Source organism: Rhipicephalus sanguineus, chromosome 2 (assembly GCF_013339695.2).
Source record: "Rhipicephalus sanguineus isolate Rsan-2018 chromosome 2, BIME_Rsan_1.4, whole genome shotgun sequence".
Taxonomy (NCBI): domain Eukaryota; kingdom Metazoa; phylum Arthropoda; class Arachnida; order Ixodida; family Ixodidae; genus Rhipicephalus; species Rhipicephalus sanguineus.
This window is the reverse complement of record NC_051177.1, coordinates 120,787,998-120,860,086: the sequence shown is the minus strand read 5'-3', so window position 1 is coordinate 120,860,086 and position 72,089 is coordinate 120,787,998. Positions and strand designations below refer to the sequence as shown.

Below are 72,089 nucleotides of genomic sequence, written 5' to 3'. Positions count from 1 at the left end.
GGTATTTGCGCCGTCGTGCGAAGGCTTCTTATTGACGTTATTGTGATTACATGGCAACCCGCTACCTGGTCGGCAAGCTGAGCTGCGACTCCCATCAATTGCAAAAATGACAAGCAAGAACCGCTGTCAGCGAAGTGTATAAAGAGTTGTCCTGTGAACAAGCTAAAACCCAATAGCCCCAATAAGCTTTTTTGGAAGGAAACTAATGTACTTTGAGCAAGAAGGGCAAAACTTTCGAGATACTAACAGATATTTCATGCAAGTGAAACTAAATAGGTCACAGTTCAGAAATTTTCAAGGAGACATCTTTGTGTATAGGCGTTTGCTGCTACATTGTATGGATCTATAATAACAAATTTGAGAATGTATCGAAGTATCTTAGGATACAATTGCCAAGTATCGTATCGGATACAATTAGTGCGGCAGTATCTTGTATCTGTATCTCCAATACTTTTTGCCTGAGTATCTTGTATCGTATCGCGATACAATTTCAAAGTATCTTTGCCCAGCCCTGATCCTCGATGTACGATGTGTATGACTCGCCGGGATGTTGTCTGCGAGCATCGAGGGTCCTCTTCGCGAGAGCGGATCGAACGGCAGGTGTGCCGAAAACTTGGCGAAGCTGCTGCTTGAAGCCTGGCCAGTCGGTGAAATCAATCTTATGGTTGAAGAACCACGTCTTCGCAACACCCGTGACGGAGCTTGTGACGATCGTCCCACAGATTAGTAGCGCTTACTCTTTCATAATTGTCAATCCAGTCCTCCACATCATCTCCGCGGAGACCGGTGAAGATCGGGGGGTCACGCTGGAGGTTGTTGATGACGTAGAGAGGTGAGGCTTGCGGCGCCGGGATGGAAGCGGCAATGGGAGCGACATGGGCGTCGGCTGGCTGGTTCTGCGCCATGCTGGGGCACGGTGGGTGCAAGCGGCGGCCCGAACGAAGCTCCAGCGAGTAGTCGGGGCGAGGAGAGGTACGAGGATCGTAAAGTCACCTCCACCACGTATGACGTCTCAGTCGTAACGAGGTTTATTTGGTCGCGACGTCGAGAGTGAACAAGCGCCACGGCCACGATGATCAAGAGCACACACCCGAAGACTATGATGATGAAAGGCAAACGCGTGATGATGATTACAATAACCGCAGAGATGAGGAAGAAGTGCATAATAGATGCCTACCATATATATATATATATATATATGGTAGGCATCTTATATATATATGCCTACCATATATATATATGGTAGGCATCATTATATATATATATATATATATATATATATATATATATATATATATATATATATATATATATATAATATATATATATATATATATATATATATATATATATATATATATATATATATATATATATATATATATGCCGACGCACTCAATGACGACGTGACCAAATGCATGTTTCCGACTATTGCGTGTTGTGAGTGGTGGTGGTAGCAACTTTATTAAGAACTCCGGCAAATTCGTGGCCTGGGCCTAGGCCGCCCCCGAGGAGGACCGGAGACCCTGTCTCCGCGCCGCCTCACGGGCTTGCTGGATGGCCCACAATTGATCTTGGAGGTTCGAGCTGCGCAGCGCGGCCGTCCACCGCGCTGCAGCTTCATCTGGGGAGACTGCATTTTCTTCGCCTGTAACCGCGCATTCCCAGAGAATGTGCCTAAGAGACGCGTGAGTCCAGCCACCTAATTTGCAGTTATCATCTGAATAGACGTCTGGGTATATCCTCCTGAGGTGAACGGGGTTGGCGAAGGTCTGGGTTTGTAATTGCCTCCAATCTACCGATTGGGCCCTGTCGAGTTTGGGGCTTGGGGGTGGATAAATACACCTGAATTTTTGATAAAATTTTGTAATGTCACAGTATCTAGTCATTCTGTCCCTCTCTGTCCAGCCCTCCACTGGATTTCCATCCCCTGTAGAGGACCTTTCTACACGAGCGCGGAACGTGAGACCTCGCGCTACGCGATGGACCTCTCCATTGAGGTTGGGTACGGGGGTGTGGGGGGACGTATGAGCCGGGAACCATATGTTTCGTTCTTCCGTCTCTTCAGAGGTGATATAATTCGCGTTCGCTTTGAGGATAGCCGCGGCCTCTGGTGAAATTCTGCCTTGTGCATAATTTCTGACCGCCGCCTGCGAGTCACGTATTATATATGTGCAACCGGGGCAAACGATGGCTAGGGCGATCGCCACTTCTTCCGCTGCCTCAGGGTTTTTGCCGCGTACACTGCACGAGCTGACCAATTGTTTATCAGTATTGAAGACTGCCACTGCGAATGCACGTCTATCCGCGTATTCTGCTGCGTCTACAAACAGCGCTTCCTTGTCCCTACCGAATGTTTGTAGTAAAGACCTGGCTCTACTCTCTCTTCGAACCTGATTGAGTTCGGGATGCATGTTCTTAGGTAGGCTAGCCACCTGTAGCTTTTCTCTGATCGAGCTGGGGAGGGATGTCTTGTCGCCGTGCTGCTTGTGATAGGATATCTCCAGTTTGTCCAGGATGCTCCTGCCCGTTCGTGTCCTGGTTAGTCTCTCGAGTTGCGAGATCTGTTGAGCCTCTATCAATTCTTCGAGCGTATTGTGGATGCCCAGCTGTAGTAGAAGTTCCGTGCTTGTGCTATCAGGAAGGCCCAGCGCCATCTTGTGCTTTCTTCTAATTAGAGTGTCAAGCTTGGCCTTTTCTGCAGTGTACCAGTTGTGGTAGGCGGCCACGTAGGTTATATGACTAATGACGAAGGAGTGTATGAGTCTGACGACACTAACCTCCTTCATACCGCGATGTCTGTTGGTGATTCTTCTGCTGAGCCTCATCGTGTTCATGATTTTAGTCTCCAGATTCCTGATCGTTGCTCCGTTGGCGCCGTTGGATTCTATGATGAGCCCGAGCACCGTTATCTGCTTGACCCTTGGTATTTTGTGTCCTTCTTTGGTGCGTACGCAAATGTCTTCGTGCTCAGCATGCCGGATGTAACACTTGGGGGGGCCTTCCCTTAAGCGTCGGGCGGTAGAGGTGAGTCCCACTACCTTTTTTTGTTCTTCTTAAGTGGTTTTTTTAGGCAAGATTAAAATGAGCCAACTTCTGAAGCAACGAAGATGAGCGAAAAATTCCAGTTAGAAAGTTGTAGATCGGCTTGAAAAACGTTCGATTAGAGACTTTCTGGCATGCTATCTATTGGTTATCAGAGTTTTTCTGCTTACTGGGGATGCCCGCGAAATTTAAAAAAAAAAAAATACCACGTGACATGCCCGCTTGCGCGCCGTGATTGCCTTGCTCCCTAACGCTCCACGTGCAGGCGATATGCTTTTCCCTATCGGGAAAATGTGGAGGCAAGCGAAGCCTGGCGTGTGCGTGCCTGACTTACTATTGTTCTTTCTTTCTTTCTTTCTTTCTTTCTTTCTTTCTTTCTTTCTTTCTTTCTTTCTTTCTTTCTTTCTTTCTTTCTTTCTTTCTTTCTTTCTTTCTTTCTTTCTTTCTTTCTTTCTTTCTTTCTTTCTCATTGTGCAATTCTCCCTGCTAATTGTTTCCTTCCTCCATGCCGGGAATTGGGCCTTGTTGCACGTGCTCAGCAGCGCAACACTTGAGTTACAGGCAACAACGACGGTCATGCGTTCACATCCAGGCAACAATGAAATGCGGCAACGTCAAATGACGAGTGGCCTCGATAAAAGATCAGAGTGCCGTATCGAAAAGGCCGATCGCCCACCATCATCAGTTATTGAAAAATTCGGCAGATCCCACGTGCCGTGGAAATCGATGTTATGCGAAGCATGCACGAGAATGTGACTTTGTCGCAATTGTTCACATTGAGCGAAACGTTACGGAATGACGCTAGAGAAATGCGCAAATGATATAAGCACACACATATTTTGAAGAGTCGCACATGTATTATATAATCAGTTGTTTACAGTTGCTTAACGATGCCTACAGCAACGTAGGTGTTACCAACACCAGACGCAGTAAGCTGATGTGTAGTGCTTATATTCTTCAATACTTGATAGCGCGAATTCGACGAGGATAATGAACGAACACAGATGCACAGGACAGGCGCTGCGCACGACTAAGCTTTATTCAGAAAAGTTTCCCTAGATATACACAGCCAAGTGGCACGCCCAGGCGCAATGCACGTACTGTACGTTACAGTGAGCGTTGCAGTTGTTATGCTTATACTTATCCGTTATGACGGAGAACGCACGCGCGTTTCACGTACCCGTGTGCATGTGTGGAAGGGGTTCTTGGTAGTTTTTGAATACGGTCATCATCACCGTGATCAGTGAGCACCAGCAGCTGTACAGGATTTGTTATCGGATCCGTTCGTGATAGCGGCTACGAACGGTTTTAGTATAGTGAAGTGCGAGGTATAGTCCGCGGGTGGCTTTTACGGAGAAATGCTTTATGAGGCCTCCTGTCCTGGACGTGGCTCCGCCGTCTTGTCATGGCCTGCCCACATCCAAGGCGTCTATCATGCCGTCTAAGAACCAGGCATTGTTGGGGCTTGAAGGCTGAAGTCACAGGTGATCATGAAGGACATGGACCTTTCGGCAGAGTTATTTTAGGAAGCATTAACCCCGGTTTTTGCGTAATCCACGCGGTCGACGTTGCGGACCACGTGGACGAGTGGATGGTAGCCCATCTTCTTCCAGGGGTGCTCTGTTTTCAGCTCCCTAACTTTCCTTGCGTCGGCCGCTGTGGTGTAGTGGTTACGGTGCTCGGCTGCTGACCCGAAGGTCGCGGGTTCGATCCCGACCGTGGCGTGCTAGAGGCCAGTGTATTGTGCGATGTCAGTGCACGTCAACGAATACCAGATGGTCAAAATTTCAGGAACCCTTCAGTACGACTTTTCTCATAATCATATCGTGGTTTTGAACGTAAAACCCAAATGATTGCTAATATTATCACTTTACTTCCCTGTAAATGTCTGTGTTCGCGGTTACTGCGTTGATTGAAACTGTGTTATCACTTGTGGCACATACCCGCATAGCATGAACTCTGGTATGCGGGTATGTGCCACAGGTGACTGAGGGAAAGGATTTCATGACGTACGCGACAGGTATTTTGCGTTATTCATGTCATCACCAGTGAATTGTGTTCGTCATAGACTCGTCCTATGCTAGGCAAATTTTGGTATATTACAACTTATGGAGACGACCGGGAGAGCGCCCAGACGTAGGCGGCTAGATAGATAGATAGATAGATAGATAGATACGTAGATAGAAACGCCCAAAGTGCCTGAGGTTCGCTAAGAAATGCTTCGCATTTAAAACGGCGCGTACATACACGCGCGTGAACGGCGCACCTTCGAGCGCCGCATTTCTGTACGCTCTCCGGCGCCAGGTCTCTTTCGTGTGCGACGCCGAAATGTGAGCAACAAAAGCTACGCTTAAACTTTGCAAAAGACCTCTCATCCACCCTCGGACACCATAGCCGCTGCAGCTGTAAAATAATAACTGCGCGTGAAGCTATACAGAAGCAATGCAAAAGAGCCGGGAAAAGATAAACGGACGCCCGCTATACGAAACGCTGCGGGCGCAGCAAGCTAATGAAATGACAATCAACATAACCGCTTCACAGTGATGTCGCAGTTCCACAGTGGACCGTTTAGAAAGAAAAACGCTGAAAGACATATGCCAAGCCGGCTCGCTTATATCGACAAACGAGCAGGTGGACCTATGCGATTGCAAAAGCCATCGTAAAACTGCGGGAGAGAACTGAAAGAAATGAGATCATTCCTGAAATGAGAACGCTGTGATTTGTTACTGTTAGAGACAGCATCTCTCGGTGTGTATATTGAACATATAATGAACTTTTACGAGACGTATGCGGCTGAAAATAATGCGACCTCATTGGTATACGTAAGTGACGGACAGACGCGGAAGCGAGCGTGTACGGGCCGGAAAATAAGCTCCGCTAAACCCTTCTGCTGTAACTCGATGGAAAAAAAATCGAGTCAAGTGAAACCTGGATTGAATGGAGTAATGTAAATGTGGCTTACGCACAAGGAAAAGTTTATAGTAAATCGAAAAGTCGGGGCTTGCAGTGACGTCACTGAAACAGCCACGTCGGAGCAGCAACATGGTGGGTCGTGAACATTGTGACGTCACGTTAGCGTTATCAGTACATCGCATGCTGGTTCCTTTATTCATAACAGTGCTGAGCAGTAGCGAAGATACATGTATCTTAGATGCTATCTTAGATACTCTTTGGATATCTTGTATCTCTATTGCGACACGTCTCGCAAAACGAGTATCTGTATTTCCGATACATTCAGCAATGTATCGAGTATCTTAAGAAAAAAGATACTGCTATAGAAACACGACCGTGTGAAACAATAGAGAGTTTAAGAATTGGGGCCCCAAGGAGCTTGGGGACCCAAGAAGCTTGCGAGCTGCCAGGGCGCATGCGCAGAACCCAAGCCACTCTTGGGCTCTTGCGCTCGCGTTGACCAGAGACGCAAAAATTGAAAACTAGCGTGGGGCCCCAAGGCGTCTTGGGTCACCAGCGAGAAGACACAGACGCAGCGCAGGCCACGGCGCAGTATGGCCCGCGTCTCGCATGATTTTAAATTTCGTCACGCGTGGCGCTCCGTGCGCTTGACCCAACGCAGCCTGCGTTCGCCCAATTCTCACTCTGCTGATCATCCGAACGCAAGAGCTGGCTGCCCAACGCAGCTTGGGGGCCCAGCGTCTTGGGTCCCCAATTCTCAAACTCTCTAATAAACGTCGGCTGAACTTCGCTTCTTAAGCTGCTACTGCTGCCAGTGAGGCAACAGAATAAAACAAAACAGCTGCAACATTCTTTTACACACACACATATATATATATATATATATATATATATATATATATATATATATATATATATATATATATATATATATCGGGTTTCCCAGCTATCTTTAGCCAAGGGTTAAAAAATACAATATTAGAGGCAGGCGAGTGAAATCAGTTGCAAATTACTGACAGTCACCTTGCGCACTACAGACAATTTTTTGTTTGGTAATTAACTAATTTGTTAATTAGGATTATTTAACTAAATTGCTAAATATTGACATTAGGCAAGAAATGCGACTTGCAAATTTCGAGAGCGTATTCAGAAACCTCAACTGCATTATCTGCGACAAAGAAAGTCTCACGTATACCATTTTTTCCAAGCTGCAAAGAAAGCCCGCGAAATACAAAAAAATTACACCATCTCCCGCTAAAGGGGACCATGGGGCGATGCGAAGCCGGAGCACTTGCACGATCGCGTTCCGTTGGCGTTCGTTGGGCATGCTACCGACCTCGCGTCGTGGAACGCGAAGAGGGACGCTACGCGCGTCGTATCTTCCATCTAGCCTGGCCGTTAATTCTCACAGGGCGAGCGGGGAACGCGGTCGACAGGTGGGCGAGCGGGAGGCAGCGTAGGAGAGGAGAGAGAAGGGGAGGGGACGCGCATGCGCTCGAGCTCATCGGGGCGTTGCGCAGGAGAGAATTTCGGCATAGCCCGCGTTTCAGAGGAAGAGTGGAAAGGGGGAGGGGAGAGGGGTATGGGAGAGGAGGAGGGAAGAGGGAAAGTGGAGAGGGAATGTGGAGAGGGGAAGGGGAGAGGGTGAGTGGAGAGGAGGTGTGTGGAGAGGGTATGCGCATGCGCAGTAAGGGTGGTCACGCCGCACACCACCACCACCGGATTGAGCTCCGCCTTAAGATACTTCGCATCTAAAAGAACCACGTGACTAGCCCATTCGCGCGCCGCGAGAATGCTGCCCTCAGCCGTGATTTTAGCGAACGAAATAAGCTGCGGCCGGGACTCGCCGGTTCCGCTGCAGCGGTAGGCCGATAAGTGGGCGGTGGTTTCTTGGCCCGTTGCCAGCCGGTTGGCGCGCGTGATGGTGCAAGTTGTAGCGAGCGCGGGCCAAGTAACCACCGTTAACTTATCGGCCTACCGCTGCAACGGAGACAGCGAGTCGCGGCCGCAGCTGATTTCGTTCGCTAAAACCATGGCTGAGGGCAGCATTCTGGCGGCGCGCGAATGGCTAGTCACGTGGGAATAGCCGGGTGGGCGCGGGGGACGCTCTTCCCCACGCCTGTAACGGACCACAATAAAGTTGTTCTCTCTCTCTCTCACGTGGTTCTTTTTGTATTTCGCGGGCTTTCTTTGCAGCTTGTAAAAAATAGTACACGTGAGACTATAGCAAACATTGCTGTTGGGGTTTCTGAAGACGCTCTCGAACTTTGCAAGCAGCATTTCTTGCCTAAAGTCAATATTTAGCAATTTAGTTAAATAATTCTAATTAAAAATTACTTAAATACGAAACGAAAAATTGTCTATAGTGCGCAAGGTGGCTGTCGGCAATTAGCAACTGATTTCACTCGCCTGCCTCTGCTATTGTATTTTTTAACCCTTAGCTAAAGATAGCTGGGACACCATATATATATATATATATATATATATATATATATATATATATATATATATATATATATATATATATATATTGTAGAGAAGCCTTGGGACATGGTAATGGGTTACCCTCTCCAGCGCCTTCTAGTGGGTCATCCTCTTTGGCTGCTTGAAGAAAGAACGCCGCTCGCGCAGTGAGTTCGTGCCTTGCCGTGACTGTCGCCATTACTCATTGTCGTTGAGTGCTGTCTATTAAACACCTTAACAATTTGGTGGAGGTGCTCTGCTCCCATTCAATGCCCCTGGAGCTCCGATCCCGTACCTTGCCATCTACCATGCCTCAAGACGCCGCCCAGCAAACGCCTAGGCCTCTTCTTTGAGGCGGGTGTGCCGTTCTTTGAGGCGGGTGTGCCGGCTACATATGCTGACGCCATCCCTCGGCCCCGACTGCAGCCCACCATGCAGTCATTTCAGCAGCCGACCCGTCAATCACGTACTGCGACATGGGCGGGACCTACCCCGGCGAACCGATGGCGCACCCCCGACAACCGGCCCATCTGCTTTGCTTGCGGTTACGCAGGTCACGTGGCACGTTATTGTCAACGCGTGCAGCCGCCTCAAGTCGCGTCACCTGTCACCAGCCAGTCAAGCCGTGCATTCTACGACCCACCTCCACCTATGTCGCCGACGTCACGCCCAGCTCCATCCACTCGCCGCTCTCCGTCTCCACGCCGTCGCTCACTGTCACCAATGCGGCCACGTTCTGTCGCACGAGAGCAGGAAAACTAGTCGTCGCAGTCCAGGAGGCAAGGGCTGCGACGCTATCGAACTGTGAAAGCCCTCAGCGAAGTCCATCGAATGTAATCGACGTGCTTGTGGACGGTGTTCGCGCATCGGCCCTTATCGATACTGGAGCCGCTGTATCCGTTATGGACGCAAAACTTTGCCGCTTACTTCGAAAAGTGATGACGCTACTTTCTGGGATGTCCCTTCGTACCGCGAGCTCCCAGAGTATTCATCCCACAGCAGTATGCACTGCTCGCGTCGTCATTCAGGACGTTCTGTACGACGTCGAGTTCATCATAATTGCGGCATGCTCTCACGACGTCATCTTGGGATGGGATTTCCTCTCCCGCCACGACGCCGTAATTCGTTGCGCACCAGCCGAAATCGAACTCTCACCGTTCTCACATTTGACGCCGACAGACAGTCCATCGGCAATGAGCAAGATCCTCGTCCAAGACGATACGAAAGTGCCTCCAAACTCGTCAACGGCTGTGTCGGTCTACTGCGCCGGTCTCTCCGACACCACTGCACTCCTTTCGCCATCTGCCCGCGTCTGCACTAGGAAAGGGTTGCTGGTACCTTTTGCGACCGTGCGAGTCACTCAGGGCAGCACCACTATTTTTGTTACCAACCCATCCCCGTGCATTGTTACGTTGGTTCGAGGGGAATGTCTCGGCAAAGTGGAACCCGTTGAAGACGCACAAGTTCTGGACGCACCGGATGACTCGCACTGTACCAGTTCCCGCACCATCAGTGCTGTTTCCACGTCTAATTCGTCACCTACTGATGTATTTGGTCCCTCCATTGCTGACAACCTTACGTCGGTCCAGCGTTCGCAGCTTCTGTGCTTGTTGGATGAATTTCGTCATTCTTTCGATGTCGGGCAAACTTCCCTCGGCCGCACGTCCGCTGCTACGCATCGCATCGACACTGGCGCCCAACCACCACTGCGGCAACGTCCATATCGCGTGTCTCCCACAGAACGCCGGGTAATTAACGAGCAAGTGGACGATATGCTTCGACGCGATGTAATTCGGCCCTCCGACAGCCCATGGGCGTCTCCTGTTGTTCTCGTTACGAAGAAGGACGGTTCTGTGCGGTTCTGTGTGGACTACCGACGGCTCAACAAGGTCACCCGCAAGGATGTTTATCCACTGCCGCGAATCGACGACGCGATTGACAGCCTCCAAGGAGCAGAATTCTTTTCATCTCTCGATTTGCGCTCGGGGTACTGGCAAGTACCCATGGCTGATGACGCTCGACCAAAGACAGCCTTTGTCACGCCCGACGGCTTGTACGAGTTCAACGTCATGCCGTTCGGTCTGTGTAATGCGCCCGCGACCTTCGAGCGCATGATGGACACCGTTCTGCGTAACTTGAAATGGCACACGTGCCTGTGTTACCTGGACGACGTCGTCGTCTTCGCTCCGGACTTCTCCACGCATCTCCAACGTCTGCGGCATGTTTTGACACGTTTGAGCAACGCCGGCCTCCAACTGAATCTGAAGAAGTGCCGATTTGCGGCACGGCAGCTGACAATCCTCGGCTACGTCGTGTCCAAAGACGGAATCCTTCCCGATCCGGCCAAGCTTCGGGCCGTGGCCGAATTTCCCAAACCTACGTCCGTCAAAGAACTGCGCAGTTTCGTCGGACTGTGTTCATACTTTCGACGCTTCATACGAAACTTTGCCACCATCATATCGCCGCTGACGAAGCTCCTTGGAAGTAACGGACCCCTAAATTCGTGGTCGTCCGAGTGTGACGACGCGTTCGCAAAGCTCCGTCGTTTGTTGACGTCTACTCCCATACTACGTCACTACGACCCTACGGCCCCTACGGAGGTACACACGGACGCCAGCGGCGTAGGCCTCGGCGCTGTCCTTGCGCAACGCAAACCAGGGTTCTCCGAATATGTCGTGGCATACGCAAGCCGTACGCTTACCAGAGCCGAGACCAATTACTCAGTCACGGAAAAAGAGTGCCTGGCGATCATATGGGCCCTTACAAAGTTTCGACCTTATTTGTATGGTCGCCCATTTGATGTCGTCACCGACCATCATGCACTATGCTGGCTGTCGTCATTGAAGGATCCCTCAGGCCGTCTCGCCCGCTGGGCACTTCGCCTGCAGAACTACGACATCCGCGTGCTGTACCGCAACGGACGCCAGCATGCTGACGCCGACGCCCTCTCGCGCTCTCCCTTGCCTGACGACAATGCCCCCTGCTCAGTATCTCACATAGCTGTTGCTTCAATCAGCGTTCACACCATCGCTACCGAACAGCACAAGGATAAATGGATCACCTCGCTGATCGACTTGCTCACTGATCCGACGGCAACACCATCCACTCGCGCGTTACGTCGTCAAGCCCACCATTTCGCCGTTCGTGACGACCTCCTGCACCGAAGCAATTACAACGCCGACGGCCGCCAGTGGCTACTAGTGATACCCCGCAGTCTGCGTTCTGATATATGCGAGGCCTTCCACTCCGACCCGCAATGCGCGCACTCTGGGGTATCCAAAACTTACCACCGCATTCGACAACGATACTTCTGGCGTGGGATGTACCGCTACGTGCAGAAGTTCGTTCGCGCCTGCCTCGATTGCCAACGCCGAAAACCTGCAACGCACGTGTCGCCAGCAGGTCTAAAGCCATTACCTTGCCCTAACCGTCCGTTCGGGCGCGTGGGCATCGATTTGTATGGACCACTTCCTCTGAGTTCGGCCGGTAACCGCTGGGCCATCGTCGCTGTTGACCATCTAACGCGATACGCCGAAACCGCCGCCCTCCCAGCGGCTACAGCGCGCGATGTTGCCTCCTTCCTACTACACCGATTCATACTGCGTCACGGTCCACCCCAAGAGCTTCTCAGCGACCGAGGCCGTGTCTTCTTATCGGAAGTCGTGGAAGCCATTCTGAAAGAGTGCCATGCTGTTCACCGCAAAACTACTGCTTACCACCCGCAGACGAATGGCCTAACCGAACGCTTTAACCGCACGCTCGGCGACATGCTGTCAATGTACGTCGCCGCCGATCACACCAATTGGGATGCCATTCTGCCCTTCGTCACCTACGCCTATAACACCGCCCCTCAGAGCACTACTGGTTTTTCACCGTTCTTCTTACTGTACGGAAGGCACCCGTCGCACACCATCGACACGATACTTCCATACAAGCCGGATTCATCTGAGTGTGCGCCTATTTCTGACACAGCCAGGCTCGCTGAAGAGTGTCGCGAGCTTGCCAAGACATTTACGACGCAGGAACAAGAGCTGCAGAAGAGCATTCGCGATGGCACCACCACTTCTGAACCCACGTTCCTTCCTGGAGCGCTCGTATGGCTCTCGGTCCCTACCACTGCAAGTGGCCTTTCTTCAAAACTGCTGCCGAAATACGAAGGCCCATACCGGGTCGTCGAGCGCACATCCCCGGTCAACTACTTGATCGAACCCATCGAACCAGCTTCGGACATGCGCCGTCGAGGGCGCGACATTGTCAACGTGGAGCGCCTCAAGGCCTACTATGACCCACTCATAGTGACGAGCTGTTAGGTCGCCGGACGGCTCCCTTTTCGTACCCGGGGTAATTGTAGAGAAGCCTTGGGACATGGTAATGGGTTACCCTCTCCAGCGCCTTCTAGTGGGTCATCCTCTTTGGCTGCTTGAAGAAAGAACGCCGCTCGCGCAGGGAGTTCGTGCCTTGCCGTGACTGTCGCCATTACTCATTGTCGTTGAGTGCTGTCTATTAAACACCTTAACAATATATATATATATATGTGTGTGTGTGTGTGTGTGTGTGTGTGTGTGTGTGTGTGTGTGTGTGTGTGTGTGTGTGTGTGTGTGTGTGTGTGTGTGTGTGTGTGTGTGTGTGTGTGTGCGTGTGTGTGTGTGTGTTATTTTACAGGCGATTAGGTATACGCGTCCCCATTGGTGGAGCAGAGGCAAAAACAAGCGCGCGAACGCTTACGTACAGTCGAGCTTTTGTTTTCTCGATGTTTTCTTTCTTTTTAGTTGTGTCGGTGTGATGGCACTTGTTCGTAGCGACGGCACTTTGTTGCGTACACTCCGATACGTGCGGCGTCTTCCCAGGGGCGTAGCCGGGGGGGGGGGGGGGTTGCGGGAGTTCAACCCCCCCCCCCGAAATTTTTCAGTTTTGCTTGCGTATATATACACGCACACATACAAACGCACGCACGAACATACATAAAGTATGGTTGAACCCCCCCCCACCCCCACGAAAAAAATTTCTGGCTACGCCCCTGCGTCTTCCGCTCAAATTCTGACGCCGCTATAGTGTCGTTATCGATGTTCGTCTCGCGTGGTGCTTCGTTGCAGTGTCAAAAATGCAAGAATGGGGTTGCTCTGCGTCTCGCTGCTTTCGCACATCAGTGATTTGAAAGATCTCGTGGATGTAAGCTTCAGCTAGTTACATACGATGAGATTCACTTATATGCAAATGAGATTCTCACAACTGCTGTACCACCGGTACCGATGCTGGATGCAATAAAACAAACATTTACGTAACAGAAGATAATTTGGCGTACTGTATCTTTGTTCATCCTGCTGAATTATTCATGGGAGGGTAAGCGGAATTTGACGAATATGACTGTCTGCTCATGACATGAATAAAGTGAAAATCCTGTCGCGTACGTCGTCAAACCCTTTCCTTCAGACACGTGTGGCACATACCCGTTTACCAATGGCATCGGTGTACGGGTATGCGCCACAGGTGATTGACAGTTTATATCTACCCAGGAACGGCGAGAACAGACATTGGTAATTAAAATACGAGAGCGTTAAGAAAAACCGACAACGTCAGCGTTGACCCGACGAATGCAGAGAATAAAAATTAGGATCCCAGCAGGAGTCGAACCCAATGGTTCTGCGTGGCAGTCAGGTATTCTACCACAGAGACACGCCAGGTCTAGAACCTGCTTTGGAAAAACACCATATGCAGGCGTAATGTCGGTGCAACGTCAGTTGTGGTTATGGTGCTGGCTATCTAATTTTATAACAAAGCAATAAACACTACATTTGTACTCCTATGATGCAGGCGTCATGTCAGGTTAACGACTGTGGTTCCAGTGCTTGCTCTGCTTTTATAGCAGTGTAATAAACGGTACATTAGTATTCCAATATGATTCAGGAAGATATATTCAAGCGTTTCTCGACCCCGGAGGAATACGCAAACGAAAGTTACGTATGATGTTCACATAATCGCACCGTAAAGTGCACTTCACTGCGAAAATACTGACGTATGTGCTGTAGCGTGGGTGCTAATGTTACGTCACACCATGAGTTACCCTTTGAACGCCAGTGTAGTCGACGTGCCTGGTAAGACCACGATGTGTACACAACTACTGCACTTACAAAAGCACGTCGATCCACCTCGTAACGCTAGAATATCGTGGGTACAGCGCAACATCAGTAGGAAAAGAAAACGACACACAGGAAAGAGCTTCAGGAAAGAGCCGGAAAACCTTCAATAAAGTCTAGTTGAAAGTCAGCGCTCTTTCAGGTGTGTGTCGTTTTCTTTTCCTACTGATGTTGCGCTGTACCCACGATATTCAGCATGAACCAACTCGCCCAAATCAAGCTCTTGTTGTTCGTAACGCTAGGCTCAACACAAAAAAAAAGAAGCAGAGAACTACTCACTGACTGCTTCGCATGAAACCGATTCCCACAAAGCGTGGGATCTGCCGAATATTTAATACCTTGTTATTCTGTCTACACGTTAACATTGTCTCCCAACAATTGAAAAGGATACCCTACGTCTCCTATTCGATTTTCGGCTTTCTTTACGCAATGATTGGCCGATCGCACATGTTGTTACTCCGTTGTACATCGTGCAAACTCCTGTTCCCGTTTTGCTTTCCTTTTCTTTTCGATGCGTCGCCGATTCTAATATTTCAACAGCTATCTTAAGTCTATGTATTTCATGTAGCTTGACGCAAGGAGGGCCGTCGTTGGCGGCCGGTGCGCGAACAGGGCCGTCGGCGACGGCGATTGCAGACGGGAACCGATGGAACTGGATCTACTCCCCAGCTTTATCCATGTTTGCATAGCTGTTTGTGCAGCCTGCGGCTCAGCCTGTCTGCTCGGGCTTGGTTCCCCGAGGCATTTCGGCAGCGCAGGACACAAGCGACGAGAGCACAATGAAGCGCAGCCAACATCCAGCACCGCGTCCCCGTAGCAAGCGCCTGCTCCTTTCCGGCACTCACATGCCATTAGTTGCGCGCCTCCACCGAAAGAGGCGCCACCAGTCCAAACTCGCCCCGCGCCCGGTGCCTTGGCAAGCGAACTCTCCTTTAAAACACATCCTGCGTTGTATCAGCCCAGACCGTGTTTCTGTAAAATGTTTGTTGTAGGGTGTTTTTTTTTTTCTAATCTATGTACACTTGTTCGGCTGTGATGCCATAATTTTGCCTGCTGAGCGGGAGCACTAATACCTACCGCACGCTCTGATGCGGAGGTCATGTGTTGGGCGGTACATCGTGCTGCGCAATGGTCACTCCGAAGGTTGCTTCGCCATAATGTCGCTGGTATGACGAGGCAAGAGTGGCAAATAGTTGATGCCTTCGCAATTCCAAGCGTACCGCAACAACTATATATAGTTAAACGAAGCGTGTATTAGCGCGGTACATAAAAGGAAGAAACACGACACAGACGTAGAGACAGGTATACATATATAGGCGCCTACCTGTCTCTACGTCTGTGTCGTGTTTCTTTCTGTTATGTACCTTACTAATATAAGATATGTTTATGGGTGACCAACTCGCCCGAGCAGCAACTTTTCTGAACTTCATATGCTATAGTTAAGAACTCAGTTGTCGCGTTTTACAGTGTAGCTGTTAAAGGGACACTACAGGCAAATAACAATTTATGTCAGAGTGAAAGCTCAATGTATGACAACTTCTAAAACGGCAATATTATCAACAACAGTTCCCTACTTACCGAGAAATTAAGCTAAATGTATCACATGATGAGCGCCACGAGTGGGACATTTTCGAAGTGATCCCGATGACGTATGAGAGTCTGTCTACAATAAATAACTAGTAATCAAACTAGCAGCAATAAAAAAAGAACCTTCCGCGCATCAAGAGACGTAATAAAATGCTGTTTGTTTCCGTTTGATTCATGGAAAAAAGAACCGCTGTGGCGTTGCCATGGGGAATGGCGCGCGCGGTTCAAAGGTTCCGTTTTCGCCGAACTGCGCTTCGCCCGGCGCCCTGCTTCGCTCGCGCGGTCGCATCTCCGTGGTAGTTTCGGTATCGCGTACTGCCGCGTGTGTTTTGCGCGCTCGTGAAAGTCGCTCTGACAGAAAGCTCGACAAAATGCCACATGCAACGACGCCGGCACTACGAGCCCTCAGCAGCATACCGCGTTCATCGGGGCTCAAGTCGCTGAATTGGAGCCCAGCGTCGCGAGCCAATGTCTCGTTGTCAAGTTCTCCGTCCACATCCATTGCGGCAAGCTTCGATGGCTTCGATGGCCGTTGCTGCTGCTGTGGGTCCCGCTACTTTCGCTCTGCCGCTACTAGTGTCGGCGGCCGCGCAGTAAGGGCGGGCAACGTTGGGCACGGCAGCAGTGACGTATGAAAGTCGGATTTCAGGCGGGTGATTTGAAGTGCGCTAACGCGATGCGGACCACTAAAACGTGATTTTATTTCAAAATAAGCACTTAATTCGTTGGCATAAAAGTAGCACTACGAGGTTTCTGGACCGCTATTTCAACAATCAACGTCGACTTAATATTTGCCTTTAGTGTCCCTTTAAGCTTTTCGTTATGCCGCGTGGCTTGACCTGGAAACTATCATCATCGTGAACCAGCATGCGCTCTTCGTCTTCTTTAACCAACTTCACTCCTAGAACACGTGCGCCGATTTGTCCGGCGCGGGATGCAATAAAACTGATAGGCGAGAGAACCAGGACAGAGAGATAGGTAGAAAAAAGAAAGACAGAAATAGAGAGAAAGAAAGGGAAGAAACAGAGAAAAAGATAGAAGGCGAGAGAACGAGTACAGAGAGAGAGAGAGAGAGAGGAAGAAATAGGCAGAAAGAGATAGAAAGAAACAGACACCACTCAACATGTTTAGAAACAGAAACAGAAACCACTCAACGCGTTTAGACACAGAAAAGAAAAAAAAAGAGCAAGCATAGTCATGTCTAGTATTGGCCGCGAGATCGAGCGGAGTCGCCGCCTGGCGGCTACTGGTTGAAGCGCGCCTAGTGTGGATTGCTCCCTGCGTCGTCTGCTAGCCACGTCGTGTTTGCATGTGCGCGTACATCCTGCACGGTCTCAAAGGGCGGTTTGTTCTTTTATGTTAGAGCGAGTTTACCTGCTCGTACGTATACCTAACATGGTGTACAGAAGCAAATGGGCTTGCTTGCTCGGCTGCATGCGCATTGTAATAAGATCAGTGAGTGCGACTTTCGAGAGGGCTGTGTATTGGTGTCGTACCCTTCGTTCGCCAGAATCATCTCAGTGTTTGTGCCGCTTTCTGGTTCAAGCACACCCTAAAGTGCGCTTGGCATAGTCCCAAACCTGAGGAACATTAAATAGTGTGTGAATGCAGCGTTTTAGCGACTCGTTGGCAAACAAAAACGAGGCTCATGCACTTTCGCGTTGTTGTTAGGTGTATAACTGCGGCACTCCAGTTCATGATGAGCTTTAATTTTGCTCAAGATGTCCTTTTATTGTACGGTCGTGGTCCCGCTACAGCGAAATATTTCTATCGAGTGAAGTCTGAGACTTCGGTACTCAAACTGTCCCTAAAAAAAGAAAAGAAAAACAGACTACCGAATGACACGGCAGTGATAAAACGGAGTTGCCGCGCGCAATTTTAACTTGGGGCGAAACTTAAGCAGAACCACCCGTGTGCTTAGATTTAGGTACACTTTGAAGGATCCAGATGTTCAAAATTAATACCGACGGCGTGGCTTACATTTATGTCGTATAATTTCACGCAAAACCTCGTTTTTTTTTTTACATTATCTTGAGCGTTTGTGTGGAGTTGTTATAAATTGATGGAGGCAGTGGACATTATTAGTATGAAAAAAAAAAAGGACACATGTTCCATAAAATAACCGGACCTTTGTTCCATCACTGTCGTGCACGTAATCAGTCCATGAAATCTGTGTGCTAAACTCTTACCTGCTTATATATGCGTATTCGCGTGAACAGTGCTATTGAACTCATTGCACAGGAATATGAGTAGGTATTCCGACCGTGGATGTTTACTGTTTTTCTGTTTTCGTTAGTCCATTCATTATGTATATCGTGTGTTCGACCGCTGTGAAGCCGCCCAGTGTATGAGGTGGCCAGGTTCCCCTCAAGCTGCTCAATGCAGCTTTTTTGCCTGGTCATCCTCGCAACCTTGTTGTGAATAAACACAATTCAAGAAGTAAACACTTAAGTAGTTCAGTCGTTCTACTGAAGTGCGTAGTACATAAAACACAAGCTGAACACGTACAGAGAAAACAACAAAAGACGTCATATAGTGCGTAAGCGCATACTGTCATCCAGGGCGACCATGCCTTTCATCGGCAGATTGCGCTTCTCTCACTAGTATGTAATAGTAAAGTTGGATGATCTTCGTGCATTGATTCAACAATGAAGAGTGTATATATTACCATTAAGCTGCAATTAACGCATTTTATTCGCGGACAATCGACTCAAACCGCTCACAACGTGGCGCCGCTGTGTGCATTTGTATACGCGACTCCGACCGCCTCTCCACACTAACGCGGCGACGGTGCTGCCACCTAAGTCGATCTCGCGGCCAATAGTATTCGCCGCGAGGTGGGGCTATAGGCGGCAGCACCGTCGCCGCGTTTGTATGGATAGGCGGTCGGCGGCGCGTATACAAATGTACGCAGCGGCGCTTCGCCGTAGGCGGTTTCAGATTCAGATTCAGATATTTTTATTGATACGAATACAAGAATATTACATGTGTTTAGTATACAAAAGGAGGTCCCAAAGTCGAAGACTGTATCGGGACCTCCTGTTAAGGGCAAATTGTGGTAAAACAGTGTTAGAGGCAACATAAGCAATAATCGAAAGTATAAACTAAACACGTTTGCAGCAGAACATTAAAAATATATCTATAGATACTAAATGAAAACAAAATATACACAATAAAACAATATGAAACGATGAATAATGCAAGCAGTATAACTGAAAAAAAATACAAAAAGCTGTAATACGTGAAATGTGGACATTGAAACGAGGTGAAGCTATGGAAAGGAACAGTAATACTAAGCATGCATAATGTGTGATTTTAGTTCTGTCTTAAAATGATGCAAGTTTCTTGCATTTTTTATAGAAGCTGGTAGTGTATTCCATAATGATATTCCATAATGATATTCCATAATGATGGTCGAATGTCGGCGAATAAAGAGCGTTGACTGCAGCCTGATGGTGATGTATACACCCCCATTGCCAAATGAATGCACGAAACCGGCCTAACGTTCCTATTACGTGTGAGAGAAGCGCAATCTGCCAATCAATGGGGTACTGGCCTTCGGTCACATTCGTGTAATGAACTGTGCTCGATGTTTTTCTTGCTTTATTTGCACGTGTTTAAACTGTGTTTTGCCTATACCACAATATAAATAGTGTTGCGCGACTGAACCAATTAAGTATTTACTTCTTGCTATAGCGGCTACAAAAAAAAAAGAGAACCTGTATTTCTCCGTGATTAGATGAAGTAGAACTTTGTACACTCTGCTTTTCCGTTTGCATGAATACGCGTACTGCTGTCGAAATACGTGGCTTCAGGTCTTTTTTACCACTAACCGGCCTCTGCAGACGCTAGTTCATGCTTTGCGCTATCAGAAGGATTTCCAAATTGCCAGCACTTCACGAGATGGTGTCGCTAAAATTCTGCATTCACACCTCGATATTTAGTATCTTTTCTTTCGTTTAGGATGAAGCCAAATGCACTATGTGATGTGCCGTTGAACGACAAAGTGGTACCCAGATTGAAATGATTTTGGCGAATGGACGGTACAATGGTTAGACTTAGCGCCATACCGACATGTGCATTAGAGCATACAAGTCTCGCAAGGAGAAATGGTTATGTATATCGTATAGGCATACGTACGAGCATTTGATACTGTGCTAGCACAACGGAATAAGCTGTAGTCTGAGGACGGGCATGACGTACACACACATGCGAACGCGGTGTGGCTAGCAGACGACGCAAGGAGCCATCCACACCACGGGGTTTCGTCCGCTCGCCGCTAGGTGCCGACTCTACTCGATCTCGCGGCCAATAGCAAGGAGTGGGAAAGGGAAATGAAAGTGAAAAGGAGGGAAAGGAGGAAGTGAAAGGGTAAAGCAGAGTATAGTCTTAAGAGAGCAAATCTTTGGTCAAGTTGGTGATACATTATGTGGCTAACAGCGCAAAAAAAGGACAAGGGACCAGGACTCCAGGAAAAAGCACCAGGAGAAGGACCAGGACCAGGAAAAAGGACAAGGGACGTCTGTGTTTCTTCCTGGTCCCTTGTCCTTTTTTGCGCTGTTAGTCACAGTATAGTCTTGCACAGTATAGTACAGCAAGGATGGGAAAGAGAAGTGAGGAGGAGATAAAGAAGGAGGGCAACGCTACCAGCTCCGTTGCTTCCACAGTCTGCGCACCACCAGCTGACCCAATTTTTTTTATATAGTTCTCTCTTCAAAGCAAAAGTCCGCGCTGTGAACTGTCTTCTCTTCAGCGCTTGAAAATTATGTCTATTCGAGTGCGTTATTTGTCACCGCGACGAGATCGCTGTTGAATGACAGCTATCACACCTCCTCTATTCTTTCTCTGGTTGTTGTTGTTGTTCCTGTAGACACTAACAAAAATGAACAATGAATGCGCAGGTGGCGCAGCGCACGTCCTGCATGTTCCTTCGCTTGTGCTACGTCTACTTTTGCGCCGTTTTCCCATTTACGCATGTGCGACCAACTAGCCCAACTTCTGCGAATGAGCTTCTTCGCCCGCTGGTGCACGGTGGAGGGCTCGTTCATTTACTAGCGGCCGTTTTCGTATTTACCACATTTCTTGAAGCGCGGAGGGTCGGAAGCAGGTGCATAACGCTCTTTCTGAGCCCCTTAAAACCCCTCTCCCTCAGCCTCCGCATCACCCTTTAAACGTCTGCAGGCGTCTCTTGCACACAATGATAACAGATGGTTTAGTGCTTTGCTGAATTGTCCCCGACTACAAACCGTGATCATATAACAATGAATTTGACCGACTTCCACACCAGCCTCGTGCACTGTCTGACCGAGTCAGCGCCCTATAATGATTTCAAGCCAACGTCTCATCTCCCGCAGGCACAACGTTGTCCCCGTGGTGATGGGCGCCTCCCGCGAAGAGTACCGGGCCGCGGCTCCGTACCACTCGTACATCCACGTGGACGACTTCGCGTCCCCCAAGGAGCTGGCCGAGTACCTCCGCCTGCTTGGCAGCAGCCCGTCGCTGTACAACCAGTACTTCGAGTGGAAAGGCACCGGGGAGTTCGTGAACACGTACTTCTGGTGCCGGCTGTGCGCGATGCTGCACGCGCCACCGCGGCCAGCGGAAAGGCTGCGCAGGACAAGTTTCCAAGAGTGGTGGCACGACGGCGCGTGCAGGTCGGATTACGACGTCGCCAAAGCGCGAAGTGTGCGGGACAGTGACGCGCTTTTGTGAGGAAGACGCACACGATCCGACGGCAGCTGCTGCGAAGCGTCTACTTTACGCACTCACGCGGACAAGTTTAGTGTATACATCGCTCGTGCGTTCTCGAAAGGATATGAGCCACTGCTTTATCATTCGGAGAATTCGTAGCGTACGTCTTGACTGTTGTCGCAGGCGACGTGCATACGTGACTGCGACCTTCACACAGCGAACTACTTCGATATAAAGTTTCTTTTTTTTGTTTTTAGTGCTTCTGATCCACGACCTTTTGTGGTTTTCAATATATCATTATATTCTTCTCTACCACGCACCTGCTAGTCTTTCCTTTGCTTGTTTATTTTTTAGGAATCTGTCTTCAGTTTGTTCGTGTGCGTGTTCGATAGGCATGCACGCTTTGTGCACACGAGCGCTGTAAAAAATATGCAGATAAATTCATATTCATAAATGCGGCAGTGAATATGCACTGGCGACCGCTTTCGACATCCATGCATGTGACTAAACGCCGCAGGCCCAAGGCGAATTGCCAGGATTTTATTTCGCAAAGGGGTGGGGCGGGTTACACAATGTAGTTTACACAACAGTTTACACAATGTAGCACAGCTGTCTGATACTGGCCAAATGCGATTTGACAAAAATTCGGTCCAAGCGTCTTCTGGCGGCAAGCGCGACTATTCTCGTATTGTGAAAGGGTACTTCACTAACACGAGAAAAATCGTTTTTCTCATTAGTGTCCCTTAATTACTCGCGGCTGTTTCATTGCCACTACGGGTAAGAAGGGATAAAATCAGGTCTCGTAGACAAGTGACAGAGAGAGAGAACAAAATAAGACAGAGGGGTTAACCAGATTAAGAACCTGGTTGTCTACTCTGTGAACACAGTGTGTACAATAAAATAAAACGGGAACAGCTTATTCGGGTTGCCAAAGGACGGATGCCTCTGTGTCAGTGACAAGAACTATATTATATGTCCCTGCAAATTTTCTATTCTCTCGATAGGGCGTGCAATTACCGAGCTGCTTCTGTGGATATGTGCTGTGGAAGTGAACTTCTGACACTATAGCAGCGGCCATGTGTGTATTGTCGCGACATCAAGAGAGGGGCCGTGACGCACAGATCGAGAGAAGAGCAGCAGGCCGGTCTTTTTTAATATCGCGCGCAGCGAGTTCTTCTTTGTCCTTTCTATCTTCTGTACACATCATATGCTGCTGATGATGATGACCTTTATAAATGGCTCACACCATATCACATTTGTGTTGTCGTCTTCCTTACCGCATGCACGTGGCAATATGCTGACCTTTATGAATGGCTCACATCATATATGCACATTTGTGTTGTCGTCTTCCTTACCGCATGCACGTGGCAATATGCTGAACCCTTCCGTACGTCACTTCAATAATTCCATATCTTTTCCATATTCATTGCAGCGGAATACATACATATATCCCACATATTATTTACCCATTTCCCTAGGAATCGAACGGAAACGTGTGGTATCACCGGAGTGACATATACGGAACATCTTTCTGCCTGCAGTGGTTTTACACTGCCTCCAGGATCGGAAGCGCCTCACCAGGTTTTGCACTGCCTCCGTGATCGGCCCACCTTTGGTCAAGCTGCGATATCGTGTGATGACGTCATTACGTGACGTCATAATGGCGTAACCAGTTTTGGCAATCTGTGACGTCATGATGTGTCGTCATCGCGTGATGATGATTTTTTGCAATCGTGCTGTCCCCGACGCCGCGGGACGCCGACAGTCAATTTTCGCGTTTCATGAGGCATCTAAGGTTTTCCCCTTGAAATTTAGCTATTTTCTGCAGCCCATAGAAAGCACGGCTCAGCGTCACAGCGAAGCGAATAGGAGAATGAAATAAATGGAAGACAAAGAGGGGTATAGAAAAATCTATGGATTAAAGAGACACTAAAGGGGAGAAAATGAGGCAATGTAGACTGGCACATTATTTTTTGAAAGCTTTACTGTCATTAATTTCAACGTCATAGGTTTGTGAGAAAATCACGCGAGAAAATGAAGGCCAAAGTGTAATTTTTAATTTCTGCGCTGAACTCTCTCCACATGACCGTTAACGTGACATCGGGGATTTGAAAAGGGTTTATCGTATTTTGGCCACATCGGCTCAATCACGATTTCCTAAGACTTGGTATATATTAACGCGAAAGCGTTAATATATACCCACGTCACAGAAATTTTGGTGTCGATGGCGTCGGCGGCGTTGGGTGTGAAGAATAAAATGGATGCAATGAATAAAACTGAGGTGTTAGAGGCGGAATCGAGCCGAGGCCATCTGTGTGGCAGTCAAGTGTTCTACCACAGCACCACGCCCATGCTTATGACTGCCTTGAAAAAAAAAAAACATACAGGCTTCATGTAATGCGGGGAGTCACGTTAACATATGTAATTTTGCGTGACAGAAGAGAATTGCACCAGGTGTCACGTCATGTGAACTGCGCATCGAGTGGGTGGTTTAAAGGGCCCATAAACCACCTCCAATATATTTTTTAAACATTTCAAGTAAACGCTCCCATCGAGTTCTGAATGCCGTCACGATCAGCATTGCCAAACGCGGCAGCGCGCCACAAACTAAAAAAAAACAACAAATGCAGTTCCACTACTGTGAAACCTGAGGAAGTGCGTAGCACGGGCACCCAGCGATTCCCGTTCGTAGAGCTCCCGCTGCTCCGTTTACCACACCGACGATGACGTTAATGTTTGAGGTAAGCATGCAGGGTTTCCCCGGCACGAGTAGATTCTTGTTAGGGAGATTCGCAAACTTTTTGTGCAACATGCGCGCTACTTTTTGATGCACTTTATCGACTTCCTGCTTGTTACGGCAGTTGAGATACGTGTCGTCAGCAGCGAGTTCCGTCAGGGTGTTCTCCCCTTCAGATGTAGCGACAAAGCGCCGGCGAAGTGCATGTGGGGGGGGGGGGGGGGGGGGGGGGAACTATCGTGCTTTTGGCGAGGCGGTGGCGCCATCTCTTGTGCGGCACGGGAGTCAGGCGCATGTCTCCGAAGAGAGAGAGAGAGAGAGAAAACTTTTATTTGTGCAGGCCTCAAGGATCATCCTCGTTGGGTGGAGCCCTTAGTTCAGGGCCCCATTGGCTCGCGCCACACCACGTGCCCGCTGGATCAGCCGACGCTGCACCTGCGGTTCTGAGCTGGTCAGCGCAGTCTCCCAGGAGGATTGTGAGGGTGAAGGAATAGGGCGGCAGCCCGGTGGTTGCGGACATTCCCAGGTGCAGTGATACAGCGTGGGCTTCGCCCCACAATAGGGGCAGTATGAGGGATATTGTGTGGGGTGGAAGAGATGAAGGATGTAAAGGCAGGGGAATGAATTAGTCTGAAGCTGCCGCCAGGCAACACGTGCTCTCGGTTGAGTGATTTCTGTGGTGGTGGGAAGTACATACGGCTTTGTCGGTAGTGTTGTAGCGTTCAGTGTAGTTGAGGGGTTCTGTTGGTGCATCGTCTGGGTTGGACAGCTCTTCTGATGGCGCCCGTTTTGTGAGCTCTCGAGGTACTGCATTAGCGCGTTCATTGCCATGGAGAGAGGCGTGTCCAGGTGTCCAGACGATACTCACTCTGTGTAACAAAGTGGGGTGTATTGATGTCAGGATACGGTGTGTGTAGGGTGTGACCATTCCTTTCACTATGTTCCGACAGGCAGTTTGTGAATCAGTAACCACGGTAATTGGTTCGTCCGGTGCTGGTATTTGTGAAGCATGTAATAATAGCCAGGGCTATAGCAGCCTCCTCTGCCGTGCCGCTGTCCAGGGTTTTAAGCGTAGCCGATACCGTTACAGAATCACTATTGTCCACTACCACCAGACACATGGCCCGTTTCTGCGGATATCGGGCCACATCAGTGTAATGGACTGGTGCGTTAGATGTGCCGTCACCTACGACTCGCATTAGAGCTTGAACTCTTGCCCGTCTCCGGCCTTTATGCCGATCAGGGTGCATACTGCGGGGTATGGGGGCTACTCGAATTTTCCTCCTGATGTCTCCGAAGTGTTTTTAGCGATTTTGAGTGCGATTACCTCTCGGTTATTTCTGTTAATCATATTATTTTAGACCTTGATCGGTCATTTTAACCCGATTTTGAGCATTGCTAGCCTTGTTATGGCCTGTATTGAGCGTTTCCCTGTGAGCGCGATCACGCCACATAAGATGCATGGATGGACGACAAGCCGGGCCCCTAAAATGGCACGCACTTAAAAAATCGTCTGGCCTGCGCAGAACACGCAGCACAGTCACAGCGAAGGCTTGAAGAGTGGTCTTTCTAGAGCCCGCTGTAAACTCTCTTGGGGCAACTAATACAAGCACACTTGCAAGGTACCTACTACGCCATAAATCATGATAATCTTTTGTGAAGTAGGGAAGCACCCACTATGCCATTATTCGTCATTCTGCGGAGAAGCGTGCTGCCCGCTACACATCACTAAGACATTATGGGCACTTTGTTGATGTTGTGGCTGATTACGATGAAGAATTATGGCTGAGCCCTTTGTAATGGGTTTGGGGTATTCAATGAACCACTCGTTACGCAGTTCGCATTGTGTGACGTCTGGTTGTTATTTCACTCTTCTACTACGCTATATTACACGTGTTAACACGATTCCTTGCTCGACACGACGCCTGTATACGGCCTTTTTGCGAATGAGTTTCAAGCACCGGCGTGGCTCTGTGGTAGAATACTCGACTGCCACGCAGGGGGCACGGGTTCAAATCCATCCGATCCTGGATATTTTTCAGCCCGAAAGTGTTTTATGCCGGGGTCCACCAAGACTTCACTGACGTATTTCCGTCACGGATATGACGTTGGTAAAATACACACTAACGGATGACAGAGAAAAAAATTGGCCGCCATCCCTTCCTGCGAACGTGAATGTCCAGCGAAGCTGTATCAAACACCACACGTGCTGATTGCGTAGGGGCTTGTTTTATTATTACTTTAGAGTTACGGTAGTGATAATCGCTTTGCGGTCGCTGTGGTAGGCCGCGATTGGTTCCGCGACCATTTTCAGCAAGACGAAAGCGCTGTTCTTCTGGTGTCTCTCATTTCCGTGGTCTACCCATGGAAGATAGCCATCTTAAGATGCTTGCCGCAACAGAAAAAAGCAATTGTGAAGGCAACGAGCACATATCGCATTTTCCTGATTTTTGAGAATTTTGGACACATATTTTTAAACAACCGGTATATCCTGCTCGTTTCAAGCTATCTCTTTGCGCATCGTCTCTCTTTTATTTGGATTTCTTTTCAAACTGATTGCCGCTTGCCAAGCTTGCTGTACCTGCTAGCCCCGTCCGTCTTCAGTAATTTCATACTGGTGGTTTTGCCGCAGTGCCCAGAAGCAGGCGGCAGTGCACGCTTTACAGGCGAAAAATCAACACCGCTGCTGAGAATGGTATTTAACATAAAATGCACACGTTAGAAATCTATGAAGCGAAGCTTTCGTGTGGTACGTCTGCAATGCTGTACAAGTACAAGCTAACTGCAATGAGTAAAGTAGCATGTATCTGCATCGCATACAGCGCAGAAGGTCGTGCGACGCTTTTTGCAGGAGGCTAAAGCATTGGAATTTTACACATTTCCCTAAGTATGCGGCAGTGCCAGCCATATCTTATGTCGCTAGAGACCCGGAACTCGCGAATTAAATTCTGGAGTTTAACGTGTCAGAACATTATATTTAGGTGGCACGCTGCAGCATAGGAATCCGGATTAATTTCAGCCTCCTCAAATTGTTTAACGTGAACCCCATTGTATTATTTTTTTTTTCTGTATTCAGTAGAAATCATCGAAGTTTCGCCACACAGTGCTTGTCAGTGCTAACTGAGCCGTTGTGAATTTCCCTCTGCCTTGGTTTTATCCCACGCTCAGCAGTTTTGTTGTTGTTGTTGTTGTTTTCTTTCTCAGAGCGAAGCTGTTCACTTCTTCCCATGCGGGTGGTATTCTGGGAGGCTCGTGTCCGTATGTATACAAAAAAAAAAAAAATGAAGACGGCGCCGCTGGCGGAGCGCGCTCACGCGGCGGCGCTTGCCCCGACGTTGTGCGGTTGCGCTGCTGCAGAATGACGTAGACCACTGCGACAAACCGCAGCAGGCGAGACGCCGCAGCGCGCTCACGCCCGAGAATAAAGCTTTAAAAAACGGGAAGGCGTTGACAACAGCAACGCGATTACAGATGCGAAAGCGGCACCGTGCGAAAGCGGACAATGCGTCAAAGGACCACGAGTCCGAGGAAGAGCGCCACCACCTGCAGCCGCTTGCGCCGGAGAAACGAGCGAAGAGGCGTCTGCAGCAGAACCGCGAATACACCTTCGCAGGATCCGTCACCCCACGAATGTTGCGGCCACACGACTTTAACAGCGAAGCCGTTTAAGCTAGCCGTAATTTGTGCAGCCTATCAGAAAACTATTATCATGAAGGGGTATGTGCCACAGAAATTGGGCAAATCCCACTACTCACCATGGTTCACTGAGATAGAAAGAGAGAAAGCTATAGAAAGAAAGAAAATTGAGAGAAATAATGGGAATATACATAAAAAGATAGAAGGGTAGAGAAAATATAGAGAGAGAAAGAAAGAGAAAGAACAAAAATAGAAAGATCAAGAAAAATAAAGAGAAAGAATAAGAGAAAAAAAAAACAGAGATAAAGAAAGGGTCGTTCTATGGTATAGGTGCGTAGGCTCGGTTCTGGAGTTTGGACATCCGTGTCGCGACTAACCTAGCTAAAGTCTAGCAATAACCCTGAAGCAACCAGATTAGACTTCAGAATCGTTCAGTTTCGCTGTTTCAAGCCTTGCGCGACTTAGTGCAAGCTTCGACTTTTTTTTTCTTTCTCTCTCCCTTTATCTCAGGTCACCTATGCTAAATTTGAATGCCCGCGAAGAGTATGATCAACTTTTAAAGGAGCACTGACATCAAATTTACGCATGTCAGGATTTTTGCATGCACGACTAGTTATCTACCCCCTAGCAGCGATTCGTGACCGAAAATGCAACTGAGGGACGAATAGTTTCGTTTTATTGATTTATATCACCGGTATCTAGCACGATTCAAAACGGCCTGCAAGCCCGCCATTTTTTAGCGCTGGCAGCGCTCCCTCGAGGTCAACTCCAGACCGCGCCCCAGTTTACCACTTGTCCACAGAAAGGAGTGACGTGGGGATCAGCTGCTCAGCTAACATTTCGTCTGCTAGACGCGCACGTTCAGTCATGCCTTGTCACCAGCGTCGCCGTCAAAAGTATCGAATTGTGTTGAAGACGACATTCTGGAACTTGGAATCACCGCGATACGCGACGTCGCGAATCATTTTCGCTTCGACCCTTTGCAAAACAGCGATTCAGAAATGGACGCCGTTCCAAGCAGTTCCAAGCAGCAACGAGGAGGTGCCCGGAAACGCACGCTTGGGCCATACTCGCTGGTGTGTCTCAATTAGCTATATCAGAGAATTTTAGCGTGCACGGCATTCCGGTATAAGCAAAGGGGTCTATGGAATATCGGCATAGCGAATGCACACCAGCAGAGAAATAGAATACGATAGGTTTCTACAATAACAATTCTGTGCTTGCCAGGTTCTTTGCGCCGCCAGATGGCCCCACCTATCCGGCCTCGACGAGCAGGTCCGCACTACGCAGCGGTTCCCCGACATGCTGGCTCGTAGTCGCTCCGATTGACCGCACTCGCGCTGTGGAGCACACGACAAATTAGTCGATGCGACACGATGAATCGCAAGCACGGATCGGGACAGCAAGGAGAGCCACCGGCTGGGAGTGAGAGCAGTGAGAGCGTTGCCTGGCGTCGGCGCCACAATAAATACACTCAGATCGGCAACGTCACTGTTACTAGCGTATCGTCACTCAGGATGGTATTTGCGGAATGTATCACACCTTACACGTAGCACTAGTGTCGATGTCGCAGCGTGATCAATCTTCCGTTGAGCTTTTGTACGCTGTTTGCCCTCGAAATAAAATTACTTCCACGCGACGGACACCATTCAAATTTGGCCAAGAAGACCTATGCATACCGAGAAATCGAATGAATGGCACATCTCGCCTTTAAGATTTGATGTCAGTGCTCCTTTAAAGGAAAAATCACAGCATATCCACGGAGTGAATGATGATGAGTGGGCGAAGCTGCGGAGGTTCATCGGTAAACCGTGAATCTTCCGTGAATTCTGCCCAGTACATCATCACCGACGTGAGATCGGGCGCGTTTATACTAAAGGTTCGATGAGTTATGACGACTTGCAGCTCATTTTAATTTTACATGTACGCTGTGAATTTTCATTGTTTAGAAAACCATTGCTTTAGAAAACACCTGGCGTCTTTCATTAAGCAGCTGGCGTCTTTTCGTTTTGCTTTAGAAACATCTGGCGTTCTTTCGTTTTGCTTTTACAAAACATCTGGCGTCTTTCGTTGGTTTATTTCATCAATGAACGGCGTTTTGAACAAAATTTTTATTGTTTAATCACGCACAGGAGAAATCTCACCAGGCACTACCTTGGAGGTAAAACAATGGCTGCTAATGGGAATGAGAGACAGAAGAAGTCGGCTTTTAGCTAACACTTACACTTCTACTTCTACTAACGTTTCCTACTGGAACATGCCAATGGCTGCTAATGGGGAATGAGAGACAGAAGAATTCGGCTTTTAGTTAACGCGCACGCTGCGAATTTTTTATTGTTCAACAACGCACAGGAAAAATGTCCCACCGGCACCACCTTGGAGGTCAAAGCGTAAGACTGGTTACGCACTGGGACTACGAGGGACGAACGGGTGCCGCCTTAAGGAGCTTCGCCCCTAAAAAGCGCAAGTGGTACTAAAGTACAAGATTCTATATGTCCACAACTATGTTAGAAAGAAATACTTGGTAACCATGCAGTACAAATATAGTACTAATCTAAGCAATCTGCTTACTCTCTATAAATTATTTTTACTGGTTGCATGAAACCTGTTAAGGCATATTGTTTTCTCCTCTTTACGTATCCGCTCCTGCCGCGGCTGACATAAGGTAGCCGACAGTATACAATAATCAGTTATTCACACATTACAGCCACAGCTGTAATACTAATGAAATGTTCCCTTATCGAATGGACCATGCTGTACAAATTTTTCTAGCTTTGTTGTTTTTTTTTCTCGCCTTTTACAGTAGCGCTTCGATTTTTGTTTCAAACCTGCTGTGTTAGCCAAGCAGGTAAAGTGTCGCACTGTTAAGCTCGAGGGGGCAGTTTCTATTTCCGGCCACGCCGACCGCGTTTAGATGGGTGTGGAATGCTAGAACACCCATGTGCTTAGATTTAGGTACACGTTAAAGAAACCCAGGTGATGAAAAGTAATCCAAAGTCCCCCATATAAGTGCTGGGGCTTAACGCCTCAAAACCACCATATGATTATGAGGGACGCCGTATTAGTGCAAGGCTCCGGAAATTTCGACCACCTAGGATTCTTTAACGTGCACCTAAATCTATGTACACGGGCCTCAAGCATTTTCGCCTTCATCGAAAATGCGGCCGCCGCGGCCGGGATTCGATCCCGCGACCTGCGAAGTCCCCCACTACGGCATGCCTCATAATCATGTGTCCAGATAAGGTCGAACACGAGGTCCCGGTCACCGTTCCCGATTTTGATGAAATTTACTATAGGCCTAGACATTAGACCCAGAACAGTGGTTTCGAAGTTAGTTTTGCGAAAAAAAAATTTTTTTGTTCGCCTGAAAAAAAAAAATCTAGAAGTTTTGGCCGCAAAAAAAAGAGCTTTTCCGCCAATTTCGCGATTTCTGAATTTTGAGCTCACCTGGGGAAGAAATGGTGCACTTCTTGGTCGCAGTATTTATTCCCCTAAAAAAACAAAACAAAATAAAACAAGTGAAATACAATCTTATGAGTCTATTACTTCCCTTGCTTGTCGAAGCTCTTTAAGAAAAAAAATCACAAACGTGGCAAATCGCACAAAGTACCTGTATTTCAGGAATTTATTGCTGCAAACAAGTTATAGTGAGCGTAATAAAAATCGGGACATATTAACTTTGATACCGCATTTACTCGAATCTAGGACGCCCTCGATTGTAGGCCGACCTCCAAAATTCGCAAGGCCAGAAAAAAGAAACTTAATCATTGTACTCGAATCTAAGCCCTTTCGCACATCGTTTTTTTTTTAAAGAAAGAACATCGGCTTAGATTCGAGTAAATACGGTATTAGCGCTCTCTTTGAAAATAATTTCCGTGGTTTTACCGCGCTCCGTTTTACTCGATAATTGGGCTGAAACGTACAAGTGTTTTACCAAAAACGCAGAAGTTTGAAAATAGTTTTCTAAAAAAGGCCATTCTGAATTTTTTTTTTAAAAATCCCTCTCATTGAAGTCAAGGACGTCATTTATCATTCTGCATAAAAAAACGTTGCATTATTTTGTTTTTTAGCAAGTTTTAATGCGTCAAATGTGAACAAGTCAACCTAGCGGAAGCGCCGTGCGCTATGTGCCGAAAATCGGATATAAGTTGTTCAAAACAATTAATTGTACGCCACATAATTACAAAGCAGCAGCTCCACACAAACAAATGCGCAGCCAGGTTTCATGGTTCAGCAAGCTTTGTCTTGCGATCAGCCGCTTGACAAACTCGCAGCAGCGGCCGCTCGATGCTGTGGGCGCTCACATTACATGAGTGCCGCTTCGACTGCGGATGAGCTCCGCTTGCGCGCCAAACTACGCTCAGGGGACGAACGAGAGAAGGAATGCATCACTGTGAAAAGTTAAAAGCTATTAAGTGCCAATAAAAGCCATATTATAAAACGAAAACTCTGCCAGCAATTTCACTTGTTTTTTGAGGGGAATAAGTATTGTGTGACCAAGAAGTGCACCATTTCTTCCCTAGGTGCGCTCAAAATTCAGAAACCGCGAAATTGACGGAAAAGTGTTTTTAAATGCGAAGCATTTCTTAGCGAACCTCAGGCACTTTGGCCGTTTCTATCTACGTATCTATCTATCTATCTATCTATCTATCTAGCCGCCTACGTCTCGGCGCTCTCATGGTCGTCTCCATAACTTGTAATATGCCAAGATTGGCGTAGCAGGGGATCAGTGTATGACGAACACAATTCACTGGTCATGACATGAATAACGCAAAATACCTGTCGCATACGTCATGAAACCCTTTCTCTCAGTCACGTGTGGCACATACCCGTACACCAGAGTTCATGTTAAGGCCGAGACAGACGGTACGATTTTCCATGCGATGCGGCGTCCGACACGGCGGTGGGAAAACCGGAATGGTGACCTTTCATAGCATCGGACAGCCACCATTCCCTCTCCCCCACCGCCGTGTCGGACGCCGCATCGCACGGAAAATCGTACCGTCTGTCTCGGCCTTTATGCGGGTATGTGCCACAGGTGATACAAAGTCTCAACCAACACAGTAACCACGAACACACACATTGACACGCAAGGAAAGTGATAATATTAATAATTGTTGGGCTTTTATGTCCCAGAACTACGATATGATTATGACAGACGCCATAGCGAAAGGCTCCGGAAATTTTGACCATTGGGTGTTCTTTAACGTGTACCGAGATGTCTCCATCGAAATGCGACCGCCGCGACCGGGATCGAACCTGTGACCTTCGTGTCAGCAGCCGAGCACCGTAACCGCTACACCACCGCGGCGGACGCAAGCGAAGTGAGGAAGCTGAAGACAGAACACCCGTGGAAGACGCTCAACTACCATCCACTCGTCCAAGTCGTCCGCAACGTGGACCACGTGGATTACGCAAAAACCTGGGTCAACGATTTCTACAATAAATCTGCTGAGAAAACTGGGCCTCTCATCATTACCGGTGACTGCAACATTGATTTATCAAGACCCAACAATGATTGGTGCTTACACTGTGTGAAAGACGGCCTGGATGTGGACAGGGCATCAAAAGACCTCGCTGCCACGTCCGCGACAGAAGGCATCATAGATCATTTCATCGTAAGAGGAATCCAGGATTTCCACCATCTTCACAATATCTCGCACTTCACTACACTTAGATTCCTCATAGCCGCGATCACGAACGGATCCGATCAACAAGTCCGGCCCAGCTGCTGGTGCTCACTGATCACTGTAATGGTGACCTTGTTCAAGAACTGTCAAGAACCCTTTTACACTGTAAGGAGTCGGGTTCGGCGAGTCTCGTTACGGTAGCTGGCTCCCGCCGTCCGTCCCCATAGCCGATGATTTCCAGTGAGGAGGCGCGTTCTTTCAAGAAAGAACGTAGATTTATTTACATGGTTAAGAGATAGGAGTGAAAAGAGAGCAGAGCAGAGAAATAAGGTCAAAAGTCTTCGGCTTTTATAGCCCCGAGACCGTCACTGCAGAAGCACAGGCAAACCGGTGTCAGCGTCTCCCGCCAATCCGGTGACCTGTCGTCCTGGCGTCCGGCCTCCCGAAAGGAGGCAAAGAGTCACACAATACACTCGCCACGCCCCGAAGACTCGTGGGTGAGAAGGTCGGCGAGGAGCCTCAGTCCAAAGGGGAAAGGGCCGATGACCTCCGCTTCCACTGCCAATAATACTTGGAGTTCCGTTTGGGCAGTCATGGCGAACTGACGTGCGCACGACATGTCCCACCGCTTGGCCGCCTCGAACGAGAGCTCCTGTCTCTCGTGAACAGCCACCCGGCCGTTCAGCTTACCGCAGAACCCACCACGCTAATCTGCAATGGGTGAATCCGCACCCGACTTCTCAGGCTTGTCGGATTACCAGCGCGCAAAGGCCCGACTAAATTGGGAGCGCGAGAGCGCGCTGAAAGCGCGCCAACTACGGCTGCAAGCGCAACAACAACAGCAGCAGCTAGCAGAACAACAACAACGGCAGCAGCAGCTGCTAGATGCACCTCCAGCCTCCCCTGACCTTCCCGAGCCGGCCGCTACAACCACGGCCAGCACGGTCGACTCCTCGGCTGCGGAAGCTGGGGAGATGGACACAGCGACCTCACGAAAGCGGGGACGCGACGACGACCCTTTGGAATGCCCGCGCAAGCAGCCAACCAAAGACGCAACTGCAGGAGACACACCCGACGGTTCCCCCTCGACGCGGAACGACTCGGCATGCGTTGCTGCACCCCCCACTGCTCCCCTCCCGTCTGAGACCACCGGCGATAGTGTGGCTGCTACCCCTGCGGCCCCCATCAGGATCGTCGGCGGGAAAAGGCGCCGAGGACAGCGCAAAACACGCTCCAAGCTAGAGCACTGCACGGGCCCGGGCCGGCCCGAAAGCCCGGGCCCGGCCCGGCCCGCGGGCCGGGCCGGGCCGGGTAAGGGGTTCTTGGATCGGGCCCGGGCCGGGCTCGGGCCCTTGGTCTTCGGGCTCGGGTCGGGCTCGGGCCTGAGCCAGGCCCGTATTAGGCCCGGGTCTCATACGTATAGGTGTAATTGCGTGTGTACGTTTTGTGGCTTTGTTTTTTGTTGTTTTGTGGGGTTTAACTTCCCGAAGCGACCCAGGCTATATGAGACGCCGTCGTTTAGGGCTCCGGGTAATTTAAACCACCTGGAGTGCATTGGCGTGCATAGAAGTTGCACAGTACAAGACGTCTACAATTTTGCTCCATCGGTAAGCTACATGGGATTTCAAGAAACGCCTAATATAAATTTCCGCCATTATAGTTAGTGAAAGACGTTCTTGGGTACCGTGTAAGGAAAACAACGGTAAACTGCCTAGATTAGTGTGTATAAGATGTGCGCGTTTGTATCTAGAGAAACATTTCGACTATGCAGCTACGCTCGCATGCCCGTAGACTGGCCAACGCGACTTGTGAGTCATTAGTATCTCAGGAGCTGTCTTTCGTGCATTTTAATTGCAAGATCCCAGGGCAAACGCCGTTGTTGATTTTCCCATTACTAGTGGCGATGCGCCAGACCATAGAGACACTCGTTTCCTCGAGTGGCGGTGACGGTGGCGGTGACTCGGGAAGAAGGGTGGGACAAAGAGGCTTGTTGTTTTGAACACGAAAACGTAGTGTAGGTTGGGTGCAGTTGCCTGCCGAGGAGTCAACACGACAGCTTTAATTTATGTAACACTGCCCAGCCTGGCGTATTCCTCCCAGAAGCAGATAGAGCACGTTTTTTTTCCCCATTGCATTGTGCAATAGATGAGGTTTGCAGGAGACTTGCCACTTTTACTCAACAGCCCTAGCTCGTTTGCAGTTGATGTAGACTCAATTTAAAAATGTCTGCCATGCTCTTTTCGCCACTTAGGTATTATATTTTGTAGTTGTTCTTTGAAATGCAAAAATGAGATTGCGTGGTTAGCACTGCGTGCGTACATGAAAGAGCCAGCTAGGACTCCAATTATATTTTATATTGCCCTGCAATCATTTCGCAAGAGTGTTACGCGCGTAATTCACCGAAAGTATACACAGTACCGGTGAAAGTTGTGACACTGAAAGAAGTTCCTAAAACAATCTCTAGAAAATATCTTGTGTGCGGCAGGTATCTTCACAATAACCGAAGGTTGGACAGTGCCTCCTTTATGCTCAAGGCATAACTAGCTGAAACGGGCCGGGCCGGGCCGGGCCCAAACCTTTCGGGCCCGGGCCGGGTACGGGCCACATTTAGGAACACCGGGCCGGGCTCGGGCGGGCCGGAGCATGGCGTTTTCGGGCCGGGCCGGGCCCGGGCCGGAAAAATCGGCCCGTGCAGTGCTCTACTCCAAGCGCCGGCGGAAGCAGCGCGTGTTCGAGCCATCAACAACAGTGGCCCCGGCAGCTCCGAGGCCCGCATACACCACGGTCACCGCGCCGCACCCACCGCCTGCCGAGGAAGACTTCGTGACGGTCGTCTCCAAGGCAGCACAACGGAGGGCGAAGGCGCTGGCGGCCGCTGCCATTGCGACTGATCCGGCAGTCGCGGGGACTGTTTTGTACCGTCCCTCAGCCCCTGGCGGTACCTTCAAGGGATCGCCACGCCTGACTCTTGCGGCGGCGTTTGCTATGCGGCCTGATGTCGTGGCGGTGCGCATCAACCACCGCCGCAACATCGTGGCTGCAGACGCATCGACGCAACCGTGTTTGTCAGAGCTCCTGACCATCAAGGAGCTCAACGGCATTCCCGTCACCGCCAGGGTGCCTGCGGATCGGCGCACGAGCGTCGGCTTCGTGCACGGCGTTGACGGCGAGCCCTCGGACAAGCAGCTGCTCGAGGGCATCACATCGACGGTCCCGGTGGTTGCGGCGACCAGGCAGGGCAGCACGGTGCGGCTGCAGTTTGCTGGCAGCCAACCACCCGAGCGCGTCTCCCTCTGCGGGATCTGGCTTCGAGTACGGCATGCCAGACCGCGTCCCATCCAGTGCCGACAATGCGGGCGCCTCGGGCACGTCACCGAGGCATGCGAGCGTGTCGGCAACTGCCTCACATGCGGCCAACAACATCAGGCCACCGCCGTCTGCCGTCCTCGCTGCGTCAACTGCAGAGGGAGACACGCAGCCGACAACCCCACCTGCCCTCGCTGGCAGGAGGAAAGGAGAGTGGCCACGCTGATGGCCGTCGCTCCTACGCCGCTCTCGAGACGGGCGGTCAAAGCCGCAGTACGCGAGGAGTCCCGTGAGGTGCGCTCCTATGCTGCTGCGGTGAAAACCAACCTTCCCGAGAGCGACACCACGGATCCCGGCCTGCAGCGCCCTATTCCTGCGCCGCGCCGATCCCTCCTGCTACCGGCGAGCTCCCCGATCTCGAGCCCGCCTGCCGCACCACCCGCTGAGCCCTCCGAGGACCCCCGGGATGCCCTCATCACTAGCCTTCTTGCCGCGCTTCGGGAAGTGGGAAACTACCTCCCCGAAGGCCACCCCATGCGTGCTGTCTGCCTCCAAGCAGCTGGCGTGCAGCCCGGTGCCCCCAAGAAGGATTAAGTGACGTGCAGCAGGGGCTACCTGCCCCCTTACTTCGAGACGCCCACCTGGAACTCTCGCAAACATTGCCTGCAGCATCGGACTGCTGCGGCTTCACTGCATCGCTTACGTGTCGTGCGGGTGTGTGCTACATCTAACTCTATCCCTTCTCTTTTCTCTTTTCTTTTTCTGTTTTAACACGAAAGTGTTTTATGCCGGGGTCCACCAAGTACACCCGTCACGGATATGACGTTGATAAGATGGACGCCAACAGGTGAGAAAGAAAAAACTAAGAAAAAGATACCCCGCTGGGAATCGAACCCATGACGTTGCGGCCGCGACGGCAAGCGCCCGATACCCTACCGAGTAAGCTAACTCGGGAGATGCTAGACACGGCGCGAACGCGCCTTATATCTTTCACACATTCTCTTTCGCGGCGGGCGGAGCGGGGGCGGTGCTGCCGTCTGTGAGATGTGAAAAGAAGTAATGCTTCACGATCGACACTTACTAGCGCTTACTCCGAGATTGCACGCGATATCGGAGGTAATGGTTAAAGCGTCTCGATACCAGAGAGGTAGACTGGCCGCGCTGGCGTCGCCGAGGCGCCCTTGACGCAGTTACGTTCTTTGCCTTTGGCTTCGTGTTAGCGTGCGTCGGCTCATCGGAGTAGTGCAGTTTCCACGTGCACCAACGGGATTTCTCCGCGGCCGACTGCTTCAATTGCGAGAGCACCGACTAACAAAACTGCTGCAATATGCGTTGCAGAAAGGACGCGATTTCGACGGGCGAATGTCGTGCCTTGGTGGAGCGAGTGCCGCGCCTGCGAGACAGAGGCCAGCGGGACGCACGCGTTTGCGGCTCAGGCTACGAACCTCTACCTCCCGGCCGTGTTGCCGAAGCGCAGTGTGTGTTATGTATGCATGAGCACAGGCGTCGGCTACCCATTACTAGAAAGCGCACACCGTGCCGTTTCTCTCCTTAATTGAAGACGCTTTGAAGAAGCGCATAGCGGGTACCAGTGTTGATTATGAGCTTGTTGATATCATCCTTACGCGGGATTCACGATTCGCTGTGTCCAAATATATGTTCACACCGTCAGCTACCACAACGGTTTAATAATGATCATGGGCGTTAGTCGTCGCGATAGAGACATGCTGTCAACATGGGTGCATCCACGTCAAACGGTGCTAGAGCTGCCAAACACGAATAAACATTGTACAAGCTCTCATATATCACTACACAATAAGCACTACTTCTGTGAAGACACGTTTCACTTTCGTGTTATACCGATTCCTATGACGGAGGGATCATCCACGTTTTTTTCCCTCATCCCCCCTCCCCTATAGGCACTGCGCCGTGCTCCCTATTGGGCTGCAGAAATTAGGTGCCTTTTTCCTTTCCTCTGAACCACTTAAGAAGAAGAAGAATACTTGGAAGAAGCGTTGAATGATGGCTGCCTCGGGTGAAGGCACCACCTGGGTTGATGGGAGCGTCTTCAACGGCGCGATCCCACGCTGACCAAAACGCACGATAAAGCAGGTGTGTCGAATTCCGGAAAACACGCAGACCGCTCCCTCTGGCGCAGGTTAATTTTCCCTGCTGCGGTAGGGTAGAAGGCAGAAGTGGCTGGGTGGGAAACTCTCCCGCGGTGCTATCTCACGCAGAGAACAAGAAGCCAAAAAGGGGTCTCCGAATTCCGACGTCCTTTTTCTGGGAAATCCGTCCACGGCGACCTGCTCGCTCGCTCGGCATAGGCTCCTCCAGGAAGAATTGGCATTCCTGCCTCCGTCTAAGCGCCGATACGGGGGGAGAAGACAGCATTCCGGTAGACAGCTGTACGCTCAATAGCGTCGGCCTCGATGAATTTTTAGGCCAAACGTAACAACACATACACGCGGGTTCGCGAAACGTGCGTGCGTTCTTCGCCATAACAGAAAAGTATAAGCATAACAACTGTAACTGTGACTGTAACGTACGTGCAGTGCGCCTGCGCGTGGCACTCGGCTATGTATATATCTAGGGAAACTATCCTGAATGAAGCTTAGTTACGAGTAACGCCTGTCCTGTGCATCTGTGTTCTTTCTTTGTCCTGTTCGGATTCGTGCTATCCAGTATTGAAGAATATAATCTTACCGCGTCTGGTGTTGGTAACACCCATGTTGCTGTTGGCATCGTTACGCAACTGTAAACAACGGGTTATATAATACATATGCTACTCTTGAACATATGAGTGTGCGTATACCACTTCCACATTTTTCTAGCATCATTCCATAACGTTTCGCTCAATGTGAAAAGTTACGCCACAGTCACCATCTTGCGCATGCTTCGCATCATGTCGATTCCCACGGCAGGTGGGATCTGCCGAATTTTTTTTGCGGCCAAAACTTCGACTTTTTTTCAGGCGAACAAAAAAAATTGTTTTTTGGCAAAGTTAACTTCGAAACCATTGTTCTGGATCTAATGCCTAGGCCTACAGTAAATTTCATCGATATCGGGAATGATGACCGGGACCTCGTGTTCGATCTTACCTGGACACACCCTGTGGTTTCAGCACATAAAATCCCAGAAATTCAATTTCGTTTTTGTGGGCACCACTTTTCCGCACGATTTTACCCTGCAAGAAATTTCCATCACAAAGTGATAACGCGGTCATATGCAAATTTGTGTGTTGTGTGGCTTTACAGCTATCCTTTATCGTCTTTCTATGTGTTTTTAAGTGCCAAAACCATGAGGCATGTCGCAGCGAGATTTTAGGTGAATTTTTACTACGCGAACCACTACGCGAACCACTTCGCACGTACAAAGGAGTTTTTGCACAGCAGGGGCGTAGCCAAGGGGGGGGGGTTCAAACCCCCCCCCCCCCCCCGAAATTTTTCAGTTTTGCTTGCGTATATATACACGCCGCAAGTACCAGCCGTACGACGAAACCGCATTCCCAGTTTCCCACGGTCATTTTCTTTTTCGCGAGCCGTTTCTCGTGCATCATGCCGCCGGTTGGCACAAGGCAGCCGTTAAATGCGGCGTACTATTCAGAACTGGTAGGGCAAGCGTGTTCTCGCTATGAGGAAAAGGTGCGGTTGTGCGACGGAGTGGATCCTTACACGCTTCAACTCGGAACGGACACGACATCGAACATCTAGCTCCGCCTTCCCAGACGTGTCGCAGATACGGGGACATCGTGGACTATTTGGTTTTCAGCACTGACCTGGTTACTCTGGGCGAAATAAAGGCGTACAAATCAATGGAACCGCACGACTACTTTACCAGCGGCTGGGTAAAGAGCCTGTCTGAAAACGAGCTTCGCGACCGCAAATTTGATCGTGCTTGCAAGGTAAGTTGAATGGTTCATGAAAATGGTCCCTTCGCCAGCTCCGAGTTATGGAATAGCGATGCACGAACGCTGCTAAATCAACAAGTGCTGATGTTTGCGCTTAGTTCTCGTGCGAGTGCAGCGAGGTGCACACGCGGCAGCGCGTTTTTCGATCGCGCGTCTCCTGTGCTGTCCAGTTTGTCATAAACATAGAAGGATGTAGTACGTGTGTGTGAACGTAGTGCTGATGGTTTAGTCACTGCATGCGGACCGTCATCGGGAGCGAACCGCATTCGGCTTCATCAACACGCATCGGCCTGTGCTCGGCGCCGTTCGGCCTCCGCTTGCCATTTTTCATGACGCCGTTTTTTCGTGCACTCATGTCGCGCAGCGCCTGCATGCTTGCAGCTGTAGCCGAGCCGTAGAGACGGCGGCGCCCAGTCTGGGTTCGTCTCGTCGAACAACGCGGACGGCTTTCCTACGAACGCAAGAGCATCCATGCTAATCAGTGTCTTCATATCTCCTCACTTTTTCGCTTACATGCTACGAAGTGCGCTCCACACACTCGAACGTTGGGGTTTTGTTCGTCGAAATTTGCACGCCTGCGCCAGCCAGGTCCTCTGACGGTTCGCGCTGAGCATTTTCGTACGCTCGCACGGACCTTCAATAACCTCTCGTATTCGAAAGAAGCTCATAATAGTGGGCCGCTTCTTTCTTCCGCAGCTGTCGCTACGATTAGAGCAGAGCAGCCTACAACTGCGCATATAACCATAGTAGAGGAAGTATTTCGGCCGCGCGTTAAAAAAGTGCGGCCGGTGCGGCCCTCTGGCGGGGGTCTGGCCGTTGCCAGGCGAGCGAGACCGGCGAGACGGAGACGCGTAGACGCGGTGGCTCCGGCCATCGTATCGATAGTATGCGCTCCCCTTCTGCGGTAGTGTTATGTTATTTCGGCAGAGTAAAAAGCTGGGCTTGGTGTTCCCTGACTACTGTGCGATGGAGTTAGGAGAGGCCAGCATAGACGCACATCATTATCTTTGTTTATTGCTAGCGTGCATGCTTGTTGACATCCGACCGTCAGTTCGTACGTGTTGCATATCGTGCTTTAATTGTGGTGCTAATTCTAATGCGGCCGGACTGCTCGCACTGAGCTTACAAGAGTGCCCCCTACCTCTAGGCCGCACACCTTGATTTAACAGCACTAACATTGTTTCATTTCGTTGTTGCTGCAAGTATAAATTCTGAGTGAACAAAGCAGTACAAAAGCGTGCACTGTCGGCGCAGAGCATTACGACGTTCGGCGACGAGTATGGCGAGTACGAACAAGGTTCTGTCTTCGGGAGAAGAAGCGGCGCGGCGGGAAATACGATGGGAATTCGCTAGAGCATATGGGCCCAACGATGACGGGCCGACCCCGAGTTTCGAGTGAGAGAGGCGTGTCGCCGCAACTGCACGACAAAACTCGTCGGGAAGAGAGACGTCGGCCGCCCAGCAACGAAGGGAATCCGATCCTGACTTGCGAGTGGCCAAAGCAGGAGCTCACGGACCGTTTAGCGGCGTCATATTATCATCACTGTATCGACAGCTAAAATAGTACTTAGTAAAAAACGCACCCCAAAGCCAAGGAAAAGGCACCAGCTCCGCAGTTTCATCAGTCTTCGCGACGCCAAGTCAGTGAAGCTGTGCTAAAGTTTACCCTTGAATGTTGCATTTGTGCGCTGTGACGTGCAGCTCATGCAGTCACTGCTTCATCGCAATGCCCACTCAATACTTTGTAATACCAAAGGAAACATGGCACTGCCGCAGAACCCAACGACGGTCGGAGTGCCGCCGCGGCCGCGTCTTCGTCGTCTAGGCAACCGCGACCGCCGCGCGCGGAGCAGCTCTGTGTACCACGTCACTTTTTTAACGCGCGGCCGAAATACTCTCCCGCAGGAGGTAGGGCGGTAGGGTGGCTAGAATGGGGAGGTGTGAAAAGCGACCGCGAAAACCGGTCCCCAAATCGCGCCGATGCCGCAAGGGGCGCTGTACGCAGAGGCGCGGGGAGTCGAGCAGACGACGTGCCGCGTAGCGCCGCTCATGTACGGCAAACCTGCCTCGCGCTATTAGCTTGCAACAGTTTGCTGCGTTAATCGTCTTTTTCCTTTTCTCTTTCAGCGGGTGCAGTAAAAAAGGGCACACTGTAACATCTTCCTCTGCTAGTAAAAAACAGCGCGAAAACTACGAAGACGAGACAGATAAAACAGGACTAGCGCTGTCTCGTCCTTGTAGTTTTCGCGCTGTTTTTTTACTATGAATGTGTACCAACAAGCTCAAGTTCGTACGCTTCTCATCTTCCTCTCCTTTTTTACTGATTTCCGTGAAGGAATGCACGCGAGAAAGAATATATCGGAGTGACATGCGGTGCGCACCAACCAGCAAATCTCGATTGGTGTTACTTCCTTGAAAGAAAAAAAGTTCGTTACACACAATATGGATAATTAAAAAAAACACATATGAAGCCAAGGGTAACTAGAAAGTTAGATTAAAAAGTAAACATCGAGTAAATGAAAATGATAAATGAGCAAGCGGTCATACTGTCAGATGGAATTTATGAAAGAGATAACCCTCGCGGTAGTAAATATATAGATCTGAAGTAATGCAAAAGATCGATCTAGACAAAATGGATTTGGAACAAAGAAAACGGAAAGAAAAATAAACCATTGCGGTAATCTTTTCGTCATATTTATATAACCAAATACAGCATAACAGACATCCCTCTGAATATAAAAACAACTTATTGTTAATCATATCTTCTGAAGTGGAGCTACGAGGTACCTTTTTTTTCTAGTTGTAATATCGGCGACAGAATAAAAGGAAGTGGTCTGTTGTTTCAATTGATTGCAAAATTTGCACAACGGCCGGGGACGCCATGAGACCAGCATTATATAAATAAAAAATTCACTCGTGGAATTTGACCGCATAATCTGCTGTAAGAAACTTCTAATTGTCACGATGCACACCGCTGTTTATTCCCTGTTTATTCCAGCAATACCTTACATGTACGAAGTTTTTAAATTTATCCAGTGATAATTTGCCAGTGTCGCTTTGCAAACAAGCGTTTCTATACCTTAAAGCTGTCGCATAAGCCGTATCTGGTAAATTAGGAATCAGAGCTCCACATAGAGATACTGAGGCTCATGAATCCACCATTTCATTTAGATACAATCCGCGGTGGCCCAGTACCCTCAGCAACCAAATTTTTTGTAAGTTTGCAGGTATTAGATAACGAAACATGCTCAGGAGTGTTGAATTCGCTGCCGTATATAGGAAGTGCTGAACATACCGAAAGATAATCTGTAACTATAACTGCTGTTGATTCATTTGACGGGAGCTTGCTAAAACAACAGCCAGTATTTCTGGAATTAATATAGGTGTATATATACGATGATAAGAGGAAGATAGGAAAAAAAGCGCTAATTTCTGCAACCCAATAGGGAGCACGGCTAAGCGCCTTAGGTGTATGATTGGGAAGTCGAAGTGAAAAAGACCGCTGAAAAGAGCGAGAGATGATTCCTAACCCAACGTTACTAGACTAGGTTAGCAACCTAGTCTAGTGACGTTGTCCTAACCTTACCCTCTACCGATGCATAAGTCGCGGTTTTTTTATTGACATAATGAATTGTATTGCTAATTGTCATGTGAGCAAGGTGATTGTGTACTGGTAATTTAAATAGAGAAATGGCATTTGTTTAGCATTAGGAGAAAAAAATATCACATTGTGTGCGAAGGATCGAACTGAGCTTACTTGAAGAGTCAGTATGTTATATTTTTACATTGAGTAGTTCTAGCAGCGCTAATGCGAATATAATCTGAGGGGTGTTCACTCACAACTAATGTGCTTCAAAAAATAAACTAGGCTTTTAAATGAAAACATATAATGATTGTCTCTGATGTGAACTGTATATCTTTAAAAATGTACATTTTAACTGTTGGTGTCTCTGATCTAATTACAGACCATCGTAATCGCGCTTCCATATCTAACACGTTGCTTGCAACGAACATTAGAAGTCCAAGGCACAAGCGCAAATCATTCCTTTCTAATAGTATTAGAGGTTTAATTTTTTAAGCTTCGTTGCCAGAGAAAAAGAACAAGAAAACGGCACCCTATACCGGGATAGGGCAAACATAAATTTTGTTAATCACTATCATTGTATTTCTTCGCAATTCAGTTCTTTGGTTTCAGAGTTTTCGTAGCAGCCAGGAACGAAGCACCAGCGTTCAGTTCTCTTCGTTTTATAGGGCATTTTCACCACAGCTCACTAATGCATGACTCGTGTACAATAAAGAACACGTAAATGGTGAAAAGAAAAAAAAATCATGCCGCGTTTCCTTGTAATAGCAATCTGCGACAGCGGCGGCTGTACCCGCGCCCCCTACAGCAGCGCCCCTGGTGGCATCGGCGCGCAGAGGGACCCTCTCTGGCAAGGGAAACGCGCGGCACTCAGCACACCTCCCCATTCTAGCCACCTTATCGCAGGTGCGATCAGGCAGCGCTGAACAAGGTCTAACCACTGTTCACCAATATGGCCGACTCGCTCCCAGCAGTGCCGTCAAGTGACGTAGGTACTAGGAATGCCTTCGTGCTTAGCAGACAAGTGCCACAGCACACCTTGGCAGGTGGATTCAGGACTATTAAAAAACCATAGCGCAAAAAAGAACACGGGACAAGAAAGACCAGGACAAGCGCTCCCTTGTTCCGTGTTCTTTTTTGCGCTATGGTTTCTGAAGAACGAAGAACAACCAACACGCCCAAACATTCTCCCTTCTGAGGCTTCAGGGCAATTCCCATGGTACTGAAGAGTACCATGGGAATATCGTGAATGCTGAACTTAAGCATAAAACAAAAATGATCAGTAAATAGCCAAGTTACAAGATTTCTAATTACATTTCAGGAACTCAGTGTTGATAACTGCAAAAGGCTGTTTAAAGAAATGAATAACTGCACATGAATGTTTCTATTGTTTCGTTGCAACATTTTTTCTACTTTTTCTTGCCAAAAAAGAAAGGCCAGACAAACCAATCAGTGCTATAGCAGGTTTTCCACCCTCCAAATGACAGCAGAATGAAAATTGGCAACACATCCATCTTTTCCGAGATGACTGGAAATATTAATGCAATGGGCAATCTATATTAAAATGGGTGTGTAATTGGCGATGACGTTTCTATGTTAACATTATATTATGGGCCGTCGCACATACCCAGAGGGTGCATATTCGGCGAACCCGAGTTGTCAAGAAAAAAAAAAGTTAGATACGGACATAGACGGCAGAGAGTGTTATAAAATTACTAACCACATTAATAAATGAAACAAAGGTAGGAAGCACCAGCTGCGAGTATATATGAACACAGACAAGGCAGTGGTGTACCTTTAAGAACCTGTTCGTGCCCGATTCCCTTATCATATTCAGCATAATCTTTTTATACAACCAAGTAATCGTCCCACCCATATTGAGAGCAGCGGAAATATTACAGTGGAAGCAGCTTGAAGGCCTCAAAGCCTTTTGTTGTCTTAGCACTGGTAAACACGGAAACTATGCCGTCGCCCAACACGACTCAATAGAGGACATCACACATACCTATACCATATTGTGTACGTACATCCGTCTGTATGAGCTGTTCTTTATGGGACCATGTAACACACGCTACCCCAATACAAATGTAGCAACAAATGCTCGGAACTGCAGTGGGAGCAGAGACGCGGGCAACGGCTGGCATTGTTGGCATGCCCATTTTCGGGGACATTAGACACCTCCTCTAGTTCATGGCACAGCCGCTAGACACGGCAGTTTGGGAAAAACATATTTAATTGATTATTTTCCACTAGCTTATGCCTGAAATGAAGGTTGTCTCTATCGATTTCAGCACCTAGTCTTTCACTCTAGCTGAAAATCTCGGTGGCAAAAATTTTCTTCAGTATCCCTTTAACCTATTTTTGTATTCGGACTTTCTCCATGAAAGGCATGCGCACTCATGTAACCAAGGAACACTCAGCAGCTTCGAGATATACATGCTGATATACGTTTACAGCATCCGAAAGTTGAGATGCTGTGGCAAGTAGTGGCACCATATTACATTTCTGCGACACCTTAATTGACAGACAGGGGGCGCGTCTGTGTCCTAAGTTAGCGCCAAATCCCTCATCAATATGCTTCAATAGTAAATTCGCATTTCAATGCCACGTAGCGCTATTGCACTCTCAAACCTATTTACGATTGCTGTCACTGTGCCTATGGCACACAGCAGCAACAGCTTTTGCGATAACCTAGTTTGGTTCAGAAATCACTTTTCTTTTTTCTTTGCTACTAGAGAAATTGGAAGTGTCAGCACCAGGTTCACTTTGTCATACTAGTATTTTGATTGAACATTAAATAGATTATCATTAATTTTATGTGACAGCAGTGTATTGTCACTTTGCTTGTTGTAACAGACTTAACCTGCGGCTATGTAAATCTTCTCTAGCGTCATAAGCGACGAGAACCACACGGAGGTGAACGGGTACGCAAATACTTAAACCAACACAATACATACAGTTGCTGGTTCTTGTCGTTCTCTTCGTTGCAAGACACACGGCACACATATACATATAGGGCACTTCAGGCCATACTCTTTATTTTTCTGCTTTGATTCATCTTGATGCTATGAATGCAAACATCTGCAGCAATGCTGTAGAGACAGGACAGACAAAGAAGAACTGCAACCGAGTTATTCCTGCACGTGAACAATTCAGCACGCTCGTGGGAAGGGGTAGGGTTGTAAAAAAATATATTAGTGCACTTTGCATGTACAAACAATGGGGAGCACAGAGACGAGACTACAGGGTCTACAAAACATGGGAAAATTAAAAGAGAGAATGACTGAGCAGCATACTGTTACTGGACAGGAAGAACAGACCACAGGAGAAACGAAGCTTCCGTGCTTAATCAACACAAGCAAAGCACCGTCTAACGGTTGGCCAGACTTGAAGAAAAGTGGGCAGTGATTAAAAGCAAGGATAAAATTGCTGTATGGTAACTGCATGCAGCTATTTGGACACACCGCTCTCAGCGTACTGCAGTGAACAAAAGTTCCTAGGACCACACACATCACCCTGTAAACTCAATGCAGTAAAAGTGCACGTCAGTCAACTATAATACAGAGCTAGAAGAAGGGCCTATTTGTTTTTGTGCCTTTCATGTCCTGCACAACAGCGACTGAGCGGAAGCTTCATCAAAAAGATTTGTAGCGCACAATAGGTGAGCCCTCCTTCCTTCTTAGAACGAACTGGCTCTCATTACTGATTGGCTGACGTGATTCCTACCTATCGTTTTGCACTGCATAGAGTTCTCTAGAGCACAAGCATGTCCACAATGGCAACCACCCGCAACTGATGTCATCACTCGCGCATCCTAACACTTTTGTCCATCTTTAGTATGTAATACTGCTTACAGTACCAATAAGAAAGAGAGAAAAGACAAAGCAAACAAAGTACCGGCAACCTCCACACTCGGCAAGTACGCCTGTAATCCAACCTACCTGCCGTTTTCCCTTCTTTGACGCAGTGACATCAAGGCGTTTGCAATCAAGTTTTCACACCCGTATGCAAGCAATTACTTCTGCAATGAGAATGGGCCTGATGTGAGTATGTGAAGAAACGTGGGTCTATAGTGTGCCATCCATTTACCTCGACTCAAAGCTTACACCCAGCTATGCCCAGCAAAAGATACGCCATCGATTTTTAAAAAATGGTTCCTGGTCTTTGCCCCGACTCACTACACAATCACTGTATGGACAACCTCACCAGACAATCACATTCACTCAATTGCTGGGCAACTGTACATAAATCACGCGATAAGAACGACTTTTCAGAAGCACGGCATAGAGAGAACGGTAGAGGTGCAGTGGGCACAACAAGGAGGGAGGACATCACTGATGCCGCTCCTTGCGTGTGGCTGCCTGCTTCTGATTGCACAGCAGCACCAGGTTCTGCACTGCGGTCAGGGTGGACTGCTCGTTCTGGCCCGTCACCAGGTGCCGGTCCACCACCACGTGAACTTCGTCGGGGTCACTCGCTAGAAACAGCCCAGAAATAGCGTCTCAGCCATGCAGCATTCTTTTAAAGAAATATAACAGCTTAGAAGTACAGTAGACTCTTGATAATGCAACCTCTGATAATTCAACCTTTCAGTTATTTCAAACAAATTTTTAATTTTTTGTTGGCCTGCTACGTTTTCAATTTTAAAGCCGCCTAATTAAAATTGCTCCAGTGTATAATTGTATATTTCAGTTAATTCATACTGTTTGCTTGTCTGTGCCTGGAAATATCTGCTGCTGTTGTTTCTTCTGATTGAACATTTACATTTTTATGTCACCAACAAAACTGACTGCCTGCCTACAAACAGCCAAACTTGCCAAACCATGCACACCAACAATCGAATATTGACCGAGGATGAAAGAAAAAAAAAACATGGTTGAGCCCTCCATCATAGGAATCGGTATAACATGAAAGTAAAACGTGTCCTTACAGAAGTAGTTGAATGTTTACTGTACATTGATATAAGAGAGCTTGCACAATGTCTATTGGTGTTTGGCAGCTATAGCACCATTTAACGTGAATGTACCCACGCTCACACTTGGTGGTACATCTCCATCCCAACGACTAACGTCCATGATCAATGATTAAACAAACCCTTGTGGTAGCTGTAGTAGTCAACGGTGAGAGCGTAATAGGAGAAAGCGGTGTGACAGCCAGAAGAGTGTCGCTGGTTGTACGCAGAGGTCACCATCCCGCGGCATGTTAAAGAGTTATTGAACACCACGGCCGGAATAAAGGGAAATGCAATGCACGTCATGTGTCCCGTGTAGCCCAGCCGCGATAATTCTCGGGGCGAGCGTAAGCAGGGAACGCGGTGTTACAGCCAGGCGAGGCAGGCGCATGTCGCAGAGCTATTTTTCGTATGGATGGATGCTATGAGCGAGGCCAACACTTGGGCTAAGGTCGCCACCTTGCGGTGTTAGGCGTTAACACAATTGCACTTCTCCTATTGGAAACGTGTCGAATGGGACAGATGCATAGCAACGACACGTTGCAGGAGCTAATTGCAGAAGCCATGGTCATGATGCATTACTTCCCTTTACCAGTCCCAGAGGGCGACACCACGCCGCTGACCAAGAGCACTGTGAGAGGAAAGTTTGAGATATAAAAGCACATATGTAAAGCTTCCGGAGTGTCTGACCGTGGTGCAGTGGATAGTGTGCCTGGCATCTGTTAACGTGGATAAAGAGGTCGTGGGTTCAACTCCCGTAGACAGGGATTTTTTTCTTTGCCATCTGATTGTTTGCATTTTTTCGACATCATTTCCGTGACGGAAATACGTCACTCAAGTATTGGTGGACAACGGCATAAAACACTTTCGTGTCGAAAAAACAAAAAGCAAGATGGTCTGGACTTTCCTGATCCCATGCCGAATGCTCCATAAGTCCCTTTTGCTGCAATACACTAGTGTCCTGCAGAAAAGCCTAGTCACATTTATGAGAAATTCTGATAATTCAAACGAAATTCTGAGGTCCCCTTGAGTTCGAATTATCGTGAGCCTACTGTATAGCTAGGGAAAACAGCAGAAGTAGAGCCAACATTGGCACTACAGCATTGCTGCAGACAGTCCAGACAGTCCAGACAGTCCCATAAAAGTCACATCCTACACGACAACACACTCGTTATATCCAAAATTCACGGCGTATAAACATGCATTCACTACGTGCCGACATCAGCAAGAAACATCTTTAGTCTTAGTTGAAGTTGGACTGCATAACTAGAACTCTGTCATTACTGCCAATGTCAGCTTCATGCACGCTAGCTAATCCACGCCACCTGCATGCACATCATGGCTTAGCCAGCATACACAAAGCCGCTATGGGCAATGTTTTAGAACAATAGTCAAGTTATGACAGCATGGCATAAATTCATGGCAGGCAATGAGTGAAGAAAGGACAAAAATGAAAGATCTGAGGTTTTACGGGCCAAAACGATAATGTGATTATGAACCATGCTGTAGTGGGAAACAATCTTGACCGTGAGAAACGACACAAGTTGCATGAACAATGAAAGATACAAAGAACACACACAAATGAGTGCCACAATATGCTACAACTGTCTGCTTAGCTAAGGTTATGTAAAACAACTCTGATTAATTAGAGCTGAAAAATGTCCCAAGCATTATCATTATTGTGAACAGAGGTATCGTGAGGACACAAGGCAAACATGGGACAAGTCTAAGGTACCAACTCTATGAAAACATGCAACCATAGTGATATTTCATGTCCATTTTGTAAATAATGAGCATCAGTCAATCACCGGCAAAATGTTAAGATGCATTTTAACAATGTGAAAAGTATCGGTTATGTGGATGTTCTGTGATAAAACTGATGCATAGTGGCAATCAAAATTGCTGACCAGATCTTGCTCACTTCTTTGGGCATATACTTTGCACGGGCAATGTTGCAATACAGAAAATGTGCCTACCATGAATATTGGTATTGGAATACTGCCTTGCTTTCATGAAATTTTAAACCAAATCTTTTTTTGTTTTTGTGGCACACAACAGAATTCAGCACTACGTTTTCATCGGACTCTGTGGATAGCAAGCAGTTTGGTTCGGTAAACATGGTGCCCAGTGTCGTACCACTCTGACCAACACCCGAGGTGTCGATGGTAGGTTAGATGAGAGCACTGTCAAGCTGTTCTACAACCACCCCTTTGATGTGTCTTTCGAGTTCTTCGTGTCCACGTAATAGTTACTGCAAGACCACACTGGAAGGCGCAGCTGGTGTCAATGCTTTTAACCACCATGACGTTCCCCAACCTCCCAAACTTGAGTGTGATACCGCACAGCTTTAAGGTCTCAAACATACAACACTGCTTGATGAGATTGGAAACCGAGTGGAGACTCCCCTTTTCAATTAGGTACAGTTGTCTAGATCCTCGGCAATACCATTGAGAAGGTGTACAGCATTGTTTTCTGCAAGCATTCAAGGATCGACTGATTTACAGAGCTTGATGATTGCCTCCATGTACAGTAGACTCTCAGTAAATGGAAATCTCTTAAATGGAACAAGTGCTTCTGACAAGATTGGTTTCATACTTGTCTTCTGCACCCTTGTTCATCTCTCAGTAAATGGAACTCCTGTTAAATGGAACATATCTTCCTGGTCCCTTCAGGTTCCGTTTAATGAGAATCTACTGTACGTGGTTCAGGTTCCACCCGGGACTTGAGCACATTGGAGCAATATCCACTCTCCCCGCTTAATTTTCACAATTGAATCTCCAAAGCACCCTGTGAAGACACTGACAAGGTAGTACCACATTGTTAATACCCTTGTTGTTCTTGAACCACACAAAGCGCTGTGTCCACGAGAAAGAGAACGACAATTCTCTAGTGGAGCCATGGAGTTCCAGCCATCGTATTCGCCCGCACACTTGTAGTGGGTGAGCCATATTTTCACATCGTTCCCAAATTTTCCAGAGAAAGCGCAGCTCCACCTGATGCATCCAGGTGCTGGATGTCCGTGCTGGATCAGCCAGCGACTGCTGTTTGTGGCCACTGTGGGACATCGGGACATCCAGTGGTGTCGGAGATAAGCGAGCGAGTTAATAATAATATCTGGGGTTTAACGTCCCAAAACCGAGCGAGCGAGCGAGTTCAGGCGTGCATATTGCAACAATGGCGATCGTGCCAGCGAACACAATACACTCTGCGTAATAAATCAGGGTCACGAGAACTACTCACAGCTGTACAGCGCTCCTCGATCCTTGATGACGTCCTCGGGGATCACAGGAAGGTTGGCAAAGTCAGGGCTGCGGGCAAGCTCAAACACAGAAACCTGCATTCAAGCACATAAAACTGCATCACCTGCTGCAAGCCGTATACGGCACGGCAGTATGCTGAAAACTGAGCTGATGCATCAGGTGTGTGATAGAGTGAGAAAACTACGACTAAACATGCTAAATTCAAACTGATGTGAAAGACAACAATGAGACACAATCAATGGGGCATGCGTAAAGTACCAACAGTCTATTGTTGTCGCACAGTACACATCGCACATTTGTCTACGACCCTAGACAGGCATTTATTTTACATTGTTGTCCTGCCTCAACTGTCCTGTCCTGGATGTTCAATAAGTGCTTATTGACAACGTTACAGAGTTAGTAAAGGGAAGGACTAGGATTATAGTCTGAAGGGGAAAACAGAAATATTTGAACCTCTAACGTTAAATAGTAGTAAAACTAAAATTACACTGTACCTCAGCTGGAAACCTGAGTTTGTTTGTTTTTTTGCCTTTTTGTCATTTTTATAGGGCCCCTCACCAGGTCTGAGCACTGCAAAAAAACAAGCTAAGTGCACAGATTGCTTCGTGGCTATCGTGTCCACAAGGTTCGAAATGGCTGCAGAACACTGCACTCCCATCCTTTCGAGGAAGCCACGCTTAGAGCATCATTGACCCTTTGAGGGTTAAAGACATACATGTACGTCAGCCGCTAACAGCCACAAGACGGTCAAAGATGTACATGTACGTCATTCCTGTATGTTTAAAATGTGCACCTTTTCCGATCATTTCTCTTGCTTGGCATGTGCTGCCACACTGTGATAATACGCGGAATTTTTTTGTTGCGCCGATGTGTCTCCGTTTTTTTTTTATGCATTACTACAGTTGTGTGTGCCGGCTAGTTTCAGTTTCGTTCTTCGGCCAGTTCCCACTTGTGGTGCCCGCAAAACTGGTGCCTTTCCAGCTTAGAATCTGTCAAAAGGTGACCGATTTGTTACTCTCTCGTTTATTGCTCCCTGGTACATGATTATGCCTGTTTCCGTGCAGGCACTGACTGACACAAATGATGCCGCTGTGGTTGCATTTCCTGTTTCGGGGACTCACAAAAACCGCTTCTGTCTCGTTGGCGATAACACGAATGATTATTATAGGTTTCAGACTTTTTGTTTTCCGGATGCACTCACAACTACACAGTTTTCTTCAGTGCGCTCACCTGCACAGTTTACTCGCGCTATGGAAGGGCGCCCCGGTTTCTAGGCTGCAAAAGTGAGTCCAGCAGCAATTCCTCCGCATCGCCGCTAGACTGCCGAATCAGAATCTGATTTAGCAAGTGTCAGTCCGTCATACGAGGAGTTATGAGTTAAGACTCAAATGATGATGAGTGAGCGACATCTCAAAAGCATGCGCGGCGAGATGATGCTGACTGGATCAAAAGCGGCCTTTCTACCCCCCGTGTTTCCATTTAACGCCACTTCGTGCACTTATTTTTTACGCCTGTGAATTACACAGACGTTTATTTCAACGCATAATGTTTTAACAGTTGTATAGGTTTCTTTTTTTAATTTATCTTGCTGTTACTCACAAATCAACCATGTGTACGTAACAACACAAATGACTTTTTGTCACTTTACGGTCATTCAAAAAAGTTTCAGACAATTTTTTTCTCAGATTGATTTTTCTGAAAAATTGAATTCAGCGATAAAAAAAGTACACATTGGGGGGGACGCATTTCGAAAAAAATATCGACCCTCAAAGGGTTAAGTAAAATAGGAAGAGGATAAAAGAAAAAAGAAGGCATGAACATCCTTGTGGTGCTTTCAGTGTAAAAATCAATCCTTCGGTGACTATACTTTGCATAAAAGGTTGAATTTTAATTCAACGGAGTTTTGATATAACAAAGTTAAATTGCCGATTTTACCGACTTAGTTGTATCGAGGTTTAACTGTCTTTGTGCAACACCATAAAAGAATGGTAATAATAATAAGTGTTGGAGTTTAACGTCCCAAAACTGCGATATGATTATGAGGGACGCTGTAGTGTAGGGCTCCGGAAATTTCAACCCCCTGGTGTTCTTTAACGTGCACCTAAATCTAAGTATACAGGACTTCAGCATATTCACATCCATCAAAAATATGGCCGGTGCAGCCAGGATTCGATCCCACGACCTTCGGGTCAGCAGTTCACTATAACTACCAAACCAGCTTGGCGGGTAAGACTGGTAAGAGTGCCTCACAAGTTCCAATGCCAGATGCAAGAGCTAGCTCCAGAAGTATGATCCCAAACTGCTTTCTCGGGAATTAATACTATAACAGCATTCTAGAGACAGTGAAGGAGAATGCAATGCAGCCATGACACAGGACCAAGCTCCCTATCAAAAGTGTGGATATGATGATTTGAAGAGCTGGCTGATGTAACACAGAGGCCAGGAACGAACAGTGCTGATGTGGTCATTTGCTTCAACAAACCACCTATGAGATAATGACACAACTGACATTGGGTTTCTGGCTCAATCCATGCCAGCATCTGTCCATGTAAAGGAAAATTTTGCTGTCTCACGTGATTCCTTCGTGACAGTGAATGGACTTCAAAGAATGCAGCAAACTATCAAACATCTGTGCATGATACCCTGGCGCCTGTCTTTTCTGGTAGTGCCGCCGTCTACACATGACGGCTACATGGTACAGTTGTACAAGCTTTAACGCCTTTGTTTGTAAAATTCTTTATGCTGCTGCGTTGCTATCTATGCTGTCCTTTGTCTATATATATTACAGTAAAAGCTCGTTAATTCGACTCTCGTTAATTCGGAAAATCTGTTAATTCGGACACGTCATCTGGTCCCTGCAAGTATATGCATCACTCTATGAGAATGGGCGCTCGTTATTTCGGACAGATTTGACCGCAAATCGGATGATTCGGCGACTTTCGGGCCGCTAGCGAGGCTCGAAAACGAAAAAACAATTCGGAACAAAAGTGAAGCTCAAACACAGCATCGCCATGGACATCAATTATCGGCTTGGCTTGACTTGAGATTGGTTGAACGCCTTTTCTTCGCGCGTGATAGCGAGTGGGTTTGGCGCGGTGTTGCGGTGTCATTTTTGTTGCTTTGTTCCCGTTGGTGTGCTGCATCGTTGAACGCCGTTTTATCGAGGAACAATTCAGTACGGCTCCTTTAGTTTGAACGTTGCTGGTGCTTTTGTGCTGACTTCTCGTGTGAACGCACTCTCCGCCGATGGCAACGCCGGCGAAGCGGCCCAAGTACGAGGCCAAGGACTTCACCACCAAAGTAGAAATTTTGCGTGCCCTGAAAAATGGGTTCTCCCGGCAAGACGTAGCTCCTGTGCCATGACGTCGGCAAACAATGCGACGTGAGTCACCTGAGCGCAGTTAGCATTCTTCGCGTATGTGTGGCAGAGCACGCCTGCGCACGCCATTGCCAACTGTTTCAGGCACAGTGGCTTTGTTGTACCCGACTCCAGCGATGCCGCAGTGGCCGAAGTGTCGCCGAACGACGGTGCCGATGACGGGCAGGATTTCGGAAGTGTTATGCCTGATGCAGTGACACTCCACGATTATATCGGCATTGATGGCGTTGCCAGTGCCAGCTCTCTGACTGATGAGCAAATCATCAAGGAAGTGATGCATGGCGACGAATCGTCCTTAAAGAATTTTGTTTCGGCACTGCAGACAGCATACGAGCTGCTGAGCACCTTGAAGGGCTCAGAAAAATTGTGTCCGCGCGAAGTTCTGCTCAAAAACAGAGACGCATCCGCGATTACCTTGTAAAGTAAAGGTATGTTGAAAAAACTCTTGCATTTATTGTGTTTATTTCGACCATTCGATAATTCGGACATTCGGTTAATTCGGACATTTTTTCCGGTCCCTAGAAATCCGAATTAACGAGCTTTTACTGTATAGTGAAAGAAAGGCAGTCACGTGCTTCAAATGCCACACTTCATTCTGAGAATACAGGGAACCTGGACTGGCCAGCAGGTGCTACAGCTGTTGGAGCGTGCAACTGAAACGTGCTGACACCAATCGAGTGGGAATGCCACAAAAATGACAGAAACATATTTGACTATGATAAATGTGGGCCGGTATCAACGCTTTCCAATACAGTAAAAGCTCGTTAATTCGGAAAATCGGTTAATTCGGACACGTCATCTGGTCCCTGTAAATATACGCATCACTCTATAAGACTGGGCGCTCGTTATTTCGGACAGATTTGACTGCAAATCGGATAATTCGGCGACTTTCGGGCCGCTGGCGAGGCTCGAAAATGAAAAAAGAACAATTCGGAACAAAAGTGAAGCTCAAACGCAGCATCGCCATGGACATCAATTATCGACTTGGCTTGGATTGAGACAGGTTGAACACCTTTTTTTCGCGTGTGGGTTTTGTTGCTTTGTTCCCGTTGGTGTGCTGCCACCATAGCATCGTTGATCGCCGATTTATCGAGGAACGTTTCAGTATGGCTCCTTTAGCTTGATCATTGCTGGTGCTTTTGTGCTAACTTCTCGTGCGACCGCACTCTCCACCGATGGCAACGCCGGCGAAGCGGCCCAAGTACGAGGCCAAGGACTTCACCACCAAAGTAGAAATTTTGCGTGCTCTGAATAACGGGCTCTCCCGACAAGAAGTGATGAAGAGTGATGAAAGGGGATCCTTCAATCGGCGGCAAGAAGCAAGGAACGAGTAACCGTACTTTTAATCCCCCAACATGACGGGAACAGAGCGCTTGCCGCTTCTCGTTATCGGAAAGGTTCAAAAGCCACGCTGCTTTAAGAACATCAACAATCTTCCCGTGGATTACCGTGGCAACCGAAAAGCGTGGATGACGGGTGAAACTTTTGCGGTACTGCAGACATCATGCGAGCTGCTGAGCACCTTGAAGGGCTCAGAAAAATTGTGTCCGCGCGAATTTCTGCTCGAAAACAGACAAGCATCCGCGATTACTTTGTTAAGTAAAGGTATGTTGAAGAAACTCGTGCATTTATTGTGTTTATTTCGGCCATTCAATAATTTGGACATTCGGTTAATTCGGACATTTTTTCCGGTCCCTAGAAATCCGAATTAACGAGCTTTTACTGTATATTGTCACGTGGTCGTGACGTCGACGAAGACAGCAGTCAGCACGTCCGAGATGAAACTGTTTATTTGGCCGAACTTGTGGCCGGGAAACTCAAACTACAGCAATACACTGATAGCGTCGAGCAGAGCGTCGACCGTCGATCAACTGACCAGCGGCCAAGTGCGTCGGCTTTTATACAGGCGCTATCGAACTTTCCAGCGATATCGCTGGTGGCGGCGTTATCTCTCGATAAAGCTGGAACATTCGCGTGCGGCGCAAAATCTTAACAAAACGATCTACTACAATCGAGAAGCTTCTCGAACACTGCTTCGCGGACAGCCTCGAGCGTTGATAACCGTCCTTGCTGGTCAAACCCAAAAAACATAAAATGAAACAAGAAGTGGGCGTGGCATTGCCCCCCTCTGAAAAAGCATCGTCCCGATGCTTGTGAAAGATCAAAGAAGAGAGAAAAAAAACAAGTGCATACATAAATAAATTACAATAACAAAGGTAAAAGTAGAGTCCCCAGGGTCGCTAACGTGCAAAAAACGGCTTAAGGCGCACGACATGAACGACTTCAGGTCGTGCGCGGCGTCGCTGGGAGTTGGTAATGCCGTCCGGGATGACCTCGTAGTCAAGAGCGCCGAGACGTCGAAGAACCTTGTATGGGCCGAAGTATCGCCGAAGGAGTTTTTCGCTAAGCCCACGTCGGCGTATCGGCGTCCAGACCCAGACACGGTCACCGGGCTGGTATTCCACGAAGCGTCGTCGAAGATTGTAGCGACGGCTGTCGGTGTGCTGCTGGGTCTTGATGCGCAGGCGGGCGAGCTGTCGAGCTTCCTCGGCACGTTGTAAGTAAGCCGCGGCGTCGAGGTTTTCTTCGTCGGTGACGTTCGGTAGCATGGCGTCGAGCGTCGTCGCCGGGCTCCTTCCGTAGACCAACTTGTACGGCGCCATCTGCGTCGTTTCTTGGACGGCCGTGTTGTAAGCGAAGGTCACGTACGGAAGGACGGCGTCCCACGTCTTGTGCTCAACGTCGACGTACATGGCCAGCATGTCGGCGATGGTCTTATTTAGACGCTCGGTGAGGCCATTGGTCTGCGGGTGGTAGGCGGTGGTGCGGCGGTGGCTCGTCTCGCTGTATTTTAAGATCGCCTGAGTTAGGTCCGCAGTAAAGGCGGTACCTCTGTCTGTGATGAGGACCTCTGGGGCGCCATGTCGCAAGACGATGTTCTCCACGAAGAACTTGGCTACCTCGGCGGCACTGCCTTTGGGCAAGGCCTTTGTCTCGGCGTAGCGGGTGAGGTAGTCAGTTGCTACCACGATCCGCTTGTTGCCGGAAGTCGACGTTGGGAACGGCCCCAGGAGGTCCATTCCGATTTGCTGGAACGGCCGGTGAGGTGGTTCGATTGGCTGCAGTAGTCCCGCGGGCCTCGTCGGCGGTGTCTTCCGTCGCTGGCAATCTCGGCAAGTCTTAACGTAGTGGGCGACGTCGGCAGCAAGGCGTGGCCAGTAGTATTTTTCCTGTATTCTGGCGAGCGTGCGGGCAACACCGAGGTGCCCAGCCGTCGGGTCGTCGTGTAGGGCCTGGAGGACCTCTGGTCGCAATGATGAGGGCACGACAAGAAGGTAGTCGGTTCGAAGTGCCGAAAAGTTCTTCTTCATGAGAACGCCGTTTCGTAAGAAAAACGACGGCAGTGCTCGCTTGAATACCTTCGGAACAACGGCGGTCTTGCACTCGAGGTACTCCATAAGGCCCCCTAGTTCCGCGTCGGCTCGTTGCCTTTCGGCGAAGTCGTCGGCACTTATAGTTCCGAGGAAGCAGTCGTCGTCGTCCTCTTGCGGCGGCGCGTCGACGGGGGCTCGGGACAGGCAGTCGGCGTCAGAGTGTTTTCGTCCGGACTTGTACACGACGGTAATGTCAAATTCTTGAAGCCTCAGACTCCATCGTGCGAGACGACCTGAAGGGTCCTTCAAGTTAGCTAGCCAACATAAGGCGTGATGGTCACTGACAACTTTGAAGGGCCTGCCATAGAGGTAGGGGCGAAACTTTGACGTAGCCCAGATGATGGCAAGGCATTCCTTTTCTGTTGTGGAATAGTTGGCTTCTGCCTTGGATAGCGACCGGCTAGCATAACTGATAACCCTTTCAAACCCGTCAGTCTTTTGCACAAGTACGGCACCGAGTCCTACGCTGCTTGCGTCGGTGTGTATTTCCGTATCGGCGCAATCGTCGAAATGCGCAAGTATGGGTGGCGTCTGCAGGCGTCGTTTAAGTTCTTGAAATGCTTGCACTTGCGCCGTTTCCCACCTGAATTCCACGTTAGCCTTCGTGAGAAGCGTCAGTGGTTCGGCGATCCGTGAAAAGTTTTTGACGAAGCGTCTGTAATAGGCGCATAAGCCGAGAAATCGGCGCACGGCCTTCTTGTCGGTGGGTGGCGCAAAGTCGGCGATGGCAGCTGTTTTCCGCGGGTCTGGGCGCACTCCAGACTTGCTGATCACATGACCCAGAAACAGGAGCTCGTCGTATGCCAATCGGCACTTTTCTGGCTTCAGGGTCAGTCCAGAGGTCTTGATTGTTTGAAGTACTGCCTCAAGCCGCCGGAGATGCTCGTCGAAGGTCGAGGAAAACACGACGACGTCGTCCAAATACACAAGGCACGTCTGCCACTTCAATCCGGCCAGTACGGTGTCCATGACGCGCTGGAACGTCGCAGGTGCCGAGCAAAGACCGAAAGGCATGACCTTGAACTCAAAGAGGCCGTCGGGCGTTATAAAAGCGGTCTTTTCTCGGTCTCTTTCGTCTACTTCGATCTGCCAATAGCCGGTCTTGAGGTCCATCGACGAAAAGTACGTCGCGTTGTGAAGTCGATCCAGGGTGTCGTCTATCCGTGGGAGGGGGTACACGTCCTTCTTCGTGATTTTATTCAGGCGCCGATAATCCACGCAGAAGCGCAGTGTCCCGTCCTTCTTCTTCACTAACACCACGGGTGACGCCCACGGACTCTTTGAAGGCTGGATGATGTCGTCGCGAAGCATTTCGTCCACTTGTTTCTTTATGGCCTCACGTTCTTGCGTCGAAACTCTGTAGGGGCTCTGTCGGAGTGGTCGAGAATTTTCTTCTGTTATAATGCGGTGCTTAGCAAGGGGCGTTTGTCGGACCCGAGATGACGACGAGAAACAGTCCTTGTATTGCCGGAGCAGGGTTTTGAGCTGGTCTTGTTTGATCTTCGGAAGGCTCGGGTTGACGTCAAAATCCGGTTCGGGACCTCTGTTCGTCGAAGCAGGTTCAGCAGCATCGAAGAGGGCGAAAGCATCGCTGGCGGCTACACATTCGTCGATGTAGGCAACCGTCGCACCCATGTTGAGGTGCCTATATTCGTGGCTGAAGTTTGTCAGCAGTACCTTTGCTTTACCGTCATGCAGCTCGGCGATACCTCTTGCGACGCAAATTTGACGGTTCAGGAGTAGTTGCTGATCGCCGTCTATTACGCCTTCAAGGTTCGCAGGTTTTTCGGTGCCGACGGAAATAATGACGCTGGAGCGCGGTGGAACGGTCACCTGCTCTTCTATCACCTTCAGTGCATGGTTCCTTGCCGTCGCGTGGGGTGGGAGCGCTTTGTCTGAGGTAAGTGTTATCGACTCAGACCTCAGGTCGATAACGGCGCCGTGGTCACTTAGGAAGTCCATTCCGAGTATCACATCCCTGGAGCAGTTTTGTAGGATTACAAAGCTCGCAGGATAAGTCCGGTTATCGATGGTGACTCTCGCCGTGCAGACACCAATCGGTGTTATCAGGTGGCCTCCAGCTGTCCGGATTTCGGGTCCACTCCAAGCGGTCTTTACTTTCTTCAGCTTGGTGGCGAATGGCCAACTGACGACGGAATAGTCGGCTCCGGTGTCGACGAGAGCTGTGACGCTGTGGCCGTCGATAAGAACATCGAGGTCGCTAGTCCGTCGTCTTGCGTTGCGGTTAGGTCGTGGCGTCGGTTCACGGCTTCGTCGATTGGTCCCGCTGTTTCGACGTTGCGTCGTCAGGTTTTCTTCGGGCCGCGAAATTTCATCGTGAGGGCTCCGTCCGGTTTGCGTCGTGTTCTGAAGGTCTCGTCGCGTTGTCGTCGGCGGCGGCCGCAGAGGATCTTCGGCATTTCGTCGTACAGCAACCGCACCTCCATCGGTTGCTGCCCTTAGTTTCCCGGATACGGGCTAGGCGACCGGCCCCGGTTTGGGCCCGTGTACTGCCGGCGGCGCGGTGACATGTAGCGGCCGGGTGACGGCGATCGGGAAGGTCGTCGTTCTTGCCACTGTGTTCCGGTGAGGTAGTCGTCAATGTCGCGAGGCCGTTCGCCTGGCTCCGGGCGCGGCGCGTTGATGGCGAATCCGCGTAGCCCCATCTGTCGGTATTGGCAGCGGCGGTACGTGTGGCCGGCCTCCCCGCAGTGGTAGCAGAGCGGGCGGTTGTCAGGGGCACGCCAAACGTCGGTCTTTCGGGGGGCGCATCCTTGTCCTGTCGGCGGGCGGTATGGCGTCGTTGGTGGTGGCGGCGGAACTGCTGCGGCGGCGCGGCGTCTTGACGCGGGCGAGGAGGGGCGTTGCGTCGGGCTGCAGCAGCATAGTTCATTGCTTGCAGCTGCGGCTGCGCTGCATAGGGGGTGCCCAGCGACTGCTGGATTTCCTCGCGGACCATGTCGGTGATTGAATCCACTTGAGGCTGCGCTGAAGGCAACAGCTTGCGCAGCTCCTCCCGCACTATCGCTCTGATGGTTTCCCGTAGGTCGTCGGTGCCTAGCGAGTGCGCTTCGGTGTAGCCTGTCGACAAGGCTGAGCGGTTGTACTGCTTCGTCCTAATCTCGAGGGATTTTTCAATAGTTGTAGCCTCCTTTAGGAATTCGGTGACAGTTCTCGGTGGGTTGCGCACCAATCCTGCAAAGAGGTCTTGTTTCACTCCCCGCATAAGGAAGCGCACCTTTTTTTCCTCAGGCATGGCAGCATCGGCCAGGCGGAAAAGTCGCGTCATCTCTTCCGTGTAGATAGTGACCGTCTCATTCGGTAGCTGTGCTCTTGTCTCCAGCAAAGCAGCGGCCTTTTCCTTGCGGACAATGCTCGCGAAGGTATTGAGGAACGTCGTCCGAAAGAGGTCCCAGGATTGAAGGCTCGATTCATGGTTTTCGAACCACGTCTTCGCGGCGTCTTCTAAGTAGAAGTAGACGTGGCGCAGCTTCTCTTCAGTGTCCCAGTGGTTGAAGGCGGCGACTCGCTCGTACGTCTCCAGCCAGCTCTCCGGGTCTTCAAACGACGATCCACGGAAAGTTGGTGGCTCCCTTGGCTGTTGCATCACTACCGTTGTAGGCGGCAGGGGGTCTGTCATCGTCTCGGCGGTCGATGTGACGGTCTTCGGCTGCCTGGCGTTTTCGGGAAGGAGCCCGTACTCTGGTTGTAGTCCCTTCTGCCGGCGACTGGTTCGAGGATCCGGGTTGTCCTTAGAGTCGTCTTCTTCGCGGCTTGGGCTTGGGTCAGCGCTCCGCGGTGGCGTCCGGATCATGAAGCAGCACCTCCACCAGATGTCACGTGGTCGTGACGTCGACGAAGACAGCAGTCAGCACGTCCGAGATGAAACTGTGTATTTGGCCGAACTTGTGGCCGGGAAACTCAAACTCAAACTACAGCAATACACTGATAGCGTCGAGCAGAGCGTCGACCGTCGATCAACTGACCAGCGGCCAAGTGCGTCGGCTTTTATACAGGCGCTATCGAACTTTCCAGCGATATCGCTGGTGGCGGCGTTATCTCTCGATAAAGCTGGAACATTCGCGTGCGGCGCAAAATCTTAACAAAACGATCTACTACAATCGAGAAGCTTCTCGAACACTGCTTCGCGGACAGCCTCGAGCGTTGATAACCGTCCTTGCTGGTCAAACCCAAAAAACATAAAATGAAACAAGAAGTGGGCGTGGCAATATGTTTGATGCTAGGAAGTGTTGCATGCCAATGTCTGTTCATGTCAGACACTGGACGCACGTGCCTCAACATTAGCGGTGGAGAGTTGCTGACGTGAAATTGCCACGTGTCCTTCTGAAAACTAGACTCTGTGTCGCAGTGCTGGCTCCCTACAATGCATGAATAGTTCACGTCTGTTAAAGCCATGCTGTATTGGTACCTTTAGCCATGACAGTAAAGACCTACGGTAATGCAGCCAGCTATCCATCATTCACATATGCCCTATTATTTGGCACCTGTCATATCCCCAGCATTCGACTGAATGTTCAAATAATGTGATGTGGTATATTGTTTGTTTGTTTTGTTTTTGTCAGAAAAAATATCTACATGTAGTACCACATCACAGTTGTAGTAGTAACCGAGGCATATACATAGCTACACTTACAATTCCTAACTTTGTATGCACAGTTTGACTGCCAGGCCAAACAGTGGTCAAGCCATCACTTCTGTCAGCTTCATGTGACAGTGTCTTTTTTCGCTTTGACCCACTCTCTAAAAAAAAAAAAGACGCCCCGACCCCTGCGACACATTTTGCCAAATCTAATGGGCTTGCACACAGCATATGTGAATGCGACACATCACTAGATTACTGAACAGCCGACTGCTGGGAGCATGTGCACAGCAAGCAGTGGAACTCACGGCTGTCAAGGTGCACCGACGGAAGCTCCAGACGTCGGAGTCCTCCATGGCAGAGAACAGACCGGCAACTCCCATGCCAATGGCACAGATTGGTTCTGACCAAAAGCAAGAGAGCAGACAGTTATATACAACACTGATGCATATACTCAACAACACGAGCAATCTCCCGACTAAATCTGCAAGCAGCTCAGTATGAAACAAAAGGTACTGTGCTGTCTTATTGGACCAGACAGGGAGGGTAACACACCTTTTCTTTATAAATTGCAAGCCTACTTACCCACACTGAATTTTCATGCAAACTATGCTACCAGGAATCATCCTTTGTATGAAGAAAAAAATGAAGTGCATGTGCTAGCGCTTGACATCATCACAGGATACACATCTACATGTCTAATTTCATAGAACACACAATTTTTTGTAGACACACACAGTGATCAATAAAAAAATAAAACAGCCTGTGCAACAATAGCTCAACAAATTGCCTCGTGGGAAGGCTAACTTTACAGTCACCAAACAGCATACAGGCCGGTGCACACCAGCATACAGCTGTCATTGCATAAGTGGTTTATTTGCACTGCATGCATAATGTGGAAGTCATGGGTTTGGCTTCCACTGGCGGCAAGTTGCTTTTCATCCACCTCCATTTCCCCGTACCTTACAATTGCTACACTTCAATAAGAGACCGCAGATAACACCTCCTGGTTTTCCTTGGCTTCGTCATCTGTTGGCTCCATATGGTTATTATCAAATTTCATGTTGTGGTGCGAGTGCCACCAGCTTTGCCCATATTCAATGGCACGTTGCATTATGTGCAAAAGCGGCAAGTAATCCCACGAACTCCTTAACGCCAGCAATAACGCTTTCGTTTTCCACAAACACAGCGTAATCTTTGCTGCCTTTCACTCATAGAGAAACAGACTGCCTGCCTCTTTTAATGCTAACCTTTTAATAGCAACAGCAATGGCAATAGGCAACATTCAATGTGTGCTAGGAGCACTACAAAAGAAATTCATTCACCTGCTTTCATTGAAATAGGTATTAATGAGACAAACGGAATACGCAAATGCATAGGCGTAAGCAGGGTTTTCCAGAGGGGCGGGGGGTAAAATGTCACTGCAACCCCCTCCCACTGAGGCCTTTAGGATCAGAATGCTGTGCCAATATGAGGTATTTGGGAAGGGGGTGGGGGCAACACCCTCTGCCCTCCTCCCCCTGCGGACACACCTATGCGGAAACGAATAAATAGAGAGCTATGGTGTGTTTGGTATTCTGGCATACCCCATTGCTTTTACATAACACCATGTTACTGGACTATGGTAGCAGCCTCCTATGATACTCTGTCGAACCACAATGCTAGAGGAGTCAACCCCTTGCCAAGCACAATGATATAAATTTTTTTTGTGTGTGTTTGTCGAGGGTTCAGGCCAAGGCAACACATTCACTGTTATACTACTGCCAAGAATATACACCTGAAGTGGAGTAGAATATAGCACTTGGTTACTGCAATGATAGTCTCTTTGGCTCATTGATCCCTGTGCCACTGTAAAATATGAGTGGCCGAGTAAGATCCAGCCGCTCATATTCATGGTGAGGTCGTATTTTATAGAGATGATTCTCTAAACATTACCCCAAGTGGACTCTGCCACTTGTTTCGAAAACCACACAAACCCAGGTTTGAACACCAGTGGAAAGCAAGGAACTCACTTTTCTCTTGTATAAAGTGCCTGAGGATCTGACCAAGGTCTTTATTCTCCCAGAGGTCATGGACCGCTCCTGGACTGTGGGGCAGAATCAGGCACGAGTACCGGTTGGCTGCACAGAGACGGGCACCCAATTAGTCCCTCGGCAGAAACGTTGAAAACCTTAAGGCACGGGTGTACCCCAACATAGCAGGCACACACGCGCGGCACAGTGAAGTCACATTAGCGAAGTGCCACCTTCCGGAGTACAGCGGCATCCAACCACCAACACGACCGATGACGCTCAGACAATCACCGCCTCCAGTTGCATTTCACGCAGGCTGTGCCAGCTAATAACTCAAGCTAGTATAGTAGGTTGCACTCTGTACTCCACTTTATCCTGCTCATCTAATCAGCAATGTACAAGCTCATCCAATCTTAGGGTGAACACGGCTCAGCGTGGCCGTGCTCTGCAGAGCGCCAGTACATATGGCGCAGCTGCACATCGTAGCAAAGTGGCATAGCTCCACAAGGACCCACGGGAGGTGCTTTGCATCGCCTGCTACAACACTGGAGCACACAACTCTTGTTCTGCCGTAGTATAGCAAGAGCAGCGCGCTCCTGTGAGCCTGCGCCATTTTGTTTCAATGTGTGGCCGTGCCGGATGCACTGGCGCTCTGCAGAGCGCTGCCATGCTGAGCGGTGTTCACCCTAAGAGTGGATGAGCCTGTACACCATATACAAACCTGTAAAGGTTTGTATATAATGCACCCTTAGGTATCCCTTCTACCTAAGCAACAGCAGTTCAGTTTCACTCTTTCTTGATGAGAGCAGCAGTGGAGGTACATTCAACAATGCTGTCAGATTTGTTCCTTCCCAAAGCACCACTTGCAGTGACAACACTCTCACAATAACATGTACACAGTAATGCATGTTGCTGGGCGAGTCGGTCATACATCATGAAACAAGGTGCTGTGCCCGTCCTCGTTCACTTCCTTGTCCGTGTTTCCTTTGCGCAGCACCTTGTTTCATGATGTACACAGCGGTCCACTGTTAAAGGAAACATCGGAGCGTGTGGTGGCAGCTCGGCGCCACCAATGGCCAGCGGCTGCAACGAGTTTCGCGCACGCGCCAGTGAGCCCCGTGATCTTTCGTCGCACAAACGGTTCGCTTCGCGACGATTCGAAGCGCAGAAGCGGACGTCAGAGGACGACGAAAGAGCACGGCCCACAGCGCACACTGCGCCTGCGAAACTCGTTGCAGCTGCTGTCCGGCGGTGGCGCCGAGCTGCCGCCACACGCTCCAATGTTCCCTTTAACAGTGGACCGCTTTGTACAACATGTGTTATTTAAAGGAGCAATGATACAAAAATTTTGCATCTTGTTTTTTTTTTGTTGCAACTGTTAGCCAACAACCCACTTCTCACAGCTGAAAACTTTGTTTTCTCAAGTGCACAACAGTTCATTACTGAAGACGTCTTAATAGTGCCCAGTTGCAGTTTCGGTTTAGGAGAGCAGTTAGAAAGGTGGGGCAAGGGAAGTATTATTGTAAACACAGCCGGTTGTGTAACCACACACAACAGTGCCGTACCACAAGCCGCAACACGTCCTTGTGAGTGCTTGTGTTGACAAGAGCGGCACAGAGCACATGCAAGCAGCGTGTTGGCCAACATATACTCGTGATGTAGGTGGTTGTTGCTTGTTTACATTCAATCCAAGTTAATGTCGATTTCGTAAGGTGTTCCATTTTGCACTCGGTTGTGCGGCATACACTAGAACAAGTATATGTTAAAATCATTCAAAATCTCAACTTCTTGCGATTTCATTCATTATGAAAATTTCGATATATCTCAGCTGCAAAACAACAAAAAAGGAGCATGTTACTAGAGGCATGGAAGTGGAAAAACTGGTCATTAGAACTGTTCACACAACCAATCTTTCGACCTGTAGGCTGTCTCAATAATATAAAAGGTTTATACTTGTAACATTTCTTTTATGTACAGCGATAATCAACACAACGTATTATTATCTTATTTTGTTCAAGTTTCAGTTTGTGCCGACGTACAACCACCTACCTCCATACGTACACACTGTATTGACACAGAGCCATTCTTTCTTGTACTGTTATACGATGCCATTGTGGGAACTTACACTTGTGGTTTACTCCAATATCCTAGCATACACCTGAGCTTTCCCCACAATGAATAAGCTTTGAAATATAGCACACGTACATCTCTACGCAGGTTTACAGATTAATGCCCACCACTACCAATCAACCTACCCCATGTCCACAAACGTGACATGTGAAAATGCAAAGAGTGTCTTTGGACACTTACGGTCCACAGTGTGAAGTCCAATGGGGATCGCAAAGACTTTCATACGAAAGTCATTCAGCCAACGTCGGCTTTGTTCATCCTGGTTGACGAACTCCAAGGGACGCCCCTGCAAAGCACACAAGAGAAGTTGTTTTCGCATAACTTGAATTTGCCGCTAAGCTATCGCAGAATAATGTGTTAACACCAGACGCACGAACATAATACACGGTGCAAAGAACACTCCGTAAACCAATTTCCAGTTCTCAATGTTGTGCAGTGCAGATTTTCTGCGCTCAACAACAACACGCAACCATTATTACCTGCCATCAACCGCTTGCAACAGTTATTAAAGATCTTGTAGGTTGCTCTAAGCCACTTACTGTCTCCAATGATGCAGCTTCAGCACGAAAACAAAGTACAGTGACACATTTTGGCCCATGCACACGTGCACTAGAGGTGCCATAGCACGTGTTTACAAATATTTTGGATGTACTTGAAGCCTGTCACAAGTCCAGAATGTAGTGGCAAGCATCCCTCGTCCTGCCGGGGGAGTTTGTGTGTCAGCTGCTATGATAGCTGCGACTGTGAAGGAGCCAATGAACCACTCAGCCCTTCCTTTTGTGCCATCAGTAATGGCACATTCATACACATGGCGAAAACTTGAGCAAAAAAGGTATTTTGAAAGTACAGTCAGCGAGGTCTATACACCTGGCAGTTCGTTTGTGCGATGCACGATGGCGGCTCTTCGTTGGTGTCTGAAAACCGAAGTTATTCCTCTTCGCAGCCATTTCCTGAAACATGCAGCCTGGATGGCCTCTTTTGAATCTTCGGCTTAATGGATAACAGAGCACTGTAGGGAACAATGCATTGTCATGACCAAGAATTGAGACATAGACCATTGATTGATCAGTTTTAACTTCCCAAAGCAGTAAACACTGCACGAGAAGTTGTAGTGGAGAGCTATTAATGTTGGTAAATTGAGGTTCTTTCGCATGTGTCCAAGGCATGGCCCATAAGCGTTCGTGCATTCCAGATTTATGGAAATGTGGCTTTCACGGCCTAAAATCAAGTATACATTTTCTTCATCAGCAGCAGAATATACGTACTGAGCGTCTGTACCAACTTATAGGGCAAAGTCACACAGGCACCTATTGTCGGCAATAGGCAACGACATCAATGCATGCTCTTCAGTGCACAACAATTCTTCATCCCGTTGTCGAAGGAACTAGAAATTGTTGCATATAGGAGAGATGATTGCACATGGGATTAGAGAAAGGAACAAAAAATGAAAATAATGAAAGTGAACTTGACAATGCTTTAAATGTTGAATCGGTCAGCATCCAGAATGTTAACCTGAAACGGTGATCAAACTTAGGACTCATGAATGTGAAAGGAATGCGACAAGCGTTCAATCGCAGCAGCACCATGCATGCAAGAGTTTTCTTGCTCCACAATCAATCAAGAAACGTACCCCGGAATCACAAGCAGAGTTAAAGTCCACGTTAACGTCAATGCAGTTTGACCTCAAATGTGTACAGGCAAAGCAGAGAAGGAGCTTTAGTGTTTAGCAAAAACAGAAAAAGGTTGTTGCGACAAGATCAATAAGGCAAGCGGGTGTAATGTACTTTTGTAGACACAACACTGAATTTTTTATATAGTGTGTACACAATTGTGGGTTGTTTAAAACAATTACTGACTGCATTATAGAGGTCAATCACGTGCAAGGCTTCCTTGCTGTATGCTGACGTTATCAAAGTAATAACAAAGTCCCGTTAAAGGCTGCGGAATTACAAAGAACAGTTCTGTGCACTCGCTACCTCAAGGAAGGAAACATTTCCTGCTTCAATCAGTCTTGTCGCAGCAAACAACTAGGATCAAACTAGGATTTCAGTAATACCATGACCTCTGAGTTGAAAAATGGCCAATTGATTAAAATTGCACAATGGACAACGAGAGCATTAGATATATCCTACAACAAGGTTCACTTTGTCGTTTACTGTTGACATACAAGTGCTACGAGACTACTATATGCTCGCAACAATTACATATTTTTCTTGCAGAGAGTTGCTTATATACTGAATACTCAGACACTCAGTGGGTGGTAGAGTCACAACAAGCGAACTCCTGTATTATAAATAGCACGACTGAGAAATAAATATCTCACTTGTAAATGTGAAGGGAAAGTAGGCAATTGTGCACACAAAATGATAAATGAACTGTTTTGCAATTTTTGAAGTGAAACGTTCACTCTATCTTTTCTCTCCTTAAAATGTCGTCACTGTCGAACGGAAACAGCTGAAGCGCGATTTTCCAAGTCGCGTCCCACACATCGGCGTGCTACTCACCCCTGGCGTGGCTATTTGGACCGTGAATGTGCTGTGCAGTAGCGTGAACGTCTGTATAAACGAAGGGGCCGAGTTTCCTGCAAAAAAGGAAAGAAAAAAAAACGAAGGCGCAAACGCGCATTTCAAAGACGGGTCAAACACCACACTGTCAACAACGGCGCAGCATGCGAGCGTTTCCGTGTTTGTGATAAGGGACGCCGAGAGACTGCGCACGTTTCGAGCCACAACATAGTGACAGTGTCACTCGCTCTATATATTAATACTTTGTGCGTGTGTAGGCGTGAGATATCTCGCGTGCGACAGAAGGCGAAATGGCAAGCCGCCGCGCAGTTTATCCCGCGCGCATCGGCGATGTGGAAAATGGGACGACGGGATTCCGAGTTCAAGCAGAGTTCATTTTGAAACGCCAAAAGTTCAAAGCAACGGCTGCGCTTTCAAGCGCCAGTCGTAGCGTGCTGAGCACGGGGAAATCGGAACAAAGCGACACCGGTTGTCCTCGGGAAGCGAAGGTGAACGGCGAGAATTCGTCTGCGCTTTTAGGCCTAGGCAGGGGAGGAAGCACACTCCCCCCCTCAACGTCGTCTAGCCCACCACGACCTCAAGTAGGCCGCCGTACGCGTCAAGAAGTACGCCCGGATAGCGGGACTCCGTATACTCACCGTCCTTAGAGCCGCTCAAGACGATGAGGCAGCTTAAGCGAGGTGCCGTGGACATGACGCAGCTAGGGTCATAGCATTTTTCACCGAGTCAACATGAAACATGCGCGCCGCAAAAAACCGCAAAGCGCGGCCTCCCTTGGCGGGTTCAATGCACTCACAGGGTTGACGGCAGAGCCAAACGATGGCGTGGCGGGCGCTAAACGCAACCGCTATCGAAAACGAAGCAAAGCTGGCAAAGCGCAATGTGACAAGAACGAGAAAAAAAACGCGCGAAAGCTCTCGTCAGCGGGGATACTCCGCGGCTTCAAATTAGGATTTTTTTTTTTACCCTTAGAAGTTCTATGTGCGTGAGTACGTGGGTCTAATAATATGTGTTCTAATTATATATATCATATTTATCATCCACTAGCGCAGTGCGCCCCAGTTCTTGGACGATGCGGCGTGCGCACTATTCAGCCCACTGCGTAGAAAACTAGCTTTAAAAAAATGAATAAAAGAACTTATGCGTCGCGATCCGGTTATTTT

At 48.7% G+C, this 72,089-nt stretch overlaps 2 protein-coding genes across 2 annotated transcripts in view; one reads left to right on the top strand and one right to left on the bottom strand.

Annotated features, from left to right (window-relative positions):
* LOC119383601 (glycoprotein 3-alpha-L-fucosyltransferase A) overlaps positions 1-23,067 on the top strand; it is a gene marked incomplete in the record, with an annotated part of 65,231 nt that extends 42,164 nt beyond the window's left edge. The window contains 1 exon segment of the mRNA XM_037651847.1: positions 21,497-23,067. Coding sequence (XP_037507775.1) covers positions 21,497-21,854 — 358 coding nt within the window.
* A 24,575-nt stretch (positions 23,068-47,642) lies between these two features.
* LOC119383599 (glutamine amidotransferase-like class 1 domain-containing protein 1) lies at positions 47,643-71,781 on the bottom strand. Its single transcript, XM_037651845.2, has 7 exons — positions 71,565-71,781; positions 70,906-70,982; positions 68,582-68,687; positions 66,272-66,379; positions 64,568-64,662; positions 52,827-52,920; positions 47,643-49,112 (listed from the first exon to the last, which is right to left on the bottom strand). Exons 1-7 carry the CDS (start codon positions 71,617-71,619, stop codon positions 48,967-48,969), a joined length of 681 nt encoding a protein of 226 aa, XP_037507773.1. The 5' UTR covers positions 71,620-71,781; the 3' UTR covers positions 47,643-48,966.
* Between the last annotated feature and the right edge of the window lie 308 nt (positions 71,782-72,089).

Bases quoted from the DNA above. Each gene is read 5' to 3' on its own strand.
- LOC119383599 (XM_037651845.2), bottom strand. From the start codon at position 71,619: ATGTCCACGGCACCTCGCTTAAGCTGCCTCATCGTCTTGAGCGGCTCT. The intron at 66,380-68,581 runs GTAAGTGTCCAA...GTCTCTGTGCAG, and splicing joins TGGACTTCACACTGTGGACC to CCAACCGGTACTCGTGCCTG. The intron at 52,921-64,567 runs GTGAGTTCCACT...GCTTGAATGCAG, and splicing joins GTCGGTGCACCTTGACAGCC to GTTTCTGTGTTTGAGCTTGC.